At 39.5% G+C, this 72089-nt stretch overlaps 1 protein-coding gene across 1 annotated transcript; it reads right to left on the bottom strand.

Moving 5' to 3' along the window:
• Positions 1-17865: 17865 nt before the first annotated feature.
• tshz1 (teashirt zinc finger homeobox 1) lies at positions 17866-55194 on the bottom strand. Its single transcript, XM_016281380.1, has 2 exons — positions 55107-55194; positions 17866-22455 (listed from the first exon to the last, which is right to left on the bottom strand). Exons 1-2 carry the CDS (start codon positions 55144-55146, stop codon positions 19070-19072), a joined length of 3426 nt encoding a protein of 1141 aa, XP_016136866.1. The 5' UTR covers positions 55147-55194; the 3' UTR covers positions 17866-19069.
• Positions 55195-72089: the final 16895 nt, after the last annotated feature.

The raw sequence follows: 72089 nt of genomic DNA, 5'->3' as shown, positions 1-72089 counted from the left end.
TTCATATTCTCTTATTGCATTAAAAAACATTCACACCACCTATATGAGGTGGCGAGAGAAAGAAGTGGGAGGTGATTTCTTCTTAAGTTGCATCAAAGTTGAAAAGCAGACGGCATGTAGCGGAATGTGAGTCAGTCTCGTGTGTGTGTGTGTGTGTCTGCACGCATATGCTCATGCAAAACAGGTACCGTGCCTATATTTGTGTTTACACGGCATTGTAAGTACCTGCATGCATTTCTGCGAGGTTTGTTCTAAACGAGCAATTAAACAGTCAAATGAAATTGTCATTTGATTTTAATTACCGTGTACAAATTGGGACAGCCCTTGAAGTCAGCTGTGTTTCTTTCCATTTCTGATGATATGTTGTTCAATGTGAGAGGATAATAAGACAGGCTGTTAATTAAAATCCCTCGTTATTGTCAGACTGAGTGACTAAACATTGTCTATACCTTCACTGAGTAATGCTGTTGACACACAATATCACACAGACTAAATGCATTAAATCACACCTGCGGTAATTAGAAGCACTCCACTCATTCACAGCTTAATACATCTGACCTGGGATCAGATCCCTGCTTCTCCAACGCTAATCAAGGCCATACAGGTCACACTGTTTACAAAACAGATGATTCTGATTATTAACCAAAACAAAAGGGATTCAAACGGAAGATACTCAAACATCTGTTTCGAACTGCCCAGTAAGCCAGATGTGAAAAGACAGCTTTAAACAATATTACTCCATACAAAAACCATAGACTCACTTAAATGACATTTGCAGTTTATTTAAATTACTGCAGTGATGATCAGCCGTTATCGGAGGCATATATTCCAAGAGCAACGAGTTGTTACTGTAGCTTTTGCCAAAATACTACAGTTACTGTAACAGCTTGGTACAATAGCTTGTCACTGGGGTAGTGCCCTTAAAAGGACAATTTGTACCTCAAAACCACTAAAAGTTGCACATTGACCTTAAAGTAGTAATAAAATAGGTATCGTTAAGTTACTACCATGAACTATTAAGGGTTAAAAAAGGTACAAACATGTACCTTTCTCCATAAAATCTTGATAAATCAATATAGGATCATCTTTAAAAGTCACTGTCACACTTTGCGTTCTGTTTACATTTATTAAAGTGATGGTTCACACAAAAATGACAATGTCCTTTTCTTCAGAAGAACACAAAAGATATGTTTTTCCATATAATAAAAGCCAGTGCAGCCCAAATAACATCATCTTTTGAGTTCCACAGAAGAAAGAAGTCATAAATGTTTGAATGACGTGATGTCAAGTATATGATAAACAGAATATTAATTAAAACAAAACTATTGCTTTAAGAAATCAGCTCAGTTCAGGTTTGGTGTGAGCATATGTGAGCAGTATGGGATGTAAATATCACAGACTGACCTCTTAAAACTTGCTGTCGGAGAGTGTTACATATAAGTAGTGCACTTGCCCACGACATGTATATACACTGCTGGCTCATGGGGGCCAGGGTTCGAATCTGGCCTACTGCAGGTCATGTACCAGTCTCCTTCCCACATCTCTCTCGCCTGCTATCCAGTTTCTCTAAACTTTTTTATAAAAAAGGCAGGAAACTGTAAGACAAACAGTTATTTTTAAGTTTAACATCTCAAGTTCATCATACACAATTCCATACCTAAAGAATTTATATTCATTCATTTAGGAGATGCTTTGATCCAAAGCAACAAAATGACAAAAAGATTCTGAAAGACTATAAAGAACGCATTTCAAATTATTAATTGAAAATGGGGCAATTACACAATTTCAGACAGTGTGTACATTGCTTTCAGAATTGTTCTAGAATTTTGCACGGTTAAGTTTGATTAACTAACAGTTATAGTATTCAGCTGCATACTACAGTTGTGTCTCACGACAAACTATACACTATGCACTCTTGCTATGCTTGTAGTATATGTACTCAACCTCCAGTGTATGAATTGTAGAAGGTTATTTTGACATCCAGCATGTCTAATAGCCTCTCCCCTTCTGCTATGTAAAGAAAGCTGCTAATATTGAGCGGACAAAGTGTCTTTTTTTGTTGTTAAAAAAGTGCATCATCTGTGTATTTGAAGTGCACTTCTTCATGTTCTATTTAGTATGAAGACACTACTTGCACTCTTTTTGCATCTATGCCATTTTATAGGCATTGGGACACACCTTTTGATTAACAAAAGCAAATTTTAAGGGCAATATTCTCATTGCATACTCTAATAACCCCTGAAATTATTTTTAATAAAACAAGGCAAATCTAATGTAGTGCTGCACACACTAGAGGTTTGCTAAGAGGTCTCTTCATTTTTTAAAATAGTTTTCAGGGCTAAATTTGAATCGTTTGCTTGTAGACGCAAAATTATTTTTTTCAAATTTAGCCCTGAAAACTATTTTTAAAAAATGAAGAGACCTCTTAGCAAACCTCTAGTGTGTGCAGTACTACATTAGATTTGCCTTGTTTTATTCCCACTGCTTTACTGCCGCTCTCTCTGTAATGTAATGATCACTTTAGGCTCATTTTGGGATAGGGCTCTGTTCACATGGCTGCACAGAACGGGCTGGTGCGGCATCCCCCCCCCCCTTCCTTTCCACCTGCTCTCCAGAGAGAAAAATCAAACGCCGACAATCTCACACAACACTCGGCAAACAGAGCGCTGGAACATCAGAAGATGGACAAGATGCCATGCTGAACGTCTTTCCCCTCTATCTTTCTCTCTCTCTCGTTACATGCTGTGCCCTGGTGCTGTTGGATGTCTGTCCATCACACAGATCAAAAAGCGGCTCCCCTGCCCCGCAGCATCATGGGCAGACTGTTCAAATTAACCCCGTCACTGCTGGGGTTAACAACACAGGAATCTTCTCCCACCTCGGTTAAAATTCATGACACAAACTCATAGTCAAAATGTTTCCAGCACTTTGGGTAATGCTAATTACCAACTATATAAACTTGTGTAATGCTAAAGCAACAACAGTTTAACAGAATAGCTTTTGTAACTCATATGTGGTCCACGGCTCCGTCATAAGACATCACTTTCTGATTTTACTAATCTACACCCAGCTGTGGTAAATTTGGATTGTAAATCTGGATGGTTTGAATGAAGCTTTGAATGCACTGAGTGATTTCTGGAAAGAGCAGAACACCAATGAGGAGGAGGTCATGTGATCATCACCTGCTCTGCGGTCTCTTATCTTTGCTATGCTTAAGACTATTATGATTAGAGAGAGTTCGGACAACTGATGTATTTGTAACCAAATGTTGCAACCTTGCCCAGCAATAAAAAAAAAAGATACCGTCTTACAGAAACAGACTTCAGACATTTTTCTGAGGAACATAACTTCATGTCTATTGATCCACACCAAATATAGACAAAACCAAGCAAATCTTGAAAAAAATAGAATAGTTTATTATATAAATGTTGCTCTTTTGAATAAATGCCAGCTTGGTTAACCTAAGCAAACATTAAACATAACAAAAAAAATCTTATCGACCCCAAACCTTTACATTTTATTGTATATAAAAATATTAACAAAAGAGTTATTTTCTATAATCTCACCACAAAATCTAATTGGCTGAACCACACATTTGATTTTAGCTAAGCCGCTGCTGCTGAATTGCTGCTGCTGTTGGTTATTGCTGTAGTTGTAAATTATTGCTGCTGCAAGCAAGTACAGGAACTTACTACTGACAATGCATACAGCGATATGGTTCTGTGAGTATTTAAGACATACTGCTGCTGCACAAATAGCATATAAAATAACCCGTAGCAGATCTATACAGGTGGAGCTGGGGAAGATGGAGGGTTTCAGAGGAACTCTGAAAGCACGCTGCAAAATGCTCAAGTGGATGCTAACCAGCCATTGAAATGTAAAGCCACAAAAGCTCATTGGCTGCGTATGCAACATGAACCAATCAGCTTGTGCCAATTCGTTTAATGTTGTGAATATCATCAGTTACGTTAAGACCCATCAGCCTGTGCCATCTTTTCAGGAAAGAACTAGGCATATGTGAAAAAAGGCATTATTTAGAACAGTTATGGAATTTATTTTCTTCATACACTAACAGAAAGATAAGATCCTTAAATACCATGTAAAATAAACATGGTAATCCTTTAATACCATGTACATTTCATGTACCAAAATTGTATTCAGAGTCTTTAGGAATTTATTTGTTTTGCAGTTTACATTTTTATGCATCTGGCAGATGCATTTATCCAAAGTAACTTGCACCGCCCACATTTTCTTTTTAGTTGATGTATTTCCAGGAAATCAAACGGATGACCTTGGGATTGCTGGTGCCACACTCTACTGTCTGAGCTACAGAAATCCTACAATTCTTAGAGAGGCAAAATGTCAGAAAATGCCCCCATCTGATCACACACATTTTTAAAAACAAACAAAAAAAACCTGCTTAGACAGAAGCACACACATAGCGTACAGTTCAGAAATACATTGACGGAAAGATTTCTGCACGAGACATTTGTAAGGACAAAACACTCTTCTAAACTCCCTGCGCCTCAGTATGTCTGTAACACTCACTCTGGGTGGCACATGGCTTTTCTGACATGTTTGATTTGCTGCCTTCCAACACAGTGGTGTGTGTGTGTGTATAAATAACAAAAGTGACTCCCGGCAATACTGTATGGGGAGGAAGGTGAGGATTGCCAGTCCTCGGCTCGTCTTCCAACTGTCTCACCACTGGCAGTTCTGATCACAGAGTGATGACAGCCTATGATTGTCAAAATACGTGTCACTGACTGGCAGCCCCGGCTTTGGCATGTGCTGAAGCTCAATTTTCCCTTTCTTTTTTTATTTTGTCATCTCCCTCTCTGCTTTCTCCGCTATCCATGGGTTTGGTTAACACCAGCCGAATGTGGAAGAAGAAACATACGCAGGTGGGAATTAACTCAGTGTGTGTGTGGAAGAAGTCGCACTCGGTGTCACATGTTCTGGTTGGTGTGTGTGTACGTGTCTGAGGTGACAGGGAACAGCATGGGGATGTGTCAGCCCCGGAGTAGAGACTGTAGTGTCTGAGACAGCTTTCAGATCGAGCTAGATCTCCCTCTCCAACTCCAGAGAGCGACGAGAGAGCATGATTGACAACTTGCCTTGTGGTTGTTGTTTTTCAAAGGGTGTCAATAGAAACAGTAGCAGACCACAAAGAGGTGGAATGAAAGAAGCCTTAAAGGAGTAGATCGCCCAAAAATGAATGTACTGTCATCGTTTACTCACCCTCATGCTGTTCCAAACCTCTATGACTTTCTGGGAAACACAAAAAGAAGGATTTTGAAGAATTGTACTGGTCTCCGTTTTCACTGAAAGGGGACCGAAGGTTTCAAAAAGCTTCAAAATGGACACAAATGCACCATCCACCTGTTAAGTTATTGCATATCGAATACCGTTTCTGAGTCCAAATTCTGAGTCTGCTCCATTTCAAGTGAGAATATGATCTCAACAGCCATTTATAAGGACTATTCATTAATATCTAAGCTTTTGAAACCACACTGTATACACTTAAATGTCTGGACTCACAGCATTACATATTTTAACAATTCATAAAAAATGAATCACTATTTATTGTTTGCTTTTGAGATTTTGTTTGCTTTTGGACCTGGATACTGTGCATCAAACTTAACCAGATAATAGTGAAAAAAGAGCTATCAATATGACTCATGCATTATAATTTAAGTCTTTTAAAGCCATTCAACAGATTTGTGTGATGAAATTGATCATATACTGAAAATCTTGATGTTCACATTGGCTCTCAAACAAGTCTTTTTAATTAATCATTTGATCAAGTACACAACAAAAAACTGCCTGACTTTGTTTACATGCACCCTTAGAATGCGATAATGAGATTTACAGTAGGTAATATTGCAAATAAACTTTACCTCATGTAAGCACAATACTTTGATCAAATTTATATGAGTAGGCTCAATAGCAATATATGTGGCATATGCCGATTTGAATCCTGTGGACATTTTATTATAATGTGGACCACATTATTTCTGCACATGTAAACATGTCAATGATTTGTTTATAAATTTGAGTTTAACTCACTGATTATAACTGGTAATTGAAACTTTTTGTTACAATTCTGACTTTATTCTCAAAAAGTTTATATCTAGCAATTTTGGGTTCATATCTTGCACTTCTGGGGGGGAAAAGGGCAGAATTGTGGTATAAAAAGTCTCAGTTACATTTTTATTTATTTATTTTTTTTTTTAATTCTGTGGTGGAAATACGCTTCCATAGATTTGACTTCAGAAGAAATTTTATTTTTAAAAATAGCATCTTTTGGGTTCCAGAAAAAAAAGAGTCATACAGGTTGGAACGACAGCAGGTGAATAAATGATGACAGAATTTTCATATTTGGGTGAATTGTTCCTTTAAAGGCGACATACTTATCTCTGCTGATGTGCCTAAATAATTATTTATTTCAATTTCACCTCATTTTCCTACAAGCAGTAAGCTTCAATGGTTATTATTTTGAGTTACAATGAATTAGGAATCGTTATGTGCTTCACAGTAGGTGCAAACCCTCAGGAGACCACGCTGCATTATCAGATAAGACACGTCTTGTAATCGGCCGCCATAGCGTGTTGCAGCTGATACACCCGTCCCATGAGAATCTCACGAGGGAGATACATTTGATAGGTTACGTGGTAAAAAAACAAACCAAAACAGCGCTACCTACCCAAGGTTCGTGTCAAGTCCCACTGACTCGCATTGCTTGGCAAGGCATGCTTTTAGTGGAGATGATTAGGAAGTTTGAAGTGACAGCCACCCGATCTATCTGCTCTTCAACTTTCCTATTTATATAGCCATTCATATTCATGAAGGATGAAGCGCCAGTGCATTTAACGTTATTGCAAAGATGAACTTCACCCTCGCTGGCAGCTGACGGGGAGAGATTACTCTGGCCGACTGACAGTCAAGTGGCAGGCTAGCGTGCTAAATCAGAGTATGGACAGCGCCCATGAAAGCGAGGCTCATCTACAGACTTGTAAAAACGCCTCTTCACTTCACTTTGGGCATTAAGTGGATTGTTTGCTTGATAATATGGAAGTGTACATCCGGGCAGGCCCGTTAAAGTAGCGGAGAGAGTCGCACCGCCCGATACCACTTTAATGGGCTTTGCTGCTTGACGTGCACGGTGTAGCTACTGCAGTAAAACTTGCGTGCGGCCATGATGGTAATGTTCTTACGTGTGTTAAGCTTGAGTGTGTGTGAGAAATGTACTCTTCACAAGCAAGAAGGCAGTTAACCTTTAAACAGATGGATAATTCCAAACAGCACTGTAAAATTAATAGACTCTAAACATTGCCGCTCAAAGCAGCCAGCCATGTCATCCCGAGCATTCATACATCATTCCAAGCAAGCATCTGTCTGTGACAGTTATGGGACGTGTGCTTTTGAGGAATAAAAATTGCTAACGGTGAAAATGTTTATGAATCTCAAGTACATGCAGGGCGTACCTGAGTGTGAATAGGGCCATCACGGCACTGAGCGATGCTCCGTTCAAGTCATGGGGAACGCCGGGAAGGATTCTCAAAGCACTGCCATGGATGACTCCATGGACAGGAAAGAGGACGATTACATAGCCAGAAATGAAAAAGTTTAATAAACACACCAAAAATGCGTCACATTTTGCATTACATACAAATACCCAAGTGGCATTTGCTATCAAGGTGTTTGCAATTCACTAGAAAGAACTGACTCTTTTGCTTGGAAATCTGACTTTGTCACACTGTTTGTGAATATAAGGGTTATAAGTGCATTTACCTCGGGGATCAGACTAGTCATGGTGTATGTTCTAAATTCACTAAAGTACCAGCACACAATAGTCCTTCACTCAGGAATCGGACTTCACTGGTCGAGCTGTTTGTGATTCACTTAAAGATTTGGCCCGTGATTCCACTAGTTGCACTAATTATTAGTGATTCACTTAAAAGAATAAACTCATAAGAGTCATTCGTTTGAGAATCAGACTTCACTGATTGTGCTGAACGTTTGTGATTCACTTTAAAGAACAGACTAAGAGTATTTCATTCAAGAATTGGACTTCACTGGTTTTGCTAAATGTTTGTGATTTACTTAAAAGAACCGTCTAGTAAGAGTCTTTTGTTCAGGAATTGGACTTCATTGATTGTACTGAACGTTTGTGATTCACTGGAACAACCGGATTGTAAGAGTCATTAGTTCGGGAATTGGTTATATTTTATATATATATATATATATAGTCTATAAGAACTGAAAAGGAAACATAAAACTAACACTTATAGTTACATGACATGCATTTCAAATGACTTTTACCCAAAGTTCACCTCAAGTTCACAAGTTTCCTAGCAGAGTAACCACAGGTGTATTGTAAATGTAGTTTATCACATTATCTATGCAAATGATCCACTGACAGCTTTTGATAACCAGTGTCCAAAACATTTTATAATTTGAAACCAGGCAAACTACTTTCTATGGACTGTTTTGATTGAAATGTGTGTGTGGTATAGTCTGATTATTTAAAATAAATGTTGCTTGGTTTATATTAACTGATGCTTTGTGGCTTTAATGAGAGAAAGTCCTCTCAGCTATGTTCCAAAATGTGGTGCAAATCCTTCCCAGAAGATTGAAAGCTTTTATTGAGAGAGATTTTGAAATGAAATGTTCAACAACGTACGGTGTAGTGTTCAGACGTCCACATACACTTTTGGCCATATAATGTAGTTCAAATTAATAGGATACTGAAAAACATAGCTGGTGACATTGAACATCCACGGAGGAGAATTATCTTAGGCATCATAAACCTTTATGACCATCCCAAGCTGATGTGAGCTGCCTAAAGCATCACTTCTATCCCAGCTTGTCCAAGTAAATTCCACTCAGCACCACTGGTGTGACATTAGCCCATTCCCTGTGAAGCTAACTACCGTTTAACAGATGGACTCCATACACTGCGTCAAACACAACCCGGGGCCAATTTAGTAAGTTAAAGTAATCAATGAGCTCCGTTGGCCCAATATGCAGGATTTCCCCATCGGTTCAGCCTTGTCAACCCCACTGCGGTCAGAGCAGGACCCCCAGCTGCCCCAATAAGCCCCTCAGCCTGCCTAATCTTGTTATTACAGCTAAGATAAGGATTAACGCCTCTGCAGGGGAGGCAGCCGCCAATATGACCTCTGATATGCATAATGCATGGATGGACTGATGGATGAAGCCTGTGAAATACCTACAGAGCAGTACTGCTGCATATATTAGCACTGAGCTGGAAAACAGGAATAGTATCTTTGACCTTTGATCGATTGTCCATGGATGCAACTTGAAAGGTAATGTACTGTTCGTAAAAGCAGGACTCTGGTTTCTTGCGAAGACATGACTCAAGTACAATTGAGTTTGATTGTCGGTAATAGAATTATGGATCACTCATGATGGGTCCCAATCGGGCACTGGAGTAGTTGTTTTCTGCCTCCATTCTCACTGAGCTTCCGCCAAGGGGTTAAGGTTTTGTAGGTTAGCAAATCCATGTTAGCCCATTCTGGTGGATCCCGCACCTACAGACCTACCATCTGTAAGCAAAAGCATCTTTCCCCATAGATAGCCATTCATAATTAGCCCTGTATTCTGACAAATATGTTTTGTCAAGGAATATATATATATATATATATATATATATATATATATATACTAAATATACACTTTTTTGTGGTATAGTGGTGGATTGTAACTGTTTAATTCAGTTTTTTGTTTGTTTGTTTGAAACGGTTTACTTACCAGATAAAAAGTAACCAGAAATATTGAGTCTAAAATTTAAGTTTCTCACTATTAATTTATTTCTTACTGTGTGAGAAAAAGCATGATATTATACAAAATTAAATAATTGGCATTTAAATTCCTATCGAATACTTAAAATAATACCTGGGAAAGACTGACTTTGTGTCAATTTCATCTTTTTTCCACACATTATTATTAGAGTAATTCTAGATATATAAACCTAAAAAGAGATACTTTAAATTAAATTGAAATGTAGTAATATAGCGCTTTTCACAATAAACATATTTCCAGAGCAGTTTAACTTTTAACTTTGACAGTCCTAAAAATACATTTAGTACAATCCTTGTTTTTTTCAGAAATTTTTCCACCGAACTATAAGAGCTCTCTTCTGAATAAAATACAAATAAATCTTGTAATATTGTAGTCTTAGCCTCAGACGTCATGCCCATGGACCGTTGGCTAAACGTCTGATGCATATGGCACGCAAAAGTGGAAACACTTCAGGAGTTTCAAAGTCGTCGTCGGATTGGTTGAATTATACAGGATTTCCGGTAGACGTGCGTGTCGCGTTCTTTAACGTTTCGCCTGGAAACAAAGATGCAGTGACCAGTGTTGCCAATTTAGCTACTTTGTAGCTAGATTTATCGACTTCCCCGCCCCTTTTGAGACTTTTTTCAAAAGTTTAGGGACAAATATACCATATAAATATACAAACCTTATCTAAGTTCTCATCTTGCCCACTGATCTACGTTCATCTTTATAGAGATCAGTGAATTTGCCATTGTGATGTCATCTAGTGACATTTAGCTACCAATTTTAGCTACTTTCAATTGAAAGCAGTTGGCAACACTGGCCGTGACGCCAAACCCCCTCATGAAAAAAGAAAGCCGTCATGTTTACAACTGTGACAGCGAGCGCTTATCAGGATCAACTAAACGCTGGATTTTCAAAACTATGTGAAATATTTCAAGTTCGCGGAATCTTTAAAATACGTCCGAGAGTTTTACACACCGGTCTGTTATTGTGGCGACATTTCCACGCCCCGAAACGTGACGCTGAACGCAACGAACTGTGATTGATGAACGAAATGAACTGCCAATGAAAGCTGCCATGAATTCCAGACCTTCAGCCGTCAGTATTATAACTCTAATATTGTCATTTGTTTAAACTTTTGCTTTCAGATAGCTTTTAACTGTGTGAAATAGACATTTATGTTTTCGTCCACTGCCTTTAATGTCATAGTTTGCTAGTGATGCACTTTGAACTATGCATATTTTTGTGGTGCCTTCAGGCAATCAGCGCTGTCATGATGTTATCTTCAGCTCATTTTCAGACCTTGGCTCAAAACGACCTGGCAGCAGAACTGAGCACCTATGAGCAAAGATGATTTCAATGATTTCAAATTGCATACCGAGCAAGCGCTGTTAGAATGCTAATGGTTAGCTTTAGCATGGTAGAATTTAGAATTTCTCATTTAGAGTGAGTCTGGCATTTAAAAAATCAGCATACATGAAAACAATGTCAGTTTATAAAAAAGGAAGAAAGAAACAAATCAGCCCTGGTTGACATTTGAAACTCTTGACTTGTCAGACGGTGAATTATGTTCAAGCAGTGTTAGAAGAAGCGCACAGGTGTGTTTTTCCACAAGAAGAAGCAGGAATAAGGAAGACCACTACAGCTCTCTGGATAAATTTCTTCCCCTCTTCATCTCTCCTTGCCTCCCCCCACCCCAGTGTCCCCTGTTCTCCGTGGACCACTGACAGCATGCCTGCAAAGAAATGCGGTGTTACCTTCAAATTATGCAGGAGCGACTCGTGCTCGTCCGTGGGTTGGCTGCATGCCGCTCGACATGTGTCAGGGCCGCCACGTCTCTGCTGAGCTAATGATGCTACACCGGACAGCCCACTGTCCTTCTGAGCGTGCGTGTCTGAGCCCAGACGTGACATCGTCGGAAGAGACCCTCCATCTGATTAAAACAAAACCAAACCAGAAAAAGCAAGCGGGGAAAAAACACAGTGCAGACGCGTGTCAGGTTAAGCTGGCGATGGGGTGGACATGCTCATCAATGTAGTTCATTTAAAGGCAGGGTAGGTGATTTGGTTAAAAAACATGTTTTGTTATGTTGGTTGAAAGTCTCTTCACATCCCGATTGCAATCAAGTGGTCTAAATTTATTTATATGTATTTGCATACCTCTGCGCACCTTGTTTGCACGGACATGATATAACATCAACGCGTTCCAGCGAGAACGACAGGCACTATTACTGTAATATTATGCGCTTTGAATTGTAATGTTTTCTCACCGGTGAATGAGGTAATCTGACAGTATTGCATTCAATCCTCCACCAACAACGTCTCTCATCATGTCACCGGTTAGTCTCTATGTAACAGTGACTGGGAGGGTATGTTTGGTTCACTTAGTTTTGTCTTGGCCATGACATATTAACTCGTGGGAACGTCATAATATGTCGTGGCCACAAGATCACTTTGTTGAGGTAACGACATCCTTATGTCAAATGGATGTTGTTCCCTCAACATAGGATCTCGAGATATTATCCATGACATATTATCACATTCCCACGAGTTAATATGTCGCGGCCACGACAAAACTAAGTGAACCGAACATGTCCCCTCCCGGTCACTATACTGGTCTGTTGGAGCACGTTCGTTTGTTTTGGGGGAGGCGTGGCTTTGCAGAGTGATTATACTGGGAGGGTGGGGATCTTGCTTTTAAAGCTAACTTGCTATCACTAGCCTATAGCCAATAGCTTGGCTGTTTAGCTACTGTAACTTATAATTAGCTTGTAACCATGAAAGTAACTTCCCCACACTGAAAACGTATTAGTAGAGTTATTTGTTGTAGAGTGTACTTTTAATATAAATCAAAGATGCAAACATGACAAGTCATTTCAGCAATGGCAATACCCATCTGTCATTCAAGCCTTTCAGTTGTTGTTGATGAAAACTGTGTAGTAAAGAAAAGAAACACTTTACACTTACTGTACCTGTACGGCGCGAAGATAAACAAATGTGTTCAGCCAGTCGAAAGCCTCTGAGAGGAAACTCAGCTGAATCTGAAAGAACAATCACAGAAACTTAACAACAAAGTCAGTTACTTTCTCTCAACTGCTCGGGCCATCAGGGAGTAAGAATACACATTTTTCACCAACGAATAATAATGGCATGGAAGCATATTTGTGCTCATTAATTCACACAGATCTTTCTCATTCCCTCCCTTCTTTTTCTCACTCTGCATCACTCACTGACTTTTCCCTACATCAATTTAATCTGAAATTGCATACAAATCCCACAGCAACATTTGCAGAAGCTTTTGTCTCACAAAGCAGTCTAGCAAAAATTCGAAATTCAATCATTCACTGTTGAGTGAATGGCAAAAAATGGCTGCACACAGACATCTTTATAGAAGGTCAGACATTGGATGAAAACAGAACTCATGGTGATACAATAATATAAAGCCAATTTAAAGCTTTAATTATAGTATTTTTAAGGAATATTCATGATTATTTTTTAATAATTCCAATATGAGAGAAAAACATGACATGAAATGACTTAGTAATTCTAAAATATAAATATCATTTAATATAACTAACTTAAATATAATAAAATATGAATAGATTTCCCAAGGTGGTGTCGATATGATCTGAAAATGCTTGACTTACTATTCAATAAATCATAACATCAAATAAAACATAAAAAAATTTTAACACCAATGATATTTTAAAATATAGAAAATCCATTAAAAATCTGTCAAATTGATTATCGTTTCAACAAAACTGGTGCAGAAAAAAACCAAGGGTTAAGGCTAGAAGGGATACATATGGCACTACTGGGCATGCGCACATCAATACAGCGTAATTTTTGTCACACTGTACAACAATAATTACTATTTTTGCATTATTGTAAGGGGTAGGTTTAGGGTTTGGGCAGGTGTAGACGTTAATAAAACACAATCTAATAGGTAGAAAATTAAATGTCATTGTTAGTTTCTGGTCGGAGCTTAATGCCTTCTAGCCACAACCAAAACCAAGTACAAATTTGAACAGTATTTCCTTACTCTGAACTTTGACCTTGGAAGGACTTTTCCCCAACTTCTTATATTTTCAAAATACACGTTTTTAACCATGATAACACCAATTATATATATAATTGAGACAATAATTTTTCATCATTTATATTATTAACTTTGCACGACTATTAGAACTCGCACTAATGCTTAACCAAAAAAGGTTGAAAATTAACAAATAGAAAGTATATGGATGTCATATATAAAAGTCATGAAAGTGGGCACAAAAGGCACTTGACAAATGTCAAAATAAGTGTTCAAAACACTATAGTCAAACTATTTCATATTGTTTTTCTGTTAAATTTCATGACTATATATAAAATCCTTTTCATGAATGATCTGAATGTCTTTCCTCTGATATCCAGCAGTTTATCTGCAGCTTGAAAGCATGTTCCTGACTAATCTAACTTGTTCTTCTTCTTGTCATAGCAAACTTGATGTATTCTGCGCAACATTGGACTTAACTCTTTTAACCTCTGTATAAAGACGGCAGAGAAGCTGTGGGCGGATTTCAGCCCAGGTTTTGGTGCCACTCCCCTCCGCTTTGCTATCGAGTCCAATACAGCGGCTGAGCGGATGGGGCTGAAGTGAAGCTGGTCGTCTCTGCTCGGTGTGAGTGATGAGCAGTAGAATAGACAGGCTGTCACAGCACACCTGTAGGCCTGGCAGCCGAGTCCATCACCGGGCTGAGCCTTCACAGAGATTAAAAACACTGCATCCATTAGGCCTCGTGTCAGCCGTCATTATTCTATAAAGAAGCGATTTTGTCACATCTCCATTCTTCAGGCTGCTATCCGCACGCAGATGAATAAGCGGGACGTTCCATCTCCAAACACGGCTCACTTTTGACAGGAACACAGCCATTTGTGACGCCGTCTCCCCAACACTTCACACATCCGTTGGGAAGGAAGCATCAAATAAGTCTTAATGCAATGATCCTGCAGTCCATCACCTGATGGGACTCGAAGTTTTCCAGCCATATTTATTCTCGGAAATGTACGTTTCGTCCTAGAGCTGCCAATCAAATGGGCTCACAATTTATTCTGCCGTGTGCATTTATCTGACAGGCCTTTGTTTTCTACAGTGTTCAACTGTGATTCAATTTTACACATTCTGCCTTGTAGTTTGACAGCTGTCATTTGACAGAAACACAGGCCTCATTGCGGACAGCTTAAGAATAACAAATTCAGACTGGAAATAGTCAGCGTACAGGGTGTCAAATGAGTTTTTAAAGGCTTAAAACATTTCAAATTTAATGGAGGAACACTTTAAGGTGTCACTGCTGGTGCATTTCAAGCTGCATGTGTTTTTAAAGTTGTGTATTTAAAGTCCAGGCTTTCAGTGAAGGTGAACGCAATAATGAAATATCTGTTATCATTTACTTGCTTTCATATCGCCCCAAACCTGTATGACTTTCTTCCATCTGAGGAACACGAAAGAAGCCATTTAGCAGAACGGTTTATACAATGAATGGTGAGGTTCTTTATTGGACAACCATGGAACCTTTCCGTTCCACAAAACTTCTGCGTATTACTTAAAATCTTCTTTTGGGAACCAAAAATGGTTCTTCTAAGGCATCACTGCAAAAATTCTCTTTTGGAAGCTTCATTTTTAAGAGCACCTGAGCCGTCAATCTTCAAAAATTACGGAAAGTACCAGCACGAACATTCTGCAAAACATCTCCTTTTGTTTTCTACACAACACTGAGTCAAATGGGTTTAGAATGACATGGTGATAGGATTTTTTTTACATTTAATTTTTTTAAAGATTCTAATCAGTGTTTTTGGCCAAACAAACAGTCCATCTGGATGGATGTTGACTAAAAGTTTTCTTTTTCATTTTATATTCAAAAATTCTGTCATTCACAGACTACAATGTGTCATTTTCCAGATTTTATTCATTTCAATCTGTCAACTTATTCCTGTCTGTATAAAGTGTGCAATTTCGATAGAGAACATTTAAATTACATTGAAGTCTCACTGCTTTGCCTTTTGAAAACAGCAAATTGTAACCAGTTAAAATCCATCATATTCCCTCTATCAATGAATTCTTTTGTGTGGCATCATATTTATGCTTCACCGTCTGTCTGTGAGGTCGAGCAGCAAAGGAACAGACCAAGATGATTTATTTCCTGTTTGCTTGAAGTGAAATAACAAAACGTGAGACACAAGGTTAAGCTGATGAAATCAGTGATGAGTTGCATCAGTAATGACACTGATGTCTGACGTGCAAAGACTTATTCAAATTTCTGTGTTCCTTCAAGCCTTCATCCCGTCTTGATATGAAACATCAATAGCACGTGGTGATAGCACAAGTGAAAGGGGGATCTGTTTTGATGTCTAAACTACATATTTGTTTAATTAATCAATCATTTTGTTCATTAATCAATAAGCACCTTTAAGAATTTCATTCCAAATGCATTCTTCCTCAAACAGAAATGTATCACTATCATGATTAATGTTCATAGTAGAAATGTACTTGGCAGGAACACGTAGAGACAGATGAAACATGCCTGTTTACTGCTAAAAATGTTATTGCCACTTACAAAGTTGCAAGGCATCCAAACCTTTGTGTCTTTAACATTGTCTCACCTAAAGCTTTGTGTTTGCATTTGCATTTAACTGGAGCTTTAACACAAACGTATGCTGTCAAATGCTTCTACAACCTTTTGTTTCTCGTAGCATGTGATATCTGCGAATAGGCAGTAAGTCAATTCTTTAAGAGAGGCCTGGCATGGCCCCTTTATCTGTGTGCGTCGGGACCCCAGATGTGGAAGGAAATGGAAGGCTTAATTTTATAATACACTTAAATCTGCTCCATACTCAAAAGGTTTGATTTCAATAACAATATTGCTTTCGGTTTATTATATCAAGGATATTCCAACGCGTGGAAAAGTTACGCCAGAACCATGTCTTGAATAAATTAATAGTTTTAAATCTACTCCAGAACATACTCAAAGCCTAAACCTGCACCCTTCATGTATAAAAATATTTATCTGGATGACAAATTATTTATGCACAAAGAGTTGGGATACTTTTGGATTTATATGGCTTAATAAGTCCAATAGTTTGCACAGATATCCTGCCTTTTGAATGAAAATGAAAAAGAATTGCAGTAATTGAGGAAAGCAAAACTAGCAGATGGAGGCTCAGAATATTCAGTATGGGACCACTGGGAAATCAAAACATGCCAATTTGAGTGAGAGGATACTCTCAAATAGGGCAACTAACAAGGGGTTTGATACTGCAACTCCCCAAAGCGGCTTCAAATGGAGATTGAGATTATTGTGCAAACACTGCATATTTCAGTCCTTTCCCTTCTTGTTTCGTTTCCCCTCAAGCCCCCTGTGTCCACACATATAATCACTCAGTAATTGAGCTGAAAAGAGTAAATCTTTGATTCCCACTAGAAATTGGGCATTTATTTCAAAGTCTGAAAACCCCGTGAAATGCTTGGAGAGCGCTTGTGTGAACAGGAGAGAGAGAAAAATATGCAAATCTGCTTAAACTGCGTCTATCTGCCGATGTTTCACTCTGCTTTGCAGGTACTCACAATGTCGCAGTTGTCATGATTGCTGTAATTTACATAGAATACGTACAGGGACTGCACTAGATCCTCCAAAAAAGAGAGGAAGGGCTGGATCAATGCTACAGAATCGGTCCTGAGAAGCCAGATATACAGGCTTTATGGAAAAGCGTTAAATCCACAAGTTCTTTGCCCATTTTGGCTCCGGCTAGAGAGTGTTTCCTGTTTACCAGCAGGTTTTGTGTCTGGAAACATCTCTCTCATTTAAATACAGCACAGAAAAGGTGCTGCATTCAAAGAACAACAAAGGCAAAAATGGACAATGAACATCCGAATATTTCAACTCTGAAGTAGCTGGAATAAAGTCCATAAGGTGGAAGTAGAACCTTCTTCACATCCAAATTGTTGATTAAGAAAAGAGAAAAAAAACACAATGACCAAATGGAGAACAGCATTAATCAAGAAATGCTTCAGGTTTTATTTTACAATTAAGGGACAAAAACATTTTTTTCTTTTTTTTTTAATTAAGGGAATTGATGGGACTTTTCACAATGGCAAGATAAAACATTGAAATGTACTGTATTTCATGTTTTGCATTGCTTGGTTCCCTCTCATACTCCATGCATCAACAGTGATGCAACTCCTTCAGTCAATTCATATTTACCACATCAGAGAACTTAGTTCAACTAAAGGATGAATCGTGGTTCTACAGCACATATACTGCATATACATCTCTGTACATATTATTTCCTTTTTGTTTACTATATATAAAATGACAATATAAAAGAATGCACACCATACAAACAATGTTGAGCTGCGGCAATTGGCAAGATATGATGATGGAAATTTACACATCTTCGCTGATCATTTAAATATATGTGCTGTATATAAGATTTCAATTAAGTCTTTACAGGTCGAAACAGAAGCGAAACCATAGAAAGAGGAATAGTGGTACCAAAGCATACGTTTCAAATTGCTACTGTATAAAATGATACTTAACAACAAAAAAACAATGATTATTAAAAACAAAGAAATGCCTTTGAAAAACCAAAGTGTATAATCATAGGCAGCCCGTCAAAATCTTCAATATCCTTTGAGATTTCGAAGACTCAACAAAATCTACAATGCATTGTTTTCACTTCAAAGGGTTGCAGTTTGATTTATGTCAAGCCAATATCTGAAAATCGGAGCTCAAATTAACAAAATAGCTCTGTCTCATTTTATACATATTCTCATAACATTCAACACTACGGAGTGCTTTAATGAAGTCAGTCTTTTTTGACGTATAGCGAGAGTTCAGTACGACGCAACTCGTTCTATTCAGAAGTTCTTTTGCCACTTTGTTTTAGACCATGCCCATGGATACCATGTTTGTTTCATTCCCAATTCAACAGAGTACAAATTGTAAATTCTGTTTGAATGAAGTCACTCAGAAATAAAAATAAAGAACAAAAACATGCACATAACCGACACATATCAGATAAATACAGTACAAAGCAAGAGATAGAAATCAGAAGACTGAAAAACGAGGGGGAGGGGGGGGCAAACGGATCATGGTCCAATCAGGCAGTTTCACGACAGAAGTTGGACTGATTTTGAAGGCTCAGTTCAGGCGCAGTGCAGTACAGTGATGTAGTGCAATGATTCTCGATCCAGTCACTTCACTGCCACCAGCCTGCTTTCCTTAGGCTTTTTCTAACTTTTCCAGCTCAGTAACAAAGATCAGATGGTCCTCCGGTGACTTTCCGTGCGTTTTGCTGAGGTGCAGTTTCACTGCGTGCTTGCTGACAAAAGTCCTATTGCACAGTTTGCACTGAAATATGGAATTAGAGTCGTCCTCAGTCAAGCCAAGGGCACTGAATGTCTTATCTGTGATCATTTTTGTGACTGCTTGCTGGTCTCTTATGAGGTCTATTGATAACTTTGAGAGGTCCTTCAAGCTAAAGCCCAAGTGGGACTCTAAGTGGTTAATGTATGTGGAGGGAGTTCTGAACTGGGAGGCACAATCACTACACAGAAACAGTGGGTGGCCCGAGTCTATGTTCTTCAGAAACTTGGTTCCACCTGTCCGCCTGAGTTGGTACTTGACGTTCGCCAACCAGTGGGAGATGGTGGTCATGGAGAGACCTGTAAACTTACAAATATGTACACGCTCCTGAGGACCAAGGTCTGTAATGATGTACTTCCCGTCAGGGGTTTCCCGAAGGCTGGATGCAAACTGAGCCTGAAGAATCAGCAGATGCTGAGGGTTCCAGTTTGATTGCCTGCCTTTCCTCTTCTGAATGGGTGAAAGATCCTCCAGGCCATCCTCAAAAGCACAGCCATCTGCGTCCGACTTTTCGGATATAGAGGAAGGGGTTGACGACTTTGGCGTCAGGCGACCTGTGAGGTTCTTCACCATGTCGGAGATGTCCATTAGGGCATTCTCCCGAAGAGGAGATGAGACCGATTCGGCCAGCGTGGACAAGATGGGTCGGGTGCTGTTTGTGATGTTGCTGTTATTGTTGCTGATAACTGTGGACGAACAATTGTTGGTGGGCCCATTGCCACTTTTAGACTTGGTCAAGTCCATGGGCTGATCGTCGTCATTGTCATAATATCTGTTGATGGGCTCGACTTGCTTGACCTGAGCTGGATTGTACATGGGCTTTTCCATCATGTTGTTGCTGATCTTGTACAGCATTGCTAGTGGGTCTAGGAGTGGACTGACTGTTTTGGAGGCCTTACCCAAATGAGTGTTCATGATAGACTGCAATGCACTGAGAGGGCTGACTAAAGGCTGTTCTGGTGAGTGGTCAGTGATGATTCCTAAATTATCGCAACCATTGCTGACTTGCGATTTGAGGACATCCGTTCCATTCTTGACAGGATTATCTGCATGGCTTTCCTTGTATTCTCCATCCCGAATCGGAACATGCTCTAGGTCTTTATCTACCTTGCCGTTTTTTGTTGGCTTGCAAAGATCATCTGGTCTTGGCAGGTCCTTTCGGTCTTTGAGAACAGGGGAGGGTAATTCAGCAGTGATATATCTGGAGCCACGTTCAGTTGATTTTTCATCCCTGTCTTTCTTTGAAGGGATTTTTCCTGTTACTTTTTCCACCAACTCTTCCATGGCTAGGACATTGCTTTTATGGTTTAGAGGTGGTGATGGGCTGCTTGGAGAATGTATCAGAGTGCTGGAGTCAGAGGTCAAAGATTTCAAGCTGCTGGCGTTGTATGTTGGTTGAATCTGGACACTCTGGACAGCAGATATAGATGATTTCACAGACCCTTGGAGCTGGTAGGCGGCATGAATGCTGGGATATCCACCCCAGGTGGGTGTACCGGTCTGAGCCTTACTGATTGCACTGGAGACTGTATTTTCTAATGACTTCAGAATATCTAGTCCACCTTTAGGAGACTCTTCAAGATCCTCTTCTCTTAGATATTTGTAATGGCTGGGTTTCTCCGTCTTTTCCACCTTCTCAGCAGGATCCTCTCTCTCTTGCTTGATTTTCTTCTCCTCAGGTTCCTCCACTTTCTCCTCATCCGACTCCTTCCTTTCATCCATGGTGGATGGGTGAACTGGTGAATCAGGCTGGGACTTGATAGTGGGAGCTGGCAGACGTGTTGTTGTGGGCGGAAGAGGGATGGATTGGATTTTCTCTTCCACCACAGGGTCAAACACTAATAGCTTACCCTTTTTGGAGGCGGAGTTTGTGACTTTGAGAAAGTGTCCAGTCACCATCATATGGGCTGTCAACTGCTGTAAGGTGTCATGGGAACTCCCGCACTCCATACACTTAAGAATTTGAGCTTTTCGGGCCTCAAACTGCCAGGTATAACTCGCACCATTTTGGTAGCCATAACGGTTATTAGATGTGACATATGGGTTGGAAATTTTCTGATCTTTGGTGGGTGCAGTCTCTGCCAGTGGAATTCCAGGGGTGCTAGAGATTGACTCAGGTGAGCACGGAGACATCAGGTCCTGGAACGCTCGCTTTTTGGTGGAGGGCACCAGCCTTGAGGCAAGAGCTGGCATTGGTTCTTTGAGAGGCACTTTCTGGTAGTGTTTAGTTTTGATCATGTGGACACTCAAGTCCTGTAGGGATTCGAACGAGTGGCCACAATACATGCATTTCAGGACTTTCTGAGCATCTTCTTTGCCCTCCATCTCCATTAAGGATCGTTTCCGTGGCTTGGACCATTTCTTACCCTTGTCCTCCTCCTTGTCCTTGTTGTCATCACGGTAATGGCCCGTTTCGTTCATGTGCACCGTGAGACCTACAAGCGTGTCGTAGGCTGCACTACAGTCCTTGCATCTGAACTTGCTGGCACCTGTAAACACAGGCCCATACAGCTTATTGTTTTGCCGGTACAGCTGCACTGTGCTGAAGAGACTTGGTTCAGGCATGAGGTGGTAGGGCGTATGCTGTAAGGTTTTAGCAAGAGCTGCTTGGTGCCAGTCATATGCAACACCCCCACTGTTAGCACCATTGATGGGTCCATTGTTGGCATTGTTTAATGCGGTGGCTTTTGTAGAATTGCTGCTTGGCATCACATTTGTCTTCGTGCTAGCACTAGCGTTGCTGCTGCCGCTAGCTCCGCTGCTTGTAATGCTGCTTGCATGGCTGTTTGCAACGCTGTTGTTCCCCTTGTGGCTGCTTGGAGTACTGTTAGTGCTACTAGCACTAACCTGCTTGCTTTTCATAATGTCCTTTGTGATACTCGACCAGGAAGCATCTGAAATCAGGTTTGCATAGACTGCTTTCATCTGAGCCAGGCTGTCCTGCAAAGACAGTCCAGCATCTGTCTCCATGTCTTCAACCTCCTCTTTATCCTGGCCTTCTTTGGAGGAGGTGCTTTTGAAGTCAGCCAGGTGATCACTGGTGTCGCTGAGGGGCGAGCCGTAGCCAGCGTCTGGGTTGGTGCCATTGCTGAGTGGAGAGTTCTGGTAGCTCAGCTGTTCACGGCCATCGTCTTCTTCATTGCACAGGTACTCTGCGTCCTGACCGTCTAAGGAGAGTCCGTCGTCCTGCAGGTGCTCCTCATCGATCTTAGCTGCCTTAAGCTCGTCCTCCGGCACATAGGCTGAGAAAACAAAACAGAGGGGAAAAAAACAGATGATGAGACAAAAGAGCCCTCCAAATGTGCAACTTAACATGGACTGTTGAATAAGTAAATTCACTTTAAATGACATGTGTGTGCATGCCTACATAATGATCCTAAAGATATTTTTTGTCAATAGTCCTGGCAGAGGACGCAGGTTTGCAATTATAAAGTGGCAAACATCCATATCTTGACTATGATAGATAGCACCCTTCACTGCTGAGACTAACAAAGCTATACCGTGTAACAGCTCAGCAAGGGTACAGAGGGCAGAGGAGAGTCCTCCTTTGAAAATCAGTCCTCTAAAGCAAAAAAAGGAATCTTGGAAAAAAACTTTGAAAAAGCATGGTAATGTCATGCTTGTACAAAATTATACAAAAAAAAAAACCTTATATTGTGAACATTATAATAAAAGTAAAAGATATCATTCCAAAACTGATGCAGAAAATGCGTCCATTTACATCTAATATTACAAAATTTACCCCACACCCCTTTTGTTTACAAAAAACAAACTCCATATAAACACCACCATATTGACTTCTCTCTCGCTTTTTTCATCCTCCTTTTCCCTGTAGTTAGAGGGCACAGACTGTGTGTGACATTGATCCAGTTCTCCCATGCACTAGCCAAGCTAGACTCCTCTGAGTGTGAGATTGCGTCTGAGTTATTGCCAGGGATGCAGCACGGGGTGCAGCTTGCCTCAATACTGTTGGCAGAGGCGATGGAAGTTCTCGCAGCGAGTCATGCTAAAATGCAAGTGGAAATGGCATGTCATGTTGTCATGGTCCATGCTGTACTAACTCTCGGGGAGTCAAGAGTGTGTGCAGCCACAGGGGAAAAAGAGAGAGTGAGAGAAAAGACAAGAGGATACAGAACCATTTTTAGTAGGGATGCACTGAAATAAAAATTTTTGGCCGAAGCCGAACAAAATGAAACACTGGGCCAAAGGCCGAATACCGAACAGGGTTTTTTGTATTTTTCCCCCATGTAGGCCTATTTTGCCATTTTTTTCACCATTGCATAAATTAAATAGCCAAAATGTGCTTTTTACTATTTTGTCCTGCTTTTCGAATAAAATTTTTTAAAAAATATTTACTTAAAGCTGCAGTCTGTAACTTTTTTTGGTTAAAAATGATCTGAAATCAATATCTGAGCAAGTACATAACCAGCCAGTGTTCAAAACTATCGCCTTACTTTAGCCCGATTCACAACGGTTAGCTTATAATAATGTTTTCTAATTTGAGTCGTATGGGTAGTTTTTTGCGGGAAATTTGAGCATGCCGCTGCGTCATTACGTCACGTCTGTAAACATAAAGAAGCTGTCCTGGCTACTAGGCTATCGCATGTGAGGATCCTGCAGGTAGCGGATCGTTTATAGCCTTTTCTCACAGCAGCCAGACTAATTAAATGTATCATTTTGATGGCGGATTGTAATCCATAAAGGATTATGTGTTTATGAAACACATATGAATGAAATTAAATTATATTCCAGTTAGAAATGTGCTTCTGATTACAGATAGCCTGGGATTACAAAGATTTGTATTTTAAAGAAAACCAGTTCGAAGGGAGCATAATTTGCTTTTTGGGTTAAAATAATTTCTTAATATGAAATTCGAAGAGTATGACAATTAGATTAGACTGTGCAGAAATTTAACTCTACAAGCTAATACACACTCTACTCAGTCACCAATGCTGATGTTGTTAACATTAATCATTTGAGAATAAATTATAACAATTTGAACGGTTTGATGTGATATGAGCTAACCGATCTTTAGATTTAATCACCATTTGTAGCGAGATTTATGGAAATGCTTTTTTCCTCAGTTGGTCGGAACAAACGTGGCAGACTTGTTACTTGTTCAGATGGCAATATACGGTGAAAATTCTTATTTGGGTCATATTCCAAGATGTATGCTAGAATCTGTGATTGCAAAGTACAGTAAATATCCACACCGGTGCGGTGACTGACTGCCACACATACTCTTCAGAACATTAGACTCATCCGCGCTGGAGCCGTGCCGACTCACAACCCACACAAGCAAGCTAATTCCGCACACAGCTGCAATTCTAGGTTTTCAAACAGAGATGGCGACAAAGAGGCAAAACTTACGGACTGCAGCTTTAACACTGAACATTTTTTTACATTCTAGCAGACATTATACCAACAAAGCACAATTTAACTTACAATTAACAAGTTAGTAAAATAATATTTTTTGGCCATTTTTGAGACTTGAATCAGGCATGTATTTTTTACTGTACAAATAAAGGCAGCCTTGCTGAGCAGAAGAGAATTCTTTTAAAACTTTAGAATATATTACAGATCCCAATTTGAACAGTATGTGTGAATGTTATAATACATGTATTAATAGAGCTGTTGTAGGGTAATTATTATTATCATTATTATTGTCTTACTTTTTTTATTTTATAGAACAACAGTAAAATTACAATACTATAATTTATGAATGTTGATGGAGTTGTTGCTTTTTCTCAGCTTTAATTTGGGCAGAACCCCGCAGGAAGATCTCAGTGCTTCTTTTTGTTGACAACAGCATGCGGATTTGTAAATGATTCTCATAACGATTTTGGGAAGATGTTTGTTGCGCATATCACATTGTCACATGCCTTTAAAAAAAACTCACAAAAATGTTACTGAGCAACTGACGAGTAACACAGTTTCAGTGCAGATTTCCTTCACGCTTTGTACTTTGAACTCTGGCACCGCGAGCTTGTGCAGCGCTGTCAAAATACATACAATTCGTGCATGCATTAGAAATGATAACATTCTGCAGTTTATTTACTAATCGTTTGAGGCCATTTCGCGATTTCAATCATCATACAGTAGCCTAACCACTAGCATCAGCCACCTCTTCTTCTCATCGGAGACATGTGATGCAGCACTAAACTGTCTCTCGCTGTCAGTGCTTCGTGCTTGTAATGATTTCTGCGTCTTTTTTTGGTAGTTTTAAATACTTTTACACTGCCGACATGTTTGCTGCATTAGTGCGTGCCTCTATTTGATCGCACTAGTCATTGTTCGGTACATATTATTCGGCCTTTTCGCTTATTCGGCCGAACAACGAATTAGATTTTTTTTTTGCTATTTCCGGCCGAATAATTTCGGTCGTCAAACATTCGGTGCATACCTAATTTTTTTGTGCTCCTTCCTTCTAGTGATAGGCCAGTTAATTGGCCAGTGTTTCATTATTGACCGATAACCATGCTTGCTTATAGGATTTAGCAGGATTTGCCTTTGGTCAGTCTCAAAATCTACTTTTAAATAGTCTTTAATTTTCTTTTCTTAAAAATCTTAAAATATACGGATTTAATTACAGCAATTTTGTGTCCAATTTATCTTTTAGTTAAAGACTTGTATAGAAAAATAGCATCTTGGTTAACAGTAAATAGTATTTTAATTGAGGTTTATGAAGACTTTATTCTGCTGAACACAAAATATAATATTTTTTAAATCGTCTAATTTTTTCCCCATTGTCCATGCAATGAAAGTCAGTATGGTCCATTGTTTTGGAGCCAAATGGCTTTCATTATTTGGACGAAAACAGTTGAAACATTCTTTAAAATATGATCTTTTGGAAAAGTCATACAGGTTTGGAGCAAAATGAGGGTGAGTAAATGATATTTAAAATTTTAGGTGAACTATCCTTTTGATAAAATAAATGGAGTCATTTTGGATTTCATGTTGATTTTAAATTGCTTTGTATGTACTATATCGGCCAGCTGCTCTCTAAACACTGGCATCGATGTCTTCCTCCCTTGTCGATATTCTGACCAAAAGAGTCCCAGTGGATTGATAAGAACCAGTTAATGCATTGATTTTTAGTGAAAACCGCATCGGCCCACAAGTATGTTGTTCAGAACTACACATTCATGCATATTTGTGCAAATATGGCTCTATTTGCTCTGCGTATTACTGCTAAGTGCACATTTATTTCTCAAGGTAAAAAAAAATAAAAAAAAATAAAAAAAAATAAAAAAGGTATAATACTGAAAAATGTTGCCTACGCCACACACCAGAAAATGCTTATTTCCCTCAGCTAAATGTGTGGTAATAAGATGTACTGTGAGATGTATTACATGGGGGGAAAAGGAACAGAACAATAATGTTAACAAATGTAAGGTTTCATGTTTCAGCCACAAAAAGCTCCTTCACTCTATTGTGTGCCGACAGAGCTATGACAGAAAAAACAGAGTGATAGCCCACTGTCGGCACCCACAGCTGTGAGACAAAAAGAGCAAGAGAGAGAGAGGGAGAGAGAGAATGCTACTCGTTTAATTCGCTTAATGAAAAGAGAATAAAGGTCCATGAGACCAAGTGCTTAATGAGGAGCGGTAGAATTAAATTCCTGTTTAATCAGCTGGTTTCGATCTGCAGTGGGAGATAAACAAAATGAGCTCTCCGTCATCGAAACACATCAAAGTACCTCTTTCGAGTGTGCTCGTGTGTGTGTGTGAGCGAGCGAGCGCATACATCTTCACAGCATGTCCGGCTATAAAAAAGCCTCCTGTTCGCTTTGTGAGAGTGGTATTGTTACTATCAGCCATTTTGAACACAACACGAGAAGAAAAGCCGCAACAACAGCCTGCACAACTTTGAAGGCAATAGGAAGAGACAGAGCAGGAAAAGAGGGGCGCAGAAGAGGAGATGGAGGGAGTAAAGAGAAGAAAAAGAGACAGGCAGCGCTTGAAGAGTTGTTCCTTTATCTCAGCGAGCCACCAGGAGATGTCTGTCCGAGATGCCAAGATCCGTCTCAGTGGTTGAAGCAGATGTGCTGTCAGCTTCAAACGGCGTGCAGCTGAGCACACGTAATCAGAACGGACTCCGTACCTGATGTTTGTAAGGTGCCATTTACAGCTGTGTGGAGGAAGCTGTAGGGGCGTGAACAGCTGGGAACGTGGTGTATGTGGCATTCCCGTTACTCTTAAAGGACGGCTTCTGATCCAGAGGAATCACTGATTCCACCTCAAGCTCTCAGATGGATTTCAATCCGTCAATTCCTCTGAGAAATCAAGTAGGCGGCATAAAGCAAAAAGGATTTGGTGAAATAAACATTACAAACTGTCAAATAAATCACTTATCCAAATATCGCCTTAAAAGAAATGTTCACGCCGCAACACGGTTCAGTGGATTGAAGCCCTGATAATTCCCTCAAGTCACTGCAGCATTTAAGACAGCTTATCACGTTAAAACAAAGAGAGAAGTTTTTCATCTTTGCTGTAATTACAGAGAGAGTGATAGAGGAGCCGAGAGAGAGAGAGAAAAGTGAGATGGGGGGGCGCAGAAGAAAGCTGGAACGAGAAGGCTTTTTTCGCAAAGAGATGGGCAGAACCTGACACTAAATCGAGCGCATCTCCTCAGCCCCTGACACCGCACGGCATCTGACAGGCATGCGCGTTGGCATGTCACTGTCCTCGCATCAAGCCGTCAAACACGACTTGGCAATTTTTTGCCATCTGCGTCAAAAAAAAAGAATCCCGCCAGACGGCGGCAACGACAGCTCACACTTAATAACCCAATCAGAAGTTTGACTGCTGACATCTCTTATCGGGGGCCTGCTTTTAAACATCACGCCGAACAATAAGAGAGGGATTAAGAGGAGAGGAGGGGGGGAGGGGCTTGTTGTGTTTGTCAGTCAAAAATAAACCCGCATTGTACTGTCGGCAGAAAATGCCACAGATAACTTGTTAAGAATACACACAATTAAGCGAATCAATAGTTGCTATAAAAAGACCATGCTTTTGATGTGGTGGGGAATGAGAGATGAGTTTGATTTACTGAGTGAAGCAGGCACTTTCCAAGGATAGGATACAAAACAAGGCCTGAAAGTCTGGTTCAACAAATGTTGATCAAATTTGGGAGGCCAAAACAAAACATTACAGTTTTGCTTCCAATTCGTTCGTTTCTGTCATATCAAAAGATCTACATATGTGACCCTGGACCACAAAACCAGTCATAAGTAGCACAGGTATATTTGTAGCAATAGCCAACAATACATAGTATGGGTCAAAATTATCGACTTTTCTTATATGCCAAAAATCATTAGAATATAAGTAACGATCATGTTCCATGAAGATATTTTGTAAATTTCCTACCGTAAATATATCAAAATGTAATTTTTGATTAGTAGTATGCATTGCTAAGGACTTCATTTGGACAGCTTTAAAGGCGATTATCTCAATATTCAGATTTTTTTTGCGCTCTCAGATTCCAGATTTTCAAATAGTTGTATCTCAGCCAAATTGTCCTATCAATGGAAAAATTGTTTATTCAGCTTTCAGATGATGCATAAATCTCAATGTCAAAATTTTTCCCCTTATGACTGGTTTTGTGGTCCAGGGTCACATAGAATTATAAATGACATTGTATACTCAAAAAAATAAAAATACACAAACATACATACATGTCTTATTCAGTTAAACTTAAAAAAAAAAAAGAGACAGGCAGCGCTTGAAGAGTTGTTCCTTTATCTCAGCGAGCCACCAGGAGATGTCTGTCCGAGATGCCAAGATCCGTCTCAGTGGTTGAAGCAGATGTGCTGTCAGCTTCAAACGGCGTGCAGCTGAGCACACGTAATCAGAACGGACTCCGTACCTGATGTTTGTAAGGTGCCATTTACAGCTGTGTGGAGGAAGCTGTAGGGGCGTGAACAGCTGGGAACGTGGTGTATGTGGCATTCCCGTTACTCTTAAAGGACGGCTTCTGATCCAGAGGAATCACTGATTCCACCTCAAGCTCTCAGATGGATTTCAATCCGTCAATTCCTCTGAGAAATCAAGTAGGCGGCATAAAGCAAAAAGGATTTGGTGAAATAAACATTACAAACTGTCAAATAAATCACTTATCCAAATATCGCCTTAAAAGAAATGTTCACGCCGCAACACGGTTCAGTGGATTGAAGCCCTGATAATTCCCTCAAGTCACTGCAGCATTTAAGACAGCTTATCACGTTAAAACAAAGAGAGAAGTTTTTCATCTTTGCTGTAATTACAGAGAGAGTGATAGAGGAGCCGAGAGAGAGAGAGAAAAGTGAGATGGGGGGGCGCAGAAGAAAGCTGGAACGAGAAGGCTTTTTTCGCAAAGAGATGGGCAGAACCTGACACTAAATCGAGCGCATCTCCTCAGCCCCTGACACCGCACGGCATCTGACAGGCATGCGCGTTGGCATGTCACTGTCCTCGCATCAAGCCGTCAAACACGACTTGGCAATTTTTTGCCATCTGCGTCAAAAAAAAAGAATCCCGCCAGACGGCGGCAACGACAGCTCACACTTAATAACCCAATCAGAAGTTTGACTGCTGACATCTCTTATCGGGGGCCTGCTTTTAAACATCACGCCGAACAATAAGAGAGGGATTAAGAGGAGAGGAGGGGGGGAGGGGCTTGTTGTGTTTGTCAGTCAAAAATAAACCCGCATTGTACTGTCGGCAGAAAATGCCACAGATAACTTGTTAAGAATACACACAATTAAGCGAATCAATAGTTGCTATAAAAAGACCATGCTTTTGATGTGGTGGGGAATGAGAGATGAGTTTGATTTACTGAGTGAAGCAGGCACTTTCCAAGGATAGGATACAAAACAAGGCCTGAAAGTCTGGTTCAACAAATGTTGATCAAATTTGGGAGGCCAAAACAAAACATTACAGTTTTGCTTCCAATTCGTTCGTTTCTGTCATATCAAAAGATCTACATATGTGACCCTGGACCACAAAACCAGTCATAAGTAGCACAGGTATATTTGTAGCAATAGCCAACAATACATAGTATGGGTCAAAATTATCGACTTTTCTTATATGCCAAAAATCATTAGAATATAAGTAACGATCATGTTCCATGAAGATATTTTGTAAATTTCCTACCGTAAATATATCAAAATGTAATTTTTGATTAGTAGTATGCATTGCTAAGGACTTCATTTGGACAGCTTTAAAGGCGATTATCTCAATATTCAGATTTTTTTTGCGCTCTCAGATTCCAGATTTTCAAATAGTTGTATCTCAGCCAAATTGTCCTATCAATGGAAAAATTGTTTATTCAGCTTTCAGATGATGCATAAATCTCAATGTCAAAATTTTTCCCCTTATGACTGGTTTTGTGGTCCAGGGTCACATAGAATTATAAATGACATTGTATACTCAAAAAAATAAAAAATAAAAATACACAAACATACATACATGTCTTATTCAGTTAAACTTAAAAAAAAAATAGAGACACCTGCTTTGTTGTAATCTTCCTAATATGGTGCCCACTTACATGCCTTTCAGCAAATCACTTAAAACTACTTGACAATAATTATAATCTAATTATATCCAATTAATATTCATGAGCCAGGCTGATAATATTTAAAATGCGCCCCCTACCACCCCACACAATTTTCAAATCATTCTTACGTCCCTGTCCTTGTGTGTGTTCTATCAAACGCCACACACCAGTATGGACAGACATAACAAAGGTGTGTATGTTCTTGAGTGCCCACCAACATCTAAAACGATCAGCCAGAGCACCGGGGCCTTGTGCTTGTGTGCATGTATGAGGTGTGCGAGATGTGAGGTGTGTGCGCGCCTATGTGTGTTGTGCAGGAGAGCGTGGCCATCTGTGTCCAGAGCGGAGCTGTCACTGTGGCTGCGGAGATCTCACTGAGTTTAGACAGGTGACACAGCAACGGGACATGAGCGGGACATACACACATACGCACACGAGCAGAGCTCACCGTCTCAGCCAACAAAGATCAGCCGCAGAGTGACTGGTTTTGTGGTCCAGGGTCACATAGAATTATAAATGACATTGTATACTCAAAAAAATAAAAATACACAAACATACATACATGTCTTATTCAGTTAAACTTAAAAAAAAATAGAGACACCTGCTTTGTTGTAATCTTCCTAATATGGTGCCCACTTACATGCCTTTCAGCAAATCACTTAAAACTACTTGACAATAATTATAATCTAATTATATCCAATTAATATTCATGAGCCAGGCTGATAATATTTAAAATGCGCCCCCTACCACCCCACACAATTTTCAAATCATTCTTACGTCCCTGTCCTTGTGTGTGTTCTATCAAACGCCACACACCAGTATGGACAGACATAACAAAGGTGTGTATGTTCTTGAGTGCCCACCAACATCTAAAACGATCAGCCAGAGCACCGGGGCCTTGTGCTTGTGTGCATGTATGAGGTGTGCGAGATGTGAGGTGTGTGCGCGTATGTGTGTTGTGCAGGAGAGCGTGGCCATCTGTGTCCAGAGCGGAGCTGTCACTGTGGCTGCGGAGATCTCACTGAGTTTAGACAGGTGACACAGCAACGGGACATGAGCGGGACATACACACATACGCACACGAGCAGAGCTCACCGTCTCAGCCAACAAAGATCAGCCGCAGAGTGAACCTTCTTGCTATAGACACCCATGACACCGCACACACAAACACAGCCAGTGCCAGCTCTTAGAAACACCGCCCACATACGAGCACTCGAGCGTTGAGATTCGCATGCAGTTGCCCAACAAACAGCAGAGAATTAGCAAGCCGTGACTCAAGATGTAATTGAACAGTTTCTGCGAGCGGAAATCTGAAAATACACATTAAAGCTCAGTTTAATAATTCTTTAGGGTTCAAATAAGAGGACATGAGACGCAGGCTGGATTCGAACCCAAATTTCCCATATACACCCCAGAGCACAATGCTAACCACTAAACCATATAAAGCACATAACACTAGAGAACGTTCATAGCCATCTTGCTTACTTATGATGCCTAAAAACGTTGCCTACAGAGCTTGGAACAAAGTGATTTTGGCGGGCCAAAAACATCTGCTGTTCTTCAAAAATACATCTTTTCTGCTGCTTCCAAGCGGTCTGCTGGACAAAACCAGGTCTGTCTGATTGGGCTGGCTGGTGCGCTTGAGACATGTCAGATCTAAGTGTTCGAAGAGGGGAACGAGAATGCTCGCGGACAGAGCGCAGATGCCGAAGGCCTCTCCTTCCCAGAATGTCACTAACGCGGCCCACCGATGCCTCTCTCTCTCCCCCGCCTTTTTCCTCTTATTTATTTATTTTATCGAGGAGGAGAGGGGGCAATCACTACAGTCATTTGCACTACTAATGTCCAATTCTGCCTTCCCTCAGTCGGCTGATTTAGCCGGTCAGAGTGGTTTTGGAGTGTGCAGAGGAAAGCCACGCCGTTTACCCGACATTTTAATGGGAAAACTGGCAAGTCTTATTTGGCTGGCCGATGTGGTTTGTCACTGGGTCTCCATTACATGCCACTCAACTTTGATGCCTTTGGACAGGGCTGATCAAACCATGTCTTTTGACCTACGCAGCACGCTGAAGGCAGAAAGGGAGAGAGATGGAGAGCGAAAGAGAAAAGGAGGAGGGGAAGAGGGGCAGGACACTGAAGGCTGTAAATAAAATGACATTATTATTTCCTCTGTCCTATCATGTAGAAAAGCCAATTATGGTAATGCTCTGCATGTCAGTGAGAATGCAGCAATCTCTCTCTCTCTCTCTCCCTCTCCCCTTTTTCCAGGGCAGTTAAAACAAGGCTTCGGTAGCATGATGCTGTCTGCCCCGGTCCACTTATGGCCTGCTGCAATCTAGAAGGGCTGTCTGCGAAACTGGCGATGGCAACTGCGCCGATTCTACAAATGAATGCATAATGTGTGTTTTATAACACACCAGAAAAAAAATCTAAATTCACCAAAGTAAACAGAGATAGACAATATGTTGTGTAGGTGTAGTGATTTGTGGTGGTTTCTTGGATAAGTTACTGTAAAGAGAGTCCAAAATGAACATCGTTAATGATTTTGTTGGTAAAAAAAAAATAATAATAATTTTCAAAGTGTATATTTATAAAAATAGTGTTTAGGTTTTTGTTTCTCTCTTGTATATTAGTTACAAACTGTGCATGTCATTACATAACTTGCATTCTAATATATGTTTCTAATATATTCATTTGGTACCATAATGCAGAAATTATTGCATATTAGTGACAAACTATGCAGGTTATTACATAACTTGCATCCTCATATGTCTCTAATAGATTCATTTGACTGCATAATGCAGAAATTATTGCATATTAGTGACAAACTATGCAGGTCATTATGTAACTTGCATCCTAATGTTTCTAATATATTCATTTATTACATATTCAATATGATTTGCAACACTGAATAAAAAAATAGGCATCTTAAACTTCTAAAAGTAAGTTATTTCCTGAGGTAAAGTTCACGACTGATGTTGTCTTTGGTTAGATGGTTTGAGCTGAATTGTTCACGTCAGACTATAATTCCTACGATTTGATTTAAGCCATGTATTATGTTACAGTTCCATGCAAGTAACTTTGATTTAATTAATCTCCAATGCCAATTCTTACTCCCATTTGTCGCTTGGCAAGGGTTCATTTTGGACCCTGCCTGTAAACCTTTTTCGCGCTTACTTTCTTTATTCCGTTTAATCTGAAGTGTGAATAATGACCATTGTTTCTATTCTGTGGACACACGTTGATTGATGGCTGCTGTTCAAAGTAATAAGGGCACTGCGGAGATGGACAGATTTCTGAGGGGGGTTTGGCTTGTAGATCTGACCCCCACCCTGTCTCTCTATCTAGCCCAATGTGAACCTACGAGAGGAGAAAAGCCTTCACATTTTTCACCATCTTCCACACAATCGTGCTCTTTGAGGACTTCCTTTGTGCTCTGTCTCCAGGCTTTTTTCGTCCCTTTTCTCTGCGAGACACATCTAACTTTATTACAGACTAAACAAAAGAAGGCTTTGAAGTGCAGACGGGCGTTTTACACGGACCCTGCCCACCTCTCCGTATCCGCTGACAGTGATTTGTGCTCCTGCGGACACTCTGGAGTAGGCTCTCTGAATTAATATCTGCTTTGCCTCTTTAAGCATCTCTTGTAAAAGGCTGGCCCAGCCCCCTCCCACCATCCTCCGTGTGGAATAGGCCACCATATGGCGGAATAGCTTCAGGCCCCTGAAGAACTGGTGTGGCATTCCATTCTGCAATCCAAATTCATCTTTTCACTTTAGATACTTGCGGACGAGTATGGATGGAGGTGTATAACTAGGGCAACAGACCAAGTCATTAAAAATACGAAGAATTACATCAAACAGAGATGAGGACGCGAGAATAAACAGAGAATAATTGTGCACTAATGACTGATATGTAATGACTTAAGTTATTACTTCAGATTACATTTGATTTCCTGATGATTACATTTAAAATTAATTAGAATATTTGGGTAAGAAATTTAATACCAAAAAAAAATTTATTTTTATTTTGTGTTTTTATATGTTTTTTTTTTTTTTATTATAATACGTTTAGATTTTTTAAGTTATTATTATATAGTTTAGTTCATTTTCATATTTTGCATTTTTATTTTGAAGTTTTAGTAATTTTTAGTTTTTTGTCATTTTTAATAGCCTTTTTTTAATAAATGTCTATACAGTTTTTATTTTAGTTGTAGTTTTAGCAGTTTTTCCTTAATTAAAAAGACAAATGTTTACTTGGCAGCTGAAATAAAAGTTTTTATATTTTGTTTCAGTTAACGTTTATTTTATTTCAAGAATTTTTTTTTTATGTTTTAAATTTAGTTTCAGTTTTAGTTAACTGTAACAACCGTCAAAGGTGTTCCTAAGTCTATAAGCCATTAAAAATGCTAAAATATCACATTTGACTAATGGTTTCAGTATCTCTACCAATAAAAAAACTGTTTTGTTTTAACCCAAACCAGATGAACTAAAATACTACTGTGTAAATGCTTTCACATCACCTTGCACTGACACTACAATATCACTCACTCACTCGCTAACACACACAGACGCACACACACGCTCCAATGTCAAGTCCATACTTATGCAAAGTGCGGCCTACTTTGTCATTTAATTTTTAAAAACCCTAAGGTCGTATAACACACTTTCCCTGTCATTTGCAAGTACATTAACTCGGTGGCCATGCGACAGCCAAATTATGCTAATGGCCTGCTAAAATGGGTCATATAGACAGTGCATTTTACATTAGCTTCAAACAATAGGGAGGGAAGAGCAAAGCAGAGGTGACAGCAGCACCGGGGGAGTGAGATGGGGTCTGTCTCCTTTAGCCGCCGTTACGTCCTCATTCAGAGCAGCGTGTGAATGGAGGTCTCACGGCTGCACAAACCACAACAAGGCGCTCACGTCCCATCATCCCCCAAGACTGCAGAACGCCGATATCAAAATGCTTGCTGAATAATGAAAGGGCTCAATTAACGGATTATTCACAGCAATTTACTTTACTTAGGTAATCCACCCTGCAAGAGTATGGTAAGGTCAGACATATTTTAAGAAGAGGAAGTGCATAGCGTAGCTCACGTTTACTTGGCTACTTAAATATAGCACGAATAGCTGTGCTGCTTGTAGAGAAAAAGGAAGAGGAACCAAAAATAAATTTGCGGTTTACATTTATTTATTTAATGCCTGACCTTAATTCATGATCAAATGAAATTACAACAGCCTAGAAAAGTGGAGAGCATAAAATAGTGGACGATACTGTAACACCCACACTAGGACAGAGATACAGCACTAAAAAAAAAAAAACTATTCATATAACTATAACCAACTATTATTGGTTAAAATCATTAATAAAACAAAATACACTAAAACGCATCTCCTTCAGATGTTTGCAAAGTACAAAAAATGGAATAAAAAAAAAAAAAATCGGAACCAAAAAATCCAGCCTTTATTAATGAATATTTTTCAAGTAAAGGGTGTTTCTTTAGTTAGGAAGAACCATTGCCCATTTAAAAAAAAAAAAAAGTCATAAAAAAGGGTTTTAAATGGTTTTTTCTTGTCTCTCTGTATTTTTGCCATTTACAAAAAAAAAAAAGTCAAAAATATTTGCTCCCCAAATTAACTTAAAATATTAAGGTCTTTATAAAAGTGCACATTAATATTTTCCTGTCTGTAACATTAATACTATAAGTGGAAGCTAGAACACTGTCACCATTGAAAATAAAATGTTTAAATAAAAGCCTAAATAATTAAATTCTAAAAATAATAATAATTCTCAAAAATTTGGAAAAAGCTATAACACACACACACACACACACACACATACACATATACATATATACATATACACACACACACGCACATATATACACACACATATATACACACGCACACACACATATACACACACACACACACACACACACACATATACACATATACACACACATACACACACACACACACACACACACACACACACACACACATATATACACACACACACACACGCACACACACACACACACACACACGCACACACACACACACACGCACACACACATACACACGCACACACACATACATATATACACACGCACACACACATACATATATACACACGCACACACACACATATATATATATTTTATTTTTTTTGAAAGCTACTGTAACATCCTTTAAGAATAGAATCATTGTTTTTATTCCATTAAATTCATCCTAGGGGACAGAAAAGTTCCCCTAAGTGAAGAATCACCCCAAGACGTTTCCAGTCTGAGTGAAGCAGCTGTGCTGCATGTTGTTATTGCACAAGCTCCACACAGTGAATTACGGAGAGCCGAGTAAACAAGGAGAGGCTAAACGAGTGCATGTTAGCTAATTAAACAGCACTCATGATTGCGGAGTAATTGAAGGTGCCTCAATCTTCACCTGAATACTTCCACAAATAATTACCTTCTTGTAATTAGCGCTGTTGATAGAGTGTTTGCGTGCGACACGCATCTGACACACACGTGTGTTTCGGTCAGAATTCAAAGATATTAAATCAAATATTTGAATCGCTTGGAAAATTAATGAAATTGAGGTAAATCAATGTTTGTAAACAGACATTTAATTTTATTGTTAGTACATCCCATTCGCACACATAATTAAAATGTGTTTTCGATAAGCAGGACTTGTGGTTCCCTTGAACCGGGTTGAAGAGCTACGCTAGCAGTCAGACGAGAGAAGAATGAATATAACAGGCCTGATTTCCAGGGGTTCTGCTTGATCCTGGTATCTGAGGGGGGAGAAGAAAAAAAGCCTGCATGTGCGTTGCAATCAATAATGACTTCAATAAGTGATTTTCCAACCATCCATGCAGCTGTCTCTAATAATCTTTTCAGCTGTAAAATAAACACAAATATTTCATATTGTTTGTTTATCCTCAATCTCCTGCTGCTTGTTCCTGCATTGCAGTGTTTTTTTTCAGTTTCTATGTACTTGCTTTCTCTGTGACTTATTTTTCCTCTCTATCCAGGTTTGGTCGTAGTGGTTGGCGGGCTGTCGTGGCATCAGGCGCAGTCAATAAATCACCTTTCGCTGTTGTCATAGAGGAACAGCCCAGCCGTGAGACAATGGCCATTATATCCTAAGCACTGCAGTCTCGTCCCCATCTGGCCCTTTACAGGGGAAACAGTTCTTTCAGTTGAAAAATCACTTGCGTTCGGTCGCACAGGTTCAAAAGCTTTCCTAATCCTGAGCTAAACCGGGAGGTTTGGAGTCCAAACACGCCGCCCGTATATAGTATGTCTCCCCTACGCCGTGCCCTCGCCGAGAAACAGATAACACACCATATCCACCCTGGTGCTCAGAGACACAACAATGTCAGAACAGACAGAGAACCCCCATGCGGAGGGAGCTATGACGGAAACTGAGAGCGGGAGAAAGAGAGAGCGAGAAAACGAAGATGAAGGAAGGAATTGTGTTTTTTTTTTGTCTCTTTAAATCCCCCAGCACAGTCTCTCTACTAGGCCATCACCTGAGCCGTGTACCTGACAGAAAACTCGCCAGCCCAAACACACACACACACACACACACACAGGGAGAAAGAGAGAGCGAGAAAACGAAGATGAAGGAAGGAATTGTGTTTTTTTTTGTCTCTTTAAATCCCCCAGCACAGTCTCTCTACTAGGCCATCACCTGAGCCGAGTACCTGACAGAAAACTCGCCAGCCCAAACACACACACACACACACACACAGCAGCTGCTCCCATTGCCTAGCAACTACCAGTTGATAGATGATCCTAAATATGGATAATTACCATAAATCAGGCTGCTCTGAAAGAGAAAAGATGAAAAACAGTAGAGCCTGCAGTACGAACGCAGTGCGACCCTCATCAACACGCTCCTGTCTTCCACGGCTCTTGCCTCATACTCTTCCTCCCTCATTCCTGTCAGACCGCTGAGAGCTTCGGCTATAATAGACAACTTTACCTCTCAAAGACAAACTTTACATCAGAGCCGTGGCTGAGTGGTTTGCGACACATTGAGCCCTGGTTCTCACGTCAGTAATTTGTGTTTGAATCTTACTGGTGAGTGATATTTCCTAATCCTGTTACTTTATTTATAAAAGTAGCAAAGGAGAAACTGAATTTAGCAGGAATGTGATACACACGTTTGTGGTGGTTGTCCTATTTATCACGAGCTAAAGACTTTCTGTCAAATCTGTGACTGAAATGCAGCTGTTTGGTGAGAGGTGGGTTGTTTGTAATCTAATCTGGAGTGAATCAGAGGCAAAACATCCATGAAGCAAGGCTCGTTCAGCACCTGTGAGCGCGGCGAGGAGAGCGTCCAGCAATCGCTCAGCGTGATAAGTTCCTAACTCTGAGGGGTAAAATATGACTGCAGCAAAGTACAAACAGGGTTTGATAGCAGATCATAGATTAAGGTCTAAACCATAACAAAAGCGATTGCGATGAGAGCACTTTGTCGAAAAGTTTCTTGAAAGAGGACACTTCTGATGAATGGCCGTAATCAACATGCGACTACAGAAAATAATTCACGTAAAAAGAAAAAATCTACAGGAGGAATCCTGGGAAGAGGGACAAAGAAAACAGTGAAGGGGAGGAGGGAAAAGAAGATGGTCAGCCGAAAAGAAAGAGAAAGAAAGAAAGAGAGAGAAAAAGAGAGAAAAAGAAAGAGAGAGAGAAAAAGAGAAAAAGAAAGAGAAAGAAAGAAACTACTAATATTTAATAAAAACAAAGAGAATGGCAAGACGTCACAAAAAGGGACAAGAAAAAGCAAGAAGGACAAAAGCACCTCCTCTCTGGGGCCGTGACCTCACCAGTTCAGTCTAGCTGATTCTGGTTGCACAATTACCCATCAATCAAATGTGCCAGTGCCGTCATCCCACCCCTCAGCTAACACACACACATACATTCCCAGAGCCTGACCCTTCCCTGACCGGGAAACCCTGCACATGTGAGAGACAAATATGGGCAGCAGCCGTTTGGCGGAGATCCCCGGACGCACACGTATATACATAGTGAAACCACTGAAAACCTGTAGATTACAGACAAATATGGACAGTCAGAGCCCCTTCACACATATACACTCTGGAACTTTGTCTTTCAACATCCTGTAATTCTAGAAGAGCACAGAATTAAAAACATTATTCCTGATTTCCTGTTTTATATGATCTGTGATGGAGGCCCCTGAGGGTCAGAGCACTGTAAACTTTAGCAGCTCTCTGAAGACCAGACTGTTACTACTGAATATCAGGTTGCGCTCCAAAGAGCATCTCTACGCTGGGGAAAAAAAGGGGCCGTTGTCGTAAATAATCCTCCATACCGTCCCATAAAACGTGCTGTTTTGCTCTTCTCTCTACTGTCTACCCTTTGCTGCCTAAACGACTAAAAGAAATGTGTCTGATGTCATCTGTATTCTCTTGCTCGTTCGATTCCCGGCTGCTCTGAGAAGGGCTTGTTGGTGTTACGTTTGACCTTGGTCTGCTCAGGGGCAACTACTGGCTCCTGAGTCAATGACATCAGTGTGGTAAGCAGGGAAAAAAACGGATGGACCAGCCACGGTATTTGTTGCGAAAAAAATTAAATCAATAGAAAATAGTAGCACAACTGGTAGAGAGCATAGCAATAGCAACACTAGCTAACACGTTTGATTACTAGGAAATAAACATACATTAAAATGCATATCATGAATGCACTTTAAAAATACTTTGGATAAACACATTTGGCAAATTTATAATAATAATAATAATAATAATAATAATAAGTGTATTAAGTAACAACTAGAAAAAAATACTGAATTATACAAATTTTTTTAAATAATTTTTTAAACTTCTAATAACAACAAAAATAAAATAAAAAGAGGTAAGTAAAAAATGTGGAAAAGGACCATAAAAATTGTAATAGAAAGAAAATATAGTAAAATATACTACTTTAAAACAGACAATAATAAAAATGTTAAAAAAAAAGTTGGAACAAAAAACAATTATGGAATAGGTTAAAAAAAAAGTGACAATCAAGATCTGAACCCGTGTCGCCCACATGAGCACCATGTCTCAATGTGTCAGATAATATGTGCCATCTGCTGCAACTGCTCTATATTGTTCACATTTCACAATACGGACGTTATGTGTCTTATAGAACATCCCACCTTCCTAAAGAGAGATGAAAGATGACTAGACAAAAGCAGAAAGGAAAACATGTTGCTGTATCTAACAATAAGCCTCACCTCAGCTTGGACACGTTGAGAGACTGAAGCTGAGGGACGGAAAATTATAAATTTGTTAGTTGGTGTCCTGAACACTCTTCTCTGACCCTGGGCCCAGCCACACAAAGAGCTGGAGACTCTTTCTTTTTTTCCAGAAGCTTCTGTGACGGGCGTGAAAGTGGGCTGAGAGAGGAGCGGAGTGTATGGAGGGTCCTGAGAGGAGCACTAAATCACACAGAGGCCCACATCACACACAATCAATAACAACACATCAGAGACAGAGCGAGTGAGTGGGAGAGAGAGAGACAGAGCGAGTGAGTGGGAGAGAGAGAGAGAGAAACAGAGAGAGAGAGAGAGAGAGAGAGAGGGGAAAAAGTGCAAAAAGCTCATCCCTCAACACAACATGATATTCCCAGGCAGAAGCGAAAGCATAGCAAAACTCGCTAAACCTTCCCGAAACAAACGACCTCTCCTTCCGCTCACACGCATGCACACACACAATTAAACTTTCACAGCCTTCCAATTGCCCTCTAACAATACGCCGTCCCCCCTCCATCTCCTCTCTCTTGTTCTTCCCCTGCACCTAAATAATATTCACCATGATAAATGATGCCATAACTCTGATATCCACAATCAATCTGGCCTTTAAAGACACATCCATCTTGTGTAATGTTGATGGGGGACTCAGTCAAACGGAGAGACGTGACTGCTTTGCTGACCTGAGAATGGTGGGGGGGACCAACGGCCCCACTGACTGATGCCTGTCAGCTCACATCTGGCTGCAAAAATAAATTAGGCTTATGAAGACAAATGAAAAGGCCTGCCCCACCACCACGAGGGAGGGGAACGCGAGGCGAAGTGGAGGGGAGAGAGAGTAAAGAGAATTCGTGAAAGGAGGAGCGGCAACCTGCTGAGAGAGAGAGAGAGAGAGAGAGAGAGAGAGAGAGAGAGAGAGAGAGAGAGAATTCCTCATAAAGGGAAGATGACGTCGTACAGCACCACGTACCAGTACAGATTTGTATTCATTTAATCTTGTTCTTTCCATCTTTTATTCATAATTTTCATATCCTGAAGAAAAGAGCTCAACAAAATGACCTGTGAATGAAGTATCTGAACAAACTTATTAGAATTCCTCCTAAAGGGAAGATGACGTCGTACAGCACCACGTACCAGTACAGATTTGTATTCATTTAATCTTGTTCTTTCCATCTTTTATTCATAATTTTCATATCCTGAGGACAAGAGCTCACAAAATGACCTGCGAATGAAGTATCTGAATGAACTAATTAGTTCTAACTAATTCGTACTTGGAATGAACATTCGTACTCGGGACGGATGGGGGAAGAAGGGGGAATGGCATCGGCCACATTCATTTTCGCACTAAGGCTTAATGTATAATGTAAAAGATTTGCACTCTGAGCAAGAGATTCACATTCAAAGCAGAAGATTCATACTCTGAGCAGAAGACTGCTAATCGGAGTATGAATCTTTTGCTCTGATGAAAAGACAGTTTGTTCCGAGCAGAAGATTAACACTATGAGCGAACCAGATTTGACACTGAATCCCTCAAATAAGCGACATGGTTTAGATTTGTACTTCAAGCCAAAGATTCAGACTCTGAGCAAAAGATTGGTCATTTGCATATGAATATTTTGCGCCGAGCACAAATCATTAGTGAACTTACAGTGAGCCAAATTCAACTTCACCTACATAAGCACGATTTGCCAAATTACTTTTTTATTTGCCAACTTATTTGTTTTATAGATGTTTACATTTAACAAGGATGTTATGTCTAATTCAGAACAAGATTGGTACTTAGCCCAAAGATTCATGCTCAGAGCAAAGATTTATATGAAGACTCATACAAAGATTAATGTTTGAGCTCAAATAGTTCTCTCCAAGGAGAAGATTCATAACTAGAGCAAGCCAGATTTGCACTCTGAGCAAAAGATTCACACTCGACGCCAACAACTGGTAATCTGAGTATGAATCGTTTGTCAGAGCAGAAGATTTGTACTGAGAGTGAGCCAGATTCAACTTTGTATCACCTACATAAGCAGCATGGCTCAATTTCCCAATCGTCATGATTCCAGCACTTTGTTGTTGAGATGTTTTGTGTCCAATTCAGACACAAGATTGGTACTTGGCACAAAGATTCGTGCTCTGAGCACAGATCTGTATGAAAAGTCATACTTCACAAAACTTAAACTCATAAAAAGGATCTTCTCTTTGCCGTTCTCTCTGGGTGGGGAACGCGAAGATTCCCATGAAAGTCTTTGCATCATTAAATGTTTACAGCGCAAGGATCATTATACACCACATATTCAGAGCTCGTTTAAGGGGTCGAAGGTCAGCCGTGCAGCGCTGGAACCCAGAGCTGAGAGCCTGTGGAATTAATCTATTCCCGCCCCTCAGAGTGAGAGACAGAAAGCACATTTTGAGTGATGGGTGAATGTGCCCTGTAGAGTAGTACACAGCGGTGTGAACTATATTTGACCCCTCTCCTTCCCACTCTCTCTCTCAGCTGGTGCAAGTAGACTTAAGAATGAAGTTTGCTCGAAATGATGAATGGATTCCAGCAGAGCAACGCTCGCACAATATAGGATATCTGAGAGCTTCAGCTTCATTACGCTGGGTTTAATCACTTCAAATACACACGATTCTGTAATTAACGCAGGAATTATGCGGATTAAGGGTTGCTACTGCAAAACAGCTTTTGAAGAGAATAATACACGGCAAAAACTTTGAAGCAGAGCGAGAGAGAGAGAGAGAGGGGAAAAGAACAGCAAGTTGGTGTGTAGATGACAGAAATATTACAGACTCATTTTTTGGCAACAGGCGAGCGCCGAAAAGGTGGGAGGGAATTGTGTGTGTGAGAGAGTGAAAGAACGAGAGAGATGGATTGTGTGTGTGTGTGTGTTGTGGATAAGGGGGAATGAACTCTCCCAGGCTTTGTCATATGAGTTTTCCCAAGCTCTGGCCCCTTTGATAAATGACACATGTCATTCTGTCAGAGTGTGACAGTCCAGCTGGGAGGGCCTCTGATGTATGGCCGCACTGCAAAAGGAAATCAGGCTTTTCTGGCATGGACGCAGACCATGCCCTTTATATAAGGTCCCTGCTTTCCTACACAGCTGTTTTTTCTTCTCCCATTCTTTTCTCCTCATTTTTTTGAAAGGAGAAAAAGGAGACTCTTTTATGAGCAGGGACATGGAGCTGAATTTGTAGATTGATTTAAGGTTTGCGGTGGGGGAATAGCAAACCCAGGTCAGATGGATTATGGGTAAAATGCTTTAATTCCACAGCTCTGGGTTTTCTCGTTACCTGAGAGGAAACAAACAGACACAGTATCACTACTGAGAAACTATCGAACTGTACTTGGAGAATGATATGCTACGATAAAAACATCAAATGCAAACGTGTCTATTTGAGTCTCCGCTGACAAAAACCAAACATCAGAGGAAGTACTAGAGAAATACTCAAATCAGCCTCATTGTCTTTACAGATGTGACCTAAATTTAGTGTGAGAAAAGAGGATACTGTGGAAAGGAAGAGAGAGCAAGGGAGTGAGAGAGGTTTCATTTTGCATTTTGTTAGTTGACCGTTTGCAGAAAAAGCTCAAGGATGGACGTAGGTGAGCCGCACAAAGATTGTTCGCGCAGACTAACGTTTTTCAAAACCAAAACTGAATTTGACGACAATTTTCACATTTTCAGAACTGAGGAAATTGGGATTTAATATGGTTTTAACCATTGTAACCTTTATTATACTCTTACTGGTAGCTGAACGCGAATTAGTCCAAATATCCACAAGGGGCGGGGCTTATATAGAACGTTGAATTACATGTTTAAATCCTGTTACAAACAAACAACATACACGAGGTGAGCTCTTTAGATGTCTTCATCTGCAATCCTGAACTTTATACAACCAGTGGGTTACAATCAACAGACATCTTAAAAGACGAAGGAAAAACATCTTACATATTTTAGTGACAGGAACAGAGAGACACTTTTCAGCTCTTACACCACAATAACAGCGCAAAGGCAATAAATCTGCCACCGGGCTCAAAAAACACCTCACGTGCACACACGCCGCGAGACTGACACCAGACAAACAGGCGGCGAGACAAAAAACAGAGCAGCGGCGATGAAGTTGTGGAGAAATCAGCACCTGGACAACAGTTTAGGGAACACCACACACTCAGACACATGCCGTCAAACGGACCTTCGAGGGCGTGGTAGCGTGACCACCTGGGAGTTGTGAACTGTGGATGACCCCACGTTTGATTTGTGAAGGGTTAAAAGAAGGAGGGAATGGTAGAATGGTGTGGCTAAATGAGAGGAGAGTATCATTAACTAATGAGTGATGGGTTTTAGACAGTGCTTGCCCCTCCACCCTCCATCCTGCCTGCACTGTCTGTCCCACAACAGTGTCCTAACATTCGGCTTGAGAGCTGCTATTCACTTAAACATCAAAACTCCGCCATTTTGAATGCAAATGTCTGGAAACGTCACACTCAACCTGCAAAGTGGCAGGTTAAATTACTGTACCAACTCCTTTAAGGTACAGTAATTTAAACAGGCATATCAAGGAAAGCTTGAATTTTCCTAGTGTGCATAATGGATACTATATAGACATACTCCAACTACCCTTCAGGTTCATACAACATCAATTCCAGAAACTAAAAAAAAAAGGTCATTCAGAAATCATTATGGATTTGTCAACCATTCACATATGACTGCTGACATAGCAATAACAATTTAGCATCTTGGCTCGTCATAACTGAGAGTGAAAAATTTGCAAAGAGGTTAGACAATCACAACAGGTCAGTTACATACACTACCATTCAAAAGTTTGGGGTCAGTAAGATTTTTGTTGTTGTTGTAATTTTATTCAGCAAGTATGTATCAGATTTAAATAGATTTGCTTCACAACGGTTTTCAACATGGATAATAATAAGAAATTATTGAGCAGTCTCTTGAGCAGCAAATCAGCTCATTAGCATGATTCTGAATGATCATGTGACACCGAAGACTGGCGTAATGGCTGAAAATTCAGCTTTCCAATTGCAGGAATAAATGGCATTTCAAAATATTACAATATAAAACAATTACTTAAATTGTAATCATATTTCACAATGTAACTGTTAAATTAAAATATCCATAAATTATTCGATTCATCAAACAAATGTAGACTTTGTGAGCATAAGAGACTTCTTTAAAAACAAATCTTAATGACCACAAACATTTGAACAGAAGCAAAAACAGGAAATCTAAATTATTAGTATGAATATTTAGTGCATGTAATTCAAAAGAAAATACGGCTATAATAGTTAATAACTAAAACAATTTTCTCAGCTGACACTACCTTGTTTATGTATATATTAATATTGCCTTTAATTCTCTGGATCTGATAAAGGGTGGAAAATTGTCATGGAAAACTAAATTACAATTTTTTGGTGCAAGAATCCTTGACAAACACTCAAAGTAGAGTTTAGGGGGGAAATGCTTAAAAAGAAAAAAGGGAAAAAAAAGGAAAAAACCACACCCTATATATGCCCCTTAAAAAGTGTATCTTTTACTCCCAGACAAAACTAGGCCTAATAGGAGCCGCTGCAGTTCTCCAGAGCACACACTTTGTGCTGCAGCTAGATATCTCCCCCCATGGGTAGTATTGACGGACGATACTTGAAACAGAGGTATATTTACATGAAAGAAACGACACCTCAGTATTTATGACACGTCCTCGCTGAGGCTCGTCACACAGCGGCTGCTCTGACGGCTCTAAGTAGGGCTGGATTGCGCTGCCATAACCAATTTAACATGGAGACGGTGCGCTAGTGAAGAGCTACACACAAACACACACACCGACGCACACATACGCCAATGCTACATTTCAGCAGAACACTGAAACCGCTTGTCTCCTATTGTCGGTCAATGAAAAAAATTCCCTATGTTTTCACCAAATATGATTGACACATCGGAATGTTTTAGTTTAGAACCGGTTTAGGCCTGAGATACTGAATTTCTGAGCTGACATGTCAAGACTTTCAATCTGTACTTAGATCTGGAACCTCTATTGTTGATTTAATTCTTCCCTAGATAGAGTTTGTCTTGCTTTTATAAAGCCCAGAACTGTTAATGGAAGAGTAAATGTTTGCGTTCCTCATTTTGAGTGACCTGACTTTTCTTCTTTACAGCACATCTGTTCATCTCAAGTTCCCAAGCTCACAGACTTCAGGAGCCGAGCAGAACAAGTCAATGATCAATGATGCATCCCTTGGTTAAAGTTCCACCAACCGTATGGCTTTCAGTCAGCTGGACAAGGTTAATAGTTGATCCTCATACGTGTCGCAGCCTCTGCGTGTGTATGCGTGCACACACTGAAGTCTAACTGGGAAGCATATGGCTTTGTAAAGAAAGCGGTGGCCAGTAGAGAAGAGGGCAAAAACAGGAAGGGGAGGGGAGGTGGGGGCAGATTTGAAGAGGACACCCCCCACTGGTTTCTCAGACAGAAGATTCAGAGCAAAGCTTAGCAAAGCTATGATTGACACTGTCTGGGCGAGTCCGTCTCCAAACAAGCTTTAGGCTTCTCAGAACATGTGGCATTTGGCATTTGAATGTGATTGTGTCCAAATCACTATAAATACCTATAAAGTTGAGTCTGAGAGACTAGTCACGACATGTACGCCCATCTATTAACGGATATGAGGAGGATTCAAATACAGTTCACATCCCTCGGGGCTTCTGTGTGTGAATGAAATGAAAACCAGACATTATTTTAGTCGCACTAGTTATTTTAAAACTGATATTAACTCTGCATGTGTTTGTCAAAGATCCTGAGATATAAATGCCAGGGATTCATATTTTAGAAGATGATTTTGAGACCAGATTGAACATATACAGTGGGGCAAAAAAGTATTTAGTCAGCCACCAATTGTGCAAGTTCTCCCACTTAAAAAGATGAAAAGATTAGAAAGCATATGTGGCGATGATATATAGTGAGAAAGGGAACCATCCTGCTGGGTTGTCCATCTAAAAAAGATACAGTACCATTTTGCTATATAGTTCCCTCAGATGCCTTATCAGCACCATAAAAGTGGGGACAAAAAAAAAAAAAAGGAAAAAATGATATTCATTACTTTCCAGTGTCCTATCAGTTAAATAAAACACACAGGGGAAAAAATACAGCCACTTGGAGGATCTACCAGCTATTGTCTATGTGTGCAGGCAGGCTTTTATCAATGAAGCTAATAAAAGTGACCCTCAGCAGGAGATGGGGGTGACACGCGGCTCTTTACCTAGCTTTAGGAGTGATGGACTGCAAATGCAGTCTTAAACACCGCACGAAAAACGAGCAATGAAAGTGTCAGGGTAAAAACACAGAAAATCGAGGCATTTTACGCAACCGTTTGAAGACGGCTCGTAAAAAAGGGGAGCCGAGTCTTTATGAGAGCGATCCGGAGCAGTGCATTATGGGGCTCAATGAGAGTGTCAACAAGCTGGAGGCTTATCTTTATCCACTCATTGTGTGTCCAGTGGCTTAGCGCTCATAGAGGAGAATCGTAACGCCTCTGATCAAGAGTGGAGGGAGATGGATCTCCGTTCTTACATCGCCACATCAGGGGAACCCAGGGATTAGGTTCTCTTTTTAGTTCCTGTAGGGCAAAGGTCGCACTCGAGCAAACATGAATCCCACTCCCAAGCATAAAGAACATAATTCACCACTACATAAGGGTGAGAGGACGATTTCAGACTTGGGAGTTTGTTGTACTCTCCTCAGCCTAGCAAATACCACGCTTTGTTTTCACAGGTGACATGATAACCTAGTTACCTCACGGCTTGTGAAAGTACAATATTTACAGGGATAGTTCATCCAAAAATAAATACTCTGACATCATTTTACTCACCTCAGTGTTGCTTCACAAACGCTGAAGGTTTGAAGACTGTGCTCATTAATCTTTTCCATTTAATTACAATAAACAAATTCTAAAGCTTACACGTTTCAAAATATATACACACGCTAACAAAGTCAGCATTGATAAGATTTTTTTTTGTCATTGATAAGAAGTGTTTTCAAAATCTGTTTGAAGTCTCTTATGCTCACCAGGGGTCTCATTTATAAAACTCTGTAGATTTCATCCTAAAAGTTTACGTACGCTCAAAAGCTAGATTTTGCATATGCACAAAAGTTTTCAGATTTATAAAACCATGCGTACGCCAGAACCTGCGCAAAAATCCCTTTATAAAACCCAGACAGGGGAAGATTGTGCGTACGTGCATCTCCACCCCGACATCACCATATATGGAGCTTACAACGCCTAGTTTTACTATGCATAACCTCATCTGCATATCATTTCCATGCATGTTCCCAACCACATGACACCATTTTTAACACTGTCAAAGATAAAACACATTCAGGAAATATGAGATACGGAGTATAAATGCCATTTGCGCCATACATTATTTTTTATTGCTAAAATCATCCAATATCATTGTTATGTTTTAGAATAAATATATGAAGGTAAATACAAAAATAAAAACTGTTTAGAATAGTTATCAGATAAATATTGTTGATCTCATTCTTTTACACTGGCCAAATAGTATTTCAATTGTTTTAAACAATTCAAATCAAACTACATTTATGCAGTTTTGCTGATAAGGTGAACATCTTTTAGCTATTTTTAGTGGAAACAGATAGGCCTATATTTATTGCAGTGTAAAATTGTTTGGCTCGGCGAGTCACTAACAAAGCATTTTAAAAAGGAAACGTGTAAATCTTACCGTTTTCTTCAAGTTGTAGCCTATCCTTCAAATACAGCGGTACTTTTCATAATGTTGCAGAGATGTCTTCACACGACATTAACGGTTGTTAATGTTGGTTGTTGCTGCGGTTGTACAGTAGCCTATATTATCAATGGTCCTTCTCAATCCGGATAATGGACCGTTCGACCACTGAATCCAGCAGTGTCCACCATAATATCGAAGTAAGTGTGCATCATTGATCATTGTTCACTAAAAAATATTTTCTCATAACATGAGATCTGCAGTTTAGTTTAAAGATGAATTATTGTGCACCTATAGCACTCCTCACTGTCATTAAAAGAGGAAAAGTGTTCAAGCGCATCCACTACAAATATGTCTAAATTCATATAATTTTGGTTTAACTTCTGTGTAAAGGACTTTATGTAATTTCAGTCCTTATCTCCATTAATGAGAGCGGAATATTTAATGTAAATGTGTATATCGACATGAAAACAGAGCTTAAAATCGTTGTTTTTACTTCATTAATTTTCTCACTACAGGAAAAGGAGTTCGTACGCATGGGTCAGAGTTTGCGTGCATGTGCGCAAATTTTCCAGTCAAGTTTGTTTTTATAAATCCCAACTTTTGCGTAGGAAGTGGCACAGTGGTTGATAGGAGGAGAAACAGTGAGTCCCAGGACGTGACTTCCCCGAGTTTGAGGGGGCTTCATGGGTGTTTACTTAACATCATCAAAGAGCTTCCTTTCGTTTCATGCTCATCTGTCAAAATTAATGTTGCTAAATATGAATGTATGACCGCAAGGCTTGATCCTTAGTGCGCAAGGCCATCCTTGATAAAATGTCAACCACTGAAATATCACAATAACTAAGCCATGTATAAAAATACGCAACTAATCAGATAACGTCACAAACAGCATCATCCTTTTCGCGACGCCACACGCTCCTCAGATCCTACAACACAAACATCAAAGCTCAATCTCCTGCTGGCCCGTTATAAACATCGGCACGGATCTGTTGGCCGAGCCGTTTGTGTTTTATCTGATGAGGATGTATAAGGCGCTCCATGAGGAAAACGGCATACTGGGATGAGAAAACTCCGCCGAGCCTCTAAAAACACCCCATCCTTCCTGTGAGCCAGGGGAAAAAAGCAAGGGAAAGCAGCAACAGATGAGTGCAGGGCAGGACAGAGAGAAGGCAGACGTAGGCTCCCCTGGGTACACGTTGACCTCCATGTACTCCTCAAGCTTGGAGACTCCCGTTGCTGGGTCAGGACTTGAGCTTTTCTCTCTTTTGTCTTTCTTCCCCCTCCCTCTCATCTTTCTGACTCACTGTGGACTAAATTAGCTGAGAAATGAAACATGGGGGATCAAAACAGACAGGACGAGAAGAGAGAGAGAGAGAAAGAAAGAGTAAGAAAAAACACAGCTGGCCCTTTTGATAGTTTTGAGTTCCCATAATCCTACAGTACCTCTAATCCAAACCTCCTCTGGTGACACACTAGCTTTTTGCGGTCCTCTGTGTGCTTGTTTTTCAGCAACTATCAGCAGATGCACTCGCTTTTTTCACGCACAAACACACGTCTGGAAGTATTCTTAATTTCAGACTTTACAAAACTTGCGGAAACCAGATAACTCCCAAATGTGTCTAAGCTCATTAAAACCGCAGAGCACTGTTTACCGCAGACTGTGTACCGTCACACTTGGCTCATGCAAAGTCCCAACATATTTTCATTTTGATCCACTCTTCCCATAAAACCTGTCATCGATCTTCATTAATCAAACTCAACCTCCACGATCTCGGACAAGGGGAACGGCAAGCTCGGGACTCAGAATAACTGGATACGCTTTGATTTCCTATAGGCCACTGGCTTGATCCCCAAATGCAAATTAAACTATTAGTTGTAAGTGGTGGGTCCCAACATGAATATTGACTAAATGGGTCAATGTCACCTGTTAATGACATGAGAGCGGATGAGTCTACCCTCCAGCGAAGCCAACACAAGGTGAGCCCAGATGTCACGCTGCATTCGCACGTCTTACGGATAGATTTTTTTTCCTGCTAGCATGAAAACAGGCATTACAGAAAAAGAAACAGATAGAACAAGACATCTAAATGTATCCCTATAGATTTATTTCTATCATGTGACGTACACGCAAAACAAATGATGGCCGTCAACTCCTATCTCTTAATACAAATACATCCCAAATTGAGAAATGATCATTCACAATCTTTCACATTTCTCACCAGATATGAGAATTAATATGGAGAGGCACCACGCTGTTTAACAGACTACAACAAAACCTCCACATCTTTAACGCAATATAATAAATCTGTGTGAGGAAATAAAAGATATTAACCTCATACTCGTGCTACAAAAACATATAAATCACAATTAAGCTGTAACAGCCCTGCACATGAAATAATCTGTAAATTCAGCTCTCAAAGCAGACTGATTTGTATGTAACGCTGCACTGAGAGACTTAAGCAAAGCGAGTGCTCAACGGCACTCAAATTCTGACAGTATTTTCACATTTCGAGAGTGTGGTGGTGCGATTATTGTCAGCAGGAGCACGGTGTGTCGGTACACTCAGAGCTCGAACTGCGGTGCGACCAATGACACAGAACAGTGGTATGTCCATCAACACGGAGACGGAACAATGGCGTGTCTGCCGAGCGCTGGGCCTGATTGGCTAATGCAGGGGCCATTCTGATTGGCTGCCTCAAATGCTTTCTGGGGCCAGCGGTGCGGTTAAGAGCCTGGATTACTGAGGTCATTAGGCAGCATTGCCACGGTGACGTGATTAGTCAGGTAGCAAAGTCCATTTGTCACCTGCACCAGAAAATTTAGTTAATTCAGCACTACAGGCTAAAGGGACTGTATAATATCAACTTGATTACATCAAGGCAGCTGCAGACCTGACACTTCGCTGAATTTGTCAGCTTTAATCGTTAGAGCCTGTCACAAATCCATCAGGAGCTCAGATAATTAGGGTTCCTCCATAATGAAGCCAGCAGAGGAACCTTTACCTTTATGTCGGATAATTAAGAAGCCTCTGGAGCCGAGGACAAAATGCGTTTTAATGACTCCCCGTGCTGGTTCCTCCCTCCTCACGTTTTATTTTTCTTCTTTCGAGTGTGTTTGTGTGCTGCGGTTTTGTTTGTTTTTTAAACGTGAATGTGAATAGAATTTAATTAAGAAAGCAAAAAGAGAATTACCCAAGTGAAACTGAAGGAAAAGTAAAAGCAGCAAAAAACATCGCAAACCACCTCATGGCGGTGTTTATGCTCCGGCTATCCAGAGGACAGAGGTGCAGTGGAATGGAGGCAAACCGAGCGTGTCTCTATCTGCGTGGGAGGTTGTGAAAACACAAAACCAAATGAAACCTGGAGCAGCGGAGAGATACCGCATTCATCGCCGAGTCCTCCCCTGGCTCCTCTCCTCTCTGCTAGAGCTCAAACTCACAGACACAGTCTGTGTTCTACGTGGGAGGCCTGTGTCCGTTTCAGAAAAAAGCCAGCAAATAAATACAAATGACTGCAGCAGCCCAACACAGAGAGGGCCACTCCGATCCCACTGCACCAAAACGACCTGAGCCCACGGCCGATGCATGTAAATCACTCAGAGCAAACAATGGCAATGATAGCAACCAAATTGAGGCAAAGTCATCCGTTAAAAGAGGTGGAGCATAACGGAAGAGTTGAGCATTGGAATGGAGGTAGAAAGTGCTTTTAGCGCAAAACGCTAAATTAAAAATATATTATAATAAGACCGCTTGAATGATTTGGAAGAAGTTTTAGTAAAAACAAATCACCTTGTCACGTTAAGCGGCTTTTCTTTTTATTCCCTCAATCAATAATTCCTAACATTTTTATTTTGATGGAGCGGGGAAAAGTGTCAGGCTCTGGGAAAAACGGAAACAATGAGCCTGCCAACTTTTGAATGACCATTAAAGCAAATGATGAACATGCCTGTCAGAATAGAGAAAATTAAATCAATATTCAGCTGAGGTGGAGGGGGCTGATGGCTTGTTTTTGTGGAGGAGCTGCCAGGTCAGATTACCAGGCGCCATCTCACCTCTGTGAGCTTTCGAACTCCCCATGTCAGTCTCGCCATACAGCCAGGGAGACGAAATAATCCCTTAAAAACACCATTTCCCCCCGCTGAACAGAAAGGTATGCGTAAAAATATAGGAATAATAATAGTTATTCAGTGCAAATGAATGAAACGTCAACTATGTATCGCACTTGTTAGTTGACCTCAGTTACAGCAGTGTCTGGTATGCCGGCTGTTCCCTCATCAGTCAAATATCAGAGTCTAATTCTGCAGATCTGTAACTCTGCTAACGCTTGAACTTGAAAGAGAGCCTTCAGTCGGGAGAGAATGGACCTGTTAGTCACAGAGATTAAATGGGGGGGGGGCGGGCGAAGGAACAAAAAAAGGAAAAAAGTAAAGCCAAAAGGACAGAGTAGAACTCCCTTAGTACAATACACCAAAATTGTTTAAAATATAATGGCTTTTTACGTTTAATCACCCCAAAAGAAATCCAACATCATTCATCACAAATCAGAGGTTCGCTCTCTTGCTCTTCATGGAAGATTAATTAAAAACTGAAATCAGCTCTCTCTTACAACATCAAAGAGCACAGGTACATTTCGCATGAATAAACTGAACTGAGAAAAACAGATCTTAGTACAGAGGCCTTGCTCAGTGACATCTATCAGGGAAGAGATGTTCTCTCTGCTACATTTTGTGCTCTCGACACGCCCCAGCAATCCCTTATCCCCCTTTTCTCTCCCTCTCTTTGAATGACGAAAAAAAGTAGTGTATAACCCTGCCGAAATCTTCTCTCCTTTCTCTATTTTCCCGCACGACGGGGGCAAAAGTTGTCCTTTGAGTGGCTACAGCCGCACTGCGCATGCGTGTTTCCATGGTGAATGATTTACTGATGCTTATCAGGAATGAATAGATCAAAGGCGGCCACATGACAGACGATCAATCAAGCATCAAATCAAGGATGGCAATCCGCATCTAAATAGATGAACTGGAGCACTTTGAAACTACATTTTCACTCGACTATATAGGCCACGGTGGAGTGTGAAGTTTCAATTTGGCACAACTTTAAAAAAAAAAAGTTACTGGCGCGTTAGTTTTTAAAACAAATCTAATGCATTCTGAGGAGATTACCTTTGTTTTGACATTCTCTGAAAGTACAAAAAAAAAATTTAAAATTAAAAGTAAAAAATAATGCAGGTAATATTAAGAGCAAGCATTTCAATCAACACGATGAAGAAGTGTAAGTGATTGTATGTTTTCCCCCTCCCTATGCACTAATATTAGTAAACAAAACATGCATGCACCGCTTACCTGAAGATCGCCTCGGCGCTTGCTGCTTTCTCCGCGGCATGCTGTTGTCCCACCCTCCACTTGACTTCTCATACAGAATCAAAATGCCAGTGACTGTTCTGTTTTCTCCCTCCCCACAAAACAGGAGCGTCTGAAAGACGACGAACTGCCTTTTTGGAGAAGACATCACTTGTTTGGATGTTGTCCATTCACACGAATGTACCAAGCATGCGGTTTTAGCAAACGAAAACAAACAGTGGTGTTAAAATTAAACCACGATTGTTTTTTTTTCTTCTCCCAGTTATGCAGTGTTCTCGGCGTCATCGCGAAAATAAAATAAGTTTCGCGTCACGCGCAAAACATTCAAACGCATAAAGGAGGGAGAGTCCGCTGTAAACATTTCATTTTATTTCCATGCATATAACAACATATTTCCATGCATACGGAAACATTGCTTTGCTCCTTTCACTGTCTTTTTTCCTTACGGCCAGTTTTGTTTATCTGTCTCGCGCACGTTTGCCGGGGCGCACAACACTGCGAACTATTTCATGCGCTAAAACAAGGAAATTATTTGATTACTTTTTCCATCGCCGAAAAAAAAGGACAGTTGGAAGTTACAGACTGATTCGTTACACCTTACTAGGAAGTGAACACTTTGCACGGGAAGGGGAGGGACTCCTGGAACAAGTTGAGTATGTCCGTAACAAGCCTCTCTACAACGCTTACACATTACTTATTCATCGATTGCAAAACATCCACAAATTAAATAACGAGTCCACGGTGTTAGACATTTCGGATCCTATTAGGTTAGGAACCGTAATAAATCCACCGCATATCTGCTCTTCAGTAGCTGCTTTGTTGACACCGGTGAACCTGGCTGGCACCTCCCAAAATCACACTTAAATCTCAACTTGTTTTTGTCTTTATACCAGCGTTGACGCAATGTCCACTCTTTCTGTAAGTTGGCGAGTGGGTGGGTGTGTTTTTAAAATCGCTCGGAAGGGGAACGCGAGAAATCCGAGTGATTTTTTGAGGTGGCCTCGGCTCGCTCCGGTCGCCTGATGTTTCTAACGGATTTTAAGGTTCTTCGTCGCGCCGGGGTTCTGCTGTGATTTCAGCGGATCATTCAGCCGGTGGACCGCCGCGAGAGCTTCACCTTGGTGAGTGCACACATTTGTTAGTAGCCTATAGTGCAAACGTACGAACAAGCCAGGCTAGGGTATTATACATCACCACCACCACCACCACCGACGCCAAAGCGTTGATATTTCAGTACGCGACGTTTAAATCATGTCCTTACCTTTGACGGTGCTGTGCTGCGCATCCTTGAGCTATTGCCAGTTGCAATCTAACTGATCATTTATGCTGTACGCCTGTCGGTAGGGGCTAATAATGTGGAAATGTGTCCAAGTTCCGCCCCAACATCTGTCCATCTATCCATCCTCGCGACTACCTCGATCAGCCTGTCGCTGCTGATGGCTCTTACGTCACCGATCTCCCATCAGAAGCTCGGGCTCACTCACAGAAGCCAGGGTTTCTCCCGCTGTAGGGCAGGAGTATCGCTGGGATCAAATGCTAGGGTTTTGCGAGATTATTGCGTTTTAACAAAAGATCTCTCTCGGTCTCGGTGCAAGACAACGGCACAATGATAATTAGCTTGTCACTTGTCAATAAACGTGCGCTAGGAAGAGATTTTTGTGTACAATCCAATTCTTTTGAACTTTTAGTAAATATCATTTTTATAATAGGCTACTACTATTGATAATATAGCCTATTTATTATTATTATTATTATGATTATTGATTGATCTGAATCGTATTATTATTGCCGTGAAAAATCCTATTTAAAAACACAAGAAGCACTTCTGTTCTTCCACTTCTCTTAAACCGTTGCTCACTGTGCAACTGTCCCACTGAATTTAATTAGCATTTTCCAGAAATGGATTCTTTGTGTTGTTTTGTCGTGTTATTCATATCATTGTGCATTATTAGGTCTATCCTACACAGACTTTAAAGTCAGTGACTTTTTTTAGTTTGGAGCAGTTCTTGCGGCATTGTCTTCCAGAAATCATTTTTGGTATTTAGCATTGTGATGAAGTTCCCTTCGAGGTGTTAGTGTGCACTTAAAAGGGATTTAACGCTTTAGATTGCAGTGCCTGTGCTAAACGTATATTAATGTAAGTGCTTACAAGCAACAACATTAACCATATTAATTTACAAATGAATCCCCAAAATAATTGTACATATTAAATATACATATTGTTCATTTGTAACAGTAATTTGACTGTAACATTAACACTGTAATGTAAAGTGTAAACAAAAAACAATGCATCAAAAAAAAAAATCCATGGTTTCTTATCGTGCTCCAAACCCAGACGTGAGTGTGTCTTGGCATGGTGAATTATCCACAGCTGTCCTCATTGTATGTTGATGAACTGCTACAAGCCTGTAGAAATAATTTTAGATTAATAGATATACAAATAGTTACAGTATTTCTATTGATGTGTTGGAGAATTGTAATGCTCACATCTTTTTCTACGACCTAAAGAAAAATATGTAAAACAAACCTTTATTTATGCACTTTGCATTTTATTAATATGTGCCAGCACAAATCAGTGGCAACGCACATTTTGAGCATTAGTTAGTGTTGACAGGTCGGCGTATGTTTGTGTGTGTGTTTTGGGAATGGCTATCCATATATAATGTATAAATGTTTGTGTGCACCTATCATCTTATTCGGTGTAGTACATCTTATTCTTTTGTAAAAGGCCATGCTTGAAGGTATGCCACGCAGGCACAAGCGTAAAGCTCAAGATGCAATGCCAACGCACTTTGAAAGGTTCGTGTGGAGCCTGAACTGTGCCATTTTCAGCTTTACAGTCCTGGTTAAATATCTAATAGGAGAAATGCAGCATTTAAGCATCCATGATTTAATTTTTTTTAATAATAATAATAAAAAGTGCCCCTCAATGTACATCCTCACCCACAACATGCATTTATAAGAAATACATATTTATATTTAAAATTTTTCAACTTAATGTATTTGAAGAAAGCAGCATCGGACTGAGGAATTATAGATTTTATGCCCTTTATGGTGTTACATAATGTTTTAAACGGATTCTCTATCACTGTTTTTAAGTGTTGATACTTTATAATGACTGACACCAAATGGATTTGGTTCATCTAGCTTATGTTATGAAAAATATCCTCAGATTTATACGCTTTTCAGTCTGATCGGTTATTTACTGTAGATGTTAAGATGGCCCTATTTGCATAAAAATGCCAGAACATGCTATAATGCACATTATATGTTGTAGAAATTCTTCATGTCTCCATATTACGCTGTCTGCTTAAGGGATCGCAGACGGATGTTAAAAGACTGGAACTAAAAAAGCGAGGGAGATTTGAGGTGATAGTCTTTGAAGTAGTTTTTTTTTTATATATGTAGCATGTCACATCACATCAGCAAATTATGATCCAAATTGCGCGCAAGCTACACGAGGCGGGATGCCGTCATACGTGTCCACAGATATGTATGGCAAGATCTGAAGTTTTATAAACAATAACATCGCATGCTGTCACTGCTGTATTTTTGAATAGAGAAACTCTATAGGCTGTTAATGATGTTTTTGTTTTTCACAAAAAAGGTATATTTGTATATATAAAAAAACTTGAACGTACAGTATTCACGTGTGTTGGAAATACAGATACTTAAATTCTGGACTGTGCATTTGAGTGCTGATGTAAATAGTCTGTGGATCCAAATAAAAGAACATTTACAAGCAATCATAACATTCTCCTAAAAATTCAATGTACTAACCCTTCTTATGCAGATATGTGTATGTCAAGTCATCTTTTTAAAATAATTATGTATTTCACAAAATCAGCAGGCAAGATAAATACCAATTACAGGATACAGCATTTTTCAGCAACATATCTCCCCCATGGGGTAACAGAAATAGCTTTGTGAATCTTGTGAAAAAGTATTCTAACATTGCACGTGATTTTAGATGTATTGATTATGCTTCCAAAATGTTGTTCTTGTCTTGTAGGTGATGTTGCCGTTCTCCAAAAAGGACAATATTGCAGTTCAGAGGTCAGAGGTCAGCAAAACTTGTATTTAGAATAATTTAATATTGTTTAAAAAAAAATGTTATTTGTAAAGCTGTACACTGTTCACAATTGCACATGAAGCCATCCAGCTATTGATAGCGATGACCGCTTGGGTATTAACGTCAGTACTGCTAAAATTATAACTGTGCACTTAAACGCAGCAACCCAAATAGTAGTAATAATACGCCACATCGGCTCTGCGGTGTAACCTTACGTCTGTGATCATGATCAAAGCCATTTCACATGCCACCACTGCAATTATTTTTATTAAAACCAAAATTACAACATCTCGGCATTCACTTATATGAAATATATACAGTATTACACTTATAGTTCTCGATCGCTGGATCAGCTGACGTTGTTACTGATTCTTGAGCTTTGTGTTGTATTGCTAATTATGGATTTTTTACTGTATTAATACAGTACATATATTTGTATTTTTTTTACTATTTATTTAATTGTTCAATTTAATGTTTGCAATAAAACAGAAGTAATTTGCTGATTAATTTTTTGCTGTTTTTATTTATATTATAATGCAAATAAAGGATAGTGGACAAAGTTGTGGTGTTTTATTTTTTGTATCATTTATATGAAATATATTTAATCAATTCATGAAAAGTTGATGGTATAAAAAAAAAAACACTCAAAAGAGAGTGAGCAAGTTTTACATTACTCAAGTCAGAAATCTATTTTATCACAATTATTCCTTCTTAGGGATTTTTTTTCTTTTGTCATAAAAGCAGGAGACACTTCTCACACTGAAGAGATTTGAGGCTCTTGATAAAAAAAACTATTTTATACCATATAAAAACTTCCACCTTCAATCAACGACTGGGTCAAATGAATTTTGTACAGTCACTGACAGGCGAAAAAAAACTAAGAACATATAATGCAAAAAATAATAAAGAGAAGGCTTTTACTGTGAAGAATATCTTGAAATCCATCAGATAAGGCAGGGTAATTAAAATGTCACCTTTCTCTGGAGGAAGGAGGCCCATCACACAGCTTTACTTACCTCATTACTTTTGTACTTCACTAAATGCTGATGACAAAACTTATTGGACTTGAGAATCTGACATTTGGTGGAATCCCTCTATTTTAGACTTTTTCTTCCCTTCAAATAATGGAGAAAAATGTGTTTTGACTGACAATTCATGACAAATAATGAAAAAATTACTGATTTAGGGATTTTTTTTTAATCATTTGAAATGTTTATTAGGACACTATGTAAGAAAATCCAATTGTTATACAGCTAAATGCATTTAAGTGTTTTAAAGCTCCAGTACTACCAAAGAAAATTTCTAGAATGCAAACATATTTTCTGTATATGATTAGTTGCACAATAGATGTCTGAAATGAAAACAGTCTTAAATAGATGTAGTTTTATTTAGATATGCAACAAGTCAGTATATAGTTGGACCTTTCGGGTTTCTTGGAGCAGATTTTCATACTCTGTGTGACTGCATCTGGTTATTACCTCATAAACGTCTCTCCCTGCTCTGCTGCACCTCCACATTCAGGAGGGGCTTCCGTTCCTCGAACCTCCCCTCCAAACGGCGTGTGCGTTTCAGCAGGAGTTAAGTGACACATTTCACATTTCAAAATACCATCCTCCAACATAAGTCCCGCTGCCTGCCATACCACCTCTTTTGTTTTCTTTGACACATGCGGTCTTCTTCCAATTAGCATTTTTCAGCCATTAAAGAGGAGAGAGGAGTGCTGAAATGTTTTCCTGTTTCATTACCACTGACTGCACCTCTTTGATTGGTTGCAAAGGGAAATGTTCTGTAAAAACATCATTTTCCGCAGAAGCTCAGAAAGAGAGTGGCCAGAAAACGTGGTGCAGATAAACTCCCGGAGTTATATTTAAGCATATAGGATTACTGGAAACATCTCTCTCAGCGCTTTATTGAGTGGATGAATTGTTATAAAAAGTGAAAGAAACGGCGAAAAAGATCGGGATGAGACACTAAAGCTACACACCGTGATTTATATTCAGTTTTGAAAAGGGATATTTCCCCTCTTTCCACATCTTAAATAATATAGCAGCGCAGTTCTGTCGGTTTTTATTTATTTATTTTCACGAAGACGGTGAACAATTTCGAACGATACCGGAATGAAAAAAGAAACATTTGGTTCTTTCACACAGCCGAACCGTAATTATTAAGATGTGCATGAGACGCCTTTGATAATGTATGGCTTTTAAGAGAAACAAAATAGGATGGTTTTTTTCCGCTTCAGTCAAACTCATAGCCTGAGGGTTTCGGTTAGAGAGAGATCTCTCCTCGCTACTGATGCAACAAAGAGAAAAACAGCCCCCTAAAGCTGCTCCGAGTGCTCTACTTCTGACGCTTAGTGGAAATGTGTTTGTTTTTATAAAAGATCTAAAAGCATTAATAAGAACAACAAGAAATGTTTTCCTCTTTTCTCCATTGACCAGCTAAAATATCGTACGACCCCAAACTGTTATGATAACATGGCACATTCGAGACCATTCAAATGGATGTGTTTTTTTTTTTACTAAAAAGACATGGGGGGGGGGGACTATCTTTAGAGTCTTAGTAAAATTATATGATAAATATAACCAGAAAAAAATTTGCCTAGCAAACGCAGCCAAAACCTGCCATTTGTGTTTATTTTAGTAGATACGGCTGCCTATCAAAACACAATTCAGTAGTAAGGAGGTGTTTATATAGGGCTTTTGGTTTATGTAACACTGAGGAGGCTCCATACGCACCATTTCAGTCCAAACTGAACGTCCCTTCACTCTCTCAGCCAGAAATAGGTTGATTCAAACAAACGGCTCTATAGAGAACGGCTCACTGCCTTTGATCCTAGGGCTGAACCAGGCCGGGTTTTCCGGCCCTACGTTGTCCCTCCACACCCTGGCAGGAGCCTGAACGCCGTCCCTGTCTTCCCAAAAGCCTCGGCTGGCTCTGGCTGGCCTCTGCAGCGGCAGCGACTGATGACGCCAGCCTCAAGGCTATATCAGCAAATCAGACGTTTCCAGCCCTGCTCCACCCCGAACTACCCTGCAAACATTCACACGCAGCACATCTTTCTCAATGAGAGCTTTTTTTTGTTCTTCAGATACTGGCCAGGTGCTGGAGATTTTCCTACGTTTTTCTCTTTCTCTGAGGTCTTGTCAACTGAAATTCTCCTTCATTCATTCCTTCTTTAATAGAAATACACACACATATAAAGTGGCATGTCCATTTCAGGGCACTTCAGATTTGTAAGCATTATACTGTAAAGGCAAGTTAAATATTATATATTTTTATTTTTCAATTTTTTTTATTTATTATTTAATTTTTAACTTGCCTTTAAAGTAATATGTATGTCTGTATATATATACTGTATATATATATATATACTGTATATACATACAAACAAATGTGTGTGTGTGTGTGTGTAAACAATATATAACTAATGATTACCTTTTTAATAATGAATATATGTTAAATATGTATTTCTACTGTATTAATATTTTAATATTACTGCTTTTACTGTTTTACTAAATTAATACACTAAATTGTATGTACATAATATATAATACAAACAATATACTAAATATAATTTTCAATCAATATACATAATATACTGTATATACATTCTAATGTAAATAAATAATTAATAATTATCATAATTACCATTTATCATCAAAAATTAACAATGGCCTAGACAGTTCAATTATGATTTATGTATATAATTTTTTATATATTATATGTTATACTATACACTATTCTATTGTTAATTAAAAGAATACAATTATATTTGAGTCTTTTTGAACAATAACCAGCTCATTAGAGTCATCTATATCTATATCTCTATATCTGTGTAATTACATTTGAGTTTTTTTATGGAAACTGGCTCATGAAACCCATGAAATTTGGAATTTTTATACGAATTAAATTTATAATTTTTATATAGTAAATATTCTGAATTGCACTGATAATCCACTATATTTGTTTATATAAATTTACTCAAATTTATTTTGCAGTCTTCCCCCGAGTAAGTAGTTAAAAAGGGGAGAAAAAAGGTACATGACATTCCTGCACATATACACACAATTCTGACCCAATTGCTCAATCTTACTAAACTAATTAATCACAGTAGCCTAATCACAGTGACAAGGTTGGCTGGGTGACATTCTCCAAAATCTCCATTTTGATTTTTTTCAGTCAGTCCCACATGATCTCCTTTGCTCTCTGTCGCCCCACTCATTGGGATATTTTCTCAAGGTTAACAGGTAGAAAATGTGTGGAGTGTGTCGGGCCGCCGGGCTGGGGTGTGGTGGGCAAAGAAGGAGGAGTCTCTCTGGGCTGCATTAATCAGAAAGAATGACACAACCATATCTGTGACGACAACGACGGCTCAGCTGCCCCGACATCGCCTGTAACGGAGGAGGAGGAGGATAACTTTATTAATCAACATCTCTTGATTAATTGTTATAAAGTGTCATCCATAAATTTTCCTTCGATTTAATAATTCTTGAGGAAGACTTAACAATCTCCCTCGTGATTTGAGTTTTATTGAGGGCTGTGCCGAGCGAGGTGCGCTGACATAAATAGCATCTCAGTGGCCAGTCTCCTCGTCACTGACAGATATGAAATACAATTATCAGTGTGATCTGTTTAAAAATTCATCATCCGCCTACTGTCTACAGAGGAAACAGACTCACTCGCTCTCAATCTTCTGCTTTCTCTCATGTACACGTACGCACACACGTAGAGCGTATATGTAGAGGGGTCATAACTGATAAGCTGTTCTATCCATTTGAAATTTCATTGTTTTTGCTCTCCCTCCAGCTCGTTAAGTTATTTTAACTGTGTATATTGTATTATGTGCTCTAGTGTTTTATATTAAAACATAAATCACGGGATAATCAATCAGTAAATGACAATGCTGAGGCAAATCGCTGCTATCATTGTTCCACACAGAATATCATTAATATGACTCTTATCAGAGATAAAACAGCCAAACACACTCGAATCGACTCCACATATGGCACACAATCCATTTTTTAAAGTGACCTCATCCTAACTGTACGTTTTTAACCCTTTTCACGTTAAGCTTCAAATACGTACCTAGAGATGTGTTTAAGTTGAACTCATTTTAACTTGGGACACGTCTTAAGAACACAACATAAAATGCTGAAAAAACATGTCGAAATGGTAAAGGATATTTGTGTAATACATGTTTCCATAGAAAACAATTAAAAATAGCGCAGATATTAGGGATGGGTATTGATAAGGATTTCCTGATTCGATCTAGTTCTGAAACAGCTTTTAATTCAAATCCAAACTATTTTGACATATACGCATTTTAATTATTATATTTGCTTTACTTACATACGAAACGAACTCAGGGAACCTTTTAACTCGGCACAATACAAAAACATTCATATATATAATATATACGTTTTTGGTTGCTTGTTATATTTGGTTGTGGTTGATTGTTATATAAATAATTGTTATTTTTTTATACTATAATGTATCCTTTTAAATTTTACTAAACTTATATATGTTTAAGGACTATTTTTCAATGATACATTAAAATAACTGGCTCACAAGATTAAATTATAATGTCCCCTTTTGCTTAATGTTATTATAGCCTATATATAATTTCCTATTATTAATATTCAAATCATAAATGACACATATTTCATGAGTCTCTTTAAATGATTCATTAAAAGGTTGTTCCTGAATCCGACTACACTGCTCACACTATGCGGATAATGATAATGATTCAGTAAGAATCAAAAGAACTGGTTCATAAGAGTCATTTGTTCCTGAATCAGACTACATTGTCTGTTAAACCCTGGCATGAAGGTAAAAGTCATTCTTTGGATTTTAAGAATCAATATCGTTCAATTGAAATCTGTATTTGTACTCAACTCCAACTATAACTTGGATTGGCAGTGTTACATCTGTATTTAAACAAACACAACTTCTGCAGATGTTCGCAAAATACAGAAGTGCAGCAGAGACACCCAACTTATGTCTTTAATTAAAGCTTTGGCCCATTGCATCTCCATTGTCCCGCGGACTCATTCAACACAGCTGTACGGCAAAGATGGTGCTGTTCTCAGCAGACTGCTGGTTGCCAATTAACCAGTGAAAGGGACTCGGCGTCCACACCCACCTCAGCTGGCAGCGGCCCAATTTACAAGCGCCGTGTGACCGCGTGTCTGTAAGTGGGCTGATCTACACGTGTCACAGCTGAGGTTTGCGGTCTGCCGAGACCATGGATGGACAGGTAGTGCCAACCCCACCTCAGCCGGCCCCCCTCCTCCATCCCCCTCTCCCGCTCTCTGCCTCTGTTGATCAAGGACACTCCTATCAGCATGAGCGCAGAGAGGGGCCATCCATCAGGGCAGATGGGTAATAGAAACACTGTGTGACAATGGTCATCAGCGTCGAAAACAACAGCCTATAAACATCCAGTGACACGCGCTCCGGAGTAGGAGGTGGTGGTGGAGCGGGGGTGGTAAAACCAGGAATTGAGACAGCATGAAAGATTATGGAAGAAGAGACGGAGAAATGATTTAGAAATGGAGGGAAGGTAACAGAAATGCATTTGTGTGTGCCAGCGCATCTCAAAGTCCAACGCAAACAAAGTCGAGGTCCGTCGTCAAGCCATGACTGTTTATTTCGCAAAGCAGACAGAGAGTAACAAATTGACAGAAGTGATTAAGTGACGAAGAGACGTGATCACACAGCGGATCCGAGGCCTTCGCTAAAACGCCCGTTTTGACCTCTTTCAAAGGTCTCAGCGCAAAATCGCTTTGACTTTTGCCGCTCAAACGCTTTTATTTATTTACCTCGGCATATATTTATTTCATTCTTCCGTTTGCCAAATAAAGACTAATTAGAGGAGCAGAGACATTTGGAAATAGGAAGCCTGCCTCACATGGTGGGATTTTTTTCTTCCTCTTTTCTAATTTTTTGTCAGCTTTTTTCTCTCTCCCATCAGTTTAATTAGCCAACATTTGTCTCAGTTTTCCTGAGCAGCGTTTGTTTATCCTAGTGTCACATCTGACATTGGCCAATTAGTGCAGTGAAATTGTTTAGCCTCAATAGCACAAGCAGTGGAAAACACTCCCGAGATGTTTCCTCCGAGCTCACGGGGAGATTCTGAGGGAAACTTGGGGAAAGCGAAAAGGGATGTCAGATTATTTTGGTTGATTATGAAGAATCATGACCACATGAGGGTTTTGATTATGGGTAATGTTAGGGACGATGTTATTGGTTGTGTGACAACATTGAAATATGGAAAGTGTTTAGGCGGAAAGTTCATTCTTAATATAGTAATGAATGATTTTATAAAAATGTGAAAAAGTATTTGTTCATTATATCATCATGTTCTGTCACTTACACCTTATAGTTAGAAAAGTCAACATAAAATCTCAACTGAACTTATTTGCTTTTAATAATACACTTGGGTGTTTTTGAACGATTTATTAATGTGCATTATTCTAATGAAAAAAATCTTCAGAATATTTCATTTTTAAAATATATTTTTAATTTTTAACTTTCATTTTTCTTCTATCAAATAATGAATTTTCACAATCCAACATCATATTTTTTCTCTTAAATATGCCACATTTCTGAAGTATAATAGTTGTTAATTAATTTAAAATAATTTTATGTTTCTTTTAACATACCACACTCTCTACAGTTGCTAATACTGCACTCTTAAAAAATGCTGGGCTAAATACAACCCAGTGCTGGGTAAAATAGGGACAAACCCAGCAATTGGGCTGTTTTGACCCAGCGGTTGGGTTAAATGTTTAACCCAACCTTCTGGGTAGTAACCCAACCGCTGGGTCAAAACAACCCAATTGCTGGGTTTGTCCCTATTTTACCCAGCACTGGGTTGTATTTAACCCAGCATTTTTTAGAGTGTGTAAATTCATATTACATTCATATGGACTTCCACTGAAATAGTGTAAGAAGCCTTTCTGTAATCTTTTTAATGATAGTAGTTTCTAATATTGACCTTAATATTGACAGCTTTAATGTATAAAGAACTGTAGTACTGGTAACTATGGGATTTTTGTGGAAACTTGGTTACCATGGTGAATTTTTGTAGCGTAGGCTGTACTTGGCTATATACTGAAACTCAAAAATTGCCATATGTACTACATAAAAAGAAAAAGCAGCAAACATACATACTTTCTATTCAGCACTACAATTCAAAGATTTTGGATGCTCTTCTAGGAAGAGATTCCAAAGACACACACACATACACACACACGAACAGAGGCTGCAGGGTACTTTAATATGAAAGGTCTCCACTATTATTACTCTCTTTAGGTCTTTCAAAGCCATTTTTGTCCGGAAATTGGAATATTTATATTGTGTTGGTGCTCTATTCTGACTGATGTGCTCTACATGACATGCTGCAGGTTTGAGTTTATGGATATGAAGTGTTAATACATCCCCCGCTGGATAAGTCATTTTGACTCATTCTTGCATGCACACGCGTGTCGGAAAGAGTGAATCTATGTGCCTCAGAGAGAGAGAGAGAGCGATTGACTCGGCACACCTCTTGCCCTCACACAACAATTACCGCAGTCAAGGCCCACTGCTAAGATAAATTTATGCCTCCTCACAAGACAAAAGATTTTCTGTTCACTAAAATACAGAAACGATCATGTAGCGGTACGTGTTTAGAGCATGTTTGCCATTGAAACTGGTTCTTGGAATTAAAGTAAACACCTTGTTTAACCCAAGAAGCTCAGGTGAGACTAAATAAAAAGCTGTTCTTGTCCTTTTCCAAGAGAGAAACAGTGGTCCTGGTTCACACTCTGTTCACTTGGTGTGATAAAAGGAAAATACTTTTGACAATTTATTGATTTTTCGTATGTGTGTTTAGGGATACATTTATATATAAAGATATAATTACTGAAAATTCATGTATATAAATAAATACAAAATATATAATTAAAATACAAAATAAATCAACTAAATAATAAACAATGCAATTTTGTGTGTATATATCTTCAGTTTTGTACAACTGTAAAATAAAATTACATAATTATTGTTTATAGTGTGCATATATATTATTTTTATTTATATGAAACATATCTACACACACATCTATCTATCTATCTATCTATCTATCTATCTATCTATCTATCTATCTATCTATCTATCTATCATTTATAAACACCCACACCCATATATGTATGTGTGTGTGTGTGTGTGTTTGTGTATATATATAAAAACATGCAGTATTTTATTAAATGCTATAAAAAGAGTTATTTTCCTTTATACGTGCAGTTTTGCTTGTTATTCTGTTCAAGTGACCAGTATGTAATGTGTCACATCCAATTTATGCAGCCTTCTCTTTGGTCTATTATTATATCTATTATTGTTGTTATTATTGCACCTAACTATCTCTCCACTACATCACATCTGATTGTGTATATATAGGGCTCTTCCTCGTACAGCACCCTAAAACAGTTATATAATGCAAAAGGTGAGGACGACTTTGATGTGTCGATTTGGCAAGGGGGCATCGAGTTAAGACGTTAAGATACGTCGAGTAGTTCACACTACACGGAGCACAGATTCAATTTAACACTTCCTCCTCGCCACCAGAAAGCATGTGCGAGGCGTTTCAAGCCACAGACTCCCAAACAGCGGCCGACACTTCCTCTCCAGCCTGCAGTCTATCTTATCTATCTTCTCATCTGTATCATCCTCGTCTGACTGGAACAAAGACAAGCGGCATCGCTGAAGTGGCACTGACAGCTTTGCAGGGGAAGAGTGAGGCTGCTCTGTGGGGAGAACTGGGAAAGTGTGCAGCCTGTGGTGGAAGGGAGACGCCAGTGTATCTTTCATGCCGCCCTCAGCCTTTAGCTCCGGGCTCCCACTCAGAATCACACACGCTCATGTCACCCTAAGGCAGCAGTCTCAAACACTTAGACTCAAACCCAGAGGTGTTTATGGAACTCTACTGCTCAGCCCAGTGTCTCGCTCATTCAATCCGAGCGACTGGCAGTCTGACTGCTGGTTCGGTTGTTGAGGTCTAATTATATGTAGACACACTGATATGTTATATGTAGCGCTTACATACATAGCCACAAATAGACAAACACATAAGGCGCACATGTTTCCAGTGCTAGTGAGCTGTCGTGCTGCATACTGCCTACGTAGGCAGCTGACTTCTAAGACAGCATCCTAACTTACTAATTGTGAACGTTCCACATAGGAAGTGCTACGCAAATAGCATGCCCCCTAAGCATTTTTAGTGGAGTTTTTCATTAGCATTAGCATAAGCGCAAATAGTTGAGCGTGGGACTAGCAACACCGAGGTCATGGGTTCGATCCCAAAGGAATGAGTAAAGTGCATACCTTAAATACAATTCAATTAGTAATTAAATGTCAATTAAATTAGCATGTCACTAAGCTAACCCTGCACATGAATACTGGGTAATAATTCCTTTTTTGTATAACTATTAGTGCTGTCAAACAATTAATCACGATTAATCGCATCCAAAATAAAAGTTTTTGTTTGCATAATTTATGTGTGTGTACAGTGTATATTTATTATGTATATATAAATACACACACGTGCATGTATATATTTACAGGGTTCAGACGGATCAGCGCGCCCGTGCCTGGGTTTGAGTCGGCAGCGGGCAGATGGACCACTGACACTGGCACAAGGAGAAAGTATAAAGTCGAGTAGACAGGAGGAAAAAAAAAAGGGAGTCAAAAAATACATCATCATCATCCTCGCTGACACTCTGTTGGTCTTGACCTTAACAGGCTGGAGTGTTGTCAGACGCAGGCAGCAAGGCATGATGGGAGACTCAGGCATGTCTGCGGGCACAGGGCTTCATTCGGCTGTAGGGGCTGCACTGCATCTAAACATGCCTCGGCTCATGCACAAATAGCAATCCTACCACGCCAGAGCCATTATTAAATATTTTAGAAGCCTATGATCACATTGTCTTCACGTTCACTGAGGTTTACACAATTTCATTGAATATCTTTACACTTTCTGATGCTTTTAACCTGTAGAACTGTGGCAACGTCTCCAAGATGCTTCAACAAACCTACCTGCAAAGCTACAGTACTGTTAAAAGTTTTAGGCACTTGTGTAAAAATGCTGTAAAATGAGGATGCTGTCAAAAATAATGTCATAAATAGATTTTCTTTATCAGCTAACTTCTATTAACTAAATTAAATCAACATTTGGTGTGGCCATCCTTTGCGTTTAAAGCAGCTTTGTTTTTCAGGTAGCATTGCAGGTAGGTCTCTTGAAGCATCTTGGAGACGTTGTCACAGTTCTTCTTAGTTTGTTCTGTTTCTTCATGTCATTCCATCCAGACAGACTGGATGATGAAGAGATCAGATCTCTGTGTGGAGCACTGGCTGTTGTCAGACTCCTTGTGCAAACAAAAATCTCACTGGATTATTCAAATTAATGGCAAAATTAATGTTTGGAAATGTAAACTGATATTTCCTACAGACACACTACAGCAAAATATTGAAATAACTGACTTAAAACCATTTTTAGCTGGTGAAAATACTAGTGTTCTAATAATTTTGTCCACCACTGTAAGTGAAAAGAAAAGAACGCTCAAAAGCTTTGAGGTCTGTAAGATATTTCAATGTTTTTAAAATAAGTCTCATATGCTGACTAAGGCTACATTTATTTGATCAACAATACATTAAAAACTGTAATGTTTCTACAATTTCAAACAACTGTTTTCTATTTTAATACATTTTAAACAATTTATTCCTGTGGTGGCAAAGCTGAATTTTCAGCATCATTACTCCAGTCTTCAGTGTCACATGATCCTTCAGAAATTATTTTAATATGCTGATTTAATGCTCAAGAAAATATTCTTATAGTTAGCAATGTTAAAAACAGTTGTGCTGCTTAATATTTTATGAATATAAAAACATTTAGTTCAAATAGATTTTTTTCGTAACAATTTAAGAGTCTTTACTGTCACTTTTGATTCACTTAACACATCCTTGCTAAATATAAGTATTTATCACTTCAAAAACATTCCTACTGACTGCAAACTTTTAAACGTTATTCAGACATTTTGCATCAGTGTCATTAAACCTGGTGCGACGTGTCTCCACACATCGAGTCTGAATAGTGTGTAAGTGCAAATGAGATTTTAGAGCTAAAGCAGACGGAAAATTTTTTAGAGAATTACAACAATTTGGCTTCAGAAGAATATATGAGTCGTATGGACCACTTTTATGGACACTAACAGCGTCTGGTCACTATATGCTTTTGTTGTATGAATGCTGAATTTGGTTTTCCATGGAAGAAAGCTAGCTGTTGAGAATGACGTGTGTGAGTAAATGATCACAATTTTCAATTTCAGATGAACTGTCCTTTTAAGTTACCATCTACACCAATTTACAGTAGCGAAATCTATATTTCGCCTTGCCAAAGAGCAAATGCTCAACACTGTACAATATAGACATGGAATAAACAACATGTAAACTGCCTCTGATGCTGTGATCTCATACGGCAAACACAGGATTTCCCAATCTTGCATCTTATTGAGTCACCCAACAACAAGCGTAGTGTGTACTCGTTCCTCAGATGACACCAGGACGCTGAAATCCCACAGGAGACGGGTCGAGCTCTGATCTACAGCGAAACTCTTCTGATCAGGCCACAATAAAGACCTTCCATTCCTTTGCTGGTCACCTTAATTTCACTCATACACACACACACACACACCATGTTGTATATCACACATTACTCTGAGCCATTATATCTGGGTCATATTTTACACTTTCTTCATTTGGATGTAGGTTTAACGATTCTGCTTTTTATTTCTGTGCCCTACCCTGCATCTTCAGGAAGTCCCTGAAGAAGAGAGAAACCATTAAAGGTGTATTAT

Source organism: Sinocyclocheilus grahami, unplaced genomic scaffold (assembly GCF_001515645.1).
Source record: "Sinocyclocheilus grahami isolate Dianchi unplaced genomic scaffold, SAMN03320097.WGS_v1.1 scaffold149.1, whole genome shotgun sequence".
Classification (NCBI taxonomy): domain Eukaryota; kingdom Metazoa; phylum Chordata; class Actinopteri; order Cypriniformes; family Cyprinidae; genus Sinocyclocheilus; species Sinocyclocheilus grahami.
This window is presented reverse-complemented; position numbering and strand designations above follow the sequence as displayed.

What these genes read in the sequence shown, in the direction of transcription:
- tshz1 (XM_016281380.1), bottom strand. Translation starts at nt 55,146, where the DNA reads ATGCCGCGGAGAAAGCAGCAAGCGCCGAGGCGATCTTCAG. An exon ending in AGCGCCGAGGCGATCTTCAG is followed by an intron (nt 22,456 to 55,106) that starts GTAAGCGGTGCA and finishes TTGTTTTCTCAG; the next exon opens with CCTATGTGCCGGAGGACGAG.